This window comes from Malurus melanocephalus, unplaced genomic scaffold, assembly GCF_030028575.1.
Source record: "Malurus melanocephalus ecotype Western Australia unplaced genomic scaffold, MMel_1.1 scaffold_84, whole genome shotgun sequence".
In the NCBI taxonomy this organism is placed as follows: domain Eukaryota; kingdom Metazoa; phylum Chordata; class Aves; order Passeriformes; family Maluridae; genus Malurus; species Malurus melanocephalus.
In genome coordinates, this window is record NW_026623316.1 from 870,096 (window position 1) to 941,380 (window position 71,285).

The window sequence follows — 71,285 nt, forward strand, 5'->3', positions numbered from 1 at the left end:
TATAATGTACAATACTTTGAGGTATTTATCACTTTGCCGAGGCAGGCGGGATTCGAGCATGTAAATCGTGGTAATGGTAACAGTAACTCTCCATCCGTGTGYCTGTGTGTCAGTGAGAGCCCCAGGGCTGTGGGGAGGGTTTTCCCTCTGCGCCCCTCTGCAGCCCCRACACAACTCGGGGCCAATGGTCAGCGGAGACCAACACCAACGGGATAAAGCCAAACTGCATCCTCTTTTTCGTTACTTCTGCAAGTGCATATCTAATTCTCCATGCCTTTTGATCTGCTCACCAGTTTTCTCTAGATTTCTTCCCGTCTCTGCAGGATTTTCTTTCCTARGGAGAAGGTATATTTAGGTTATTCTCAGTTCAATCCCGTATCATGATAGAAAAACGACATGAGCYGTGGCTGAATATGTATTCAAAAAATTTCAAAACATTTGAAGTGGGATAAAATAAATAATCCTGAGGCAAATGACATGTTGAAGACTCCAGTTCTCCTAATATATTCCAGAAATGCACATGACTTTAAGAATACATTACAACCTTCAGATAATTGTTAATGCATGTAAGTGTTTTGCAGGAAAAACGACATTTTGTGTTATCTGCAAAAAGCCTTTTCGAGCAAGAGTCCATATCTCCAGGTATTTCTTTTAAAGGGGAACAGTTTAATAAAAATAACAAAAGTAGAAACCAAGAACATTAACTTTCACTTTGCCTAGCTACATGCTAGTACTCTTGCTGTAATTATAACACAGAGGTCATTCCAAAGGAATTACCAGCCTTCAAATGATATGAGACAATTATTCTCCAGGGAGTCGGACAAATTCGTAAGACAAATACAGTTGAAATTTCAGACATCAATCTCTTTTTTAACATAGCATGGGAACAAGGGAGCTGTGAAATGTAATTTTACCCTAAGGCCCAACAAATGATCGCATTAAAATGATTTAAAAAAAAGACTTTACATCTATTATACCTTAGAAGTGAACATAGTGTTTGATTTTTCTAAGGCTTCCTGTGAATAATAGTATTTAATAGAATCTGTAAAAAACACTTTGGAGATGCCCGTGTTTCTGGCTGGCGGGGCAGCCACAGAAGGTGGCTGTGCATGCTGTGGTGTTGCGTTGGGTGCTGTGTGGGGAGCAGAGGGGTGCCAGGAGCTGGCTCCCCATCCCCAGGCTGTGGGGGCTCAGGCTGGACCCTGCCTCACCACCTCCCAGCTCACACCGACTGCTCGTGGCAGCTCTGCACAAGAGGGCATTCCCAACGTGGCTGGTTTTGACATGCCCAGGTATTCTCCAACTAGGAGGAAGCTGAGCTGGTTTCACACGCACCATGGCAAGAAGCTGTGCTGGATGGGACCCTCATTTCCCTGACACTGACAACCACAAGTGGAAATTTAAAGGCAAATATACTCACAGCCATCTCAAAAGACCCTTGAAGGGCTTTCAGTGGACATCCATAAGGACACTAACAGTGTGCATTGCCTGAGAGTACAGAAAGAGGTGACAGAACCCCAAAAGGTGGCAGCCGTGGCTCCACTGCTTTTTTATATTTCAGTCCATCTGATTTACATCACTTCCCACAGGCTTGGTTTAACTGGAACCCTAGATGGCTTGAGCCCATCTAGCCGAGAATTTTGGACTAGTACCACTTCCAGTATTGCTGTACAGAAAGCAGAGAACCCTCCTACTCCTACTTGCATGGAGTCGCTCAGCCTATCTTCTGCATTCACACAGTGCCAGTCATGCCAGTGTCCATTTGAGTGGGCTGCTTACGTGAACTGGGCACGATTTAGGCCAGTGTGTGTGCCATAGGCAAAGTGCTGAAGTGGAAAATGGATAGTAAGGAACTGCTCTTTGGCTAGGGTTTGATTTACAGAAACCTATAACAGTCTCATTCTTCAGATAAGTGCATTTCTCCAACTGCTATTACTCAAGAAAACAGGCTCCTTAGAAATCTTTACAGCCGACACATTGCAATGTGACCTTGCACAACTTGGCAGTGCAGCTCTGYATGTTTTTATTGTATTTAAATAGCACCATTAGTTTTATTCATATGAGGAAGTTAAGCTTTAGCTTCACTGACATTCTAGCATTGCACATGCATTGAGGCCATGTGTGCCCCTGTAGGTGCAGGGTTTSTGAGGAGCAGAGGAAAGAAGGGCTGTGAGTGAGAGTGCATGAGTGCACCCAAAAATATGCAGGAGTTTTTTTTCCAAGCATGTGTTCCTGTCTCTGTGACACTGTTGTCAACAGCTGCCTGAACGACCCTATTAGRCACAGCCTCTGGAAATATTTGTGAAAGAATGCTTCCCAAATGGAAGCTGACAAATTAATGAGAAATGCAAACACATCTTAGACAAAGTGAGTGCAAAAGTGGAGCAGCACCTGTCTGGTTGATGAGGATGGTTGACCGTGGAGAGCTGCGGTGAGCTTCTGTTGTATCTAGGGCATGTGGTCAAAACTTCACATTTCCATTCACTAGACCAAAACATTTCATTCTACTCCCACAACAGTTTTCTAAGGTAAACTTTCCCTAGAGGTATAGCAAATTGTAAGGAAAAAATAGAAAACCAGTATGATGAGAGATAGACATCTTGAAGCTGCCATGTGATGCCTCACCAGTATTGAGTCCACCTTGTTGTGGGAACACTCTGAGTGCCTGGGCAAGTTCCCAGAAGAATACCAAATTATGAGTCCCTCATGCTCCATAGTTTCCTAAGTTAGCTTTAAACTAACAAGGTATTGTATTATTAGTCAGGCAAAAATGGAGTAACACAAGCCAGTTAAAAAAAAAAATCCATAAATGCATGTGCATATTTCATACATACATATATCTTCTCTTTGATTTAAAGTGCCTTTACCCCATGACACAGGTGTCAAATCTTTCATCATTTGCCTCTTGTCTGCATTTTGTTTTAAGGGCACAGAGGGTGCTGGGAACAAAGTGATGGCCTCTTGCCCATGAGAAGGACAAAATGAAAAGTGAATGTAGCTGCAAGGCAACAGCAGAACACATGGAAAAACGAGAGGGCGGTGTCACATGAGGCCCAGACATGACAAAGCAAAATTGTGTGAAAATTTCTTTGTATTAAATCACAAATTAAGTTAAATGAAAACTTTATCTCACCAGGTTCTCTTGCCCATGACAAGTAAACTGGAAGATCAAATAAAAAGCTGTCATGCCTCCTCACTGCTGCTCAGRAGGAACATGGATGAAATATTTATGGATGAAATCTCTTTACTCTTTCCATCTTTATCTGACTCCTAAAGTATGTCTCCATTGCACACTCTCAATTTTTTCCATCACCTTTTGCTCTATTCACATGAAATACTTGTTTGCCATGAGAAGGATTGTGGGTGGGGGTGGGGAATTGCCTAAATGTACTGGAAACACCAGTCTTACAACAGTCAGAGCCACTTATGTCCATAAGGACTCCAGAATTCAATAGAAAGCAAAGCAGTTTAAATGAGCGGATTTTATTATTTATACTGATAGAAAAAGAGGAAAAACTGGAGAAAAAAAAAATTGAAAGCCTGATTTCATTGTAAATCTGTACAAACAGATTCAAGAACTGCTGCACTTGGATCGAGAGTGTATCTAACCCATAGTCAACCCAACAGTTTAATTTTCAAAACTTGGCTTTTAGCATTGGAGGCATGAGATCAAGCCAAGACACACTGCCAATAAAAGGCTGGAGCTCAAAGCCAGCATTGAATTACAGAGCCCAGAAGGTTTACGGAAGTGTTTAGTGAAAATTGTTTGCAAATGGGTTTAGAAAAATTTTCTTCCTCCTGTTGGCTGCTTCAGGATCTGGCCCTGTCAGACTTGCTGAAGAGTTCTCCCATCAACCTGGCAGGGATACACAGGATCTGCACGTGGGCAGGCAGGATGCTTTCTGCCTAAACCCATGTCTTCAAGTTAAGCTTGAGAGTGTTTCTGAAAGATATGGTCGAGTCAAGGCAAGAGTTCTCCAGCCAAAGGGGCTACTGGGTCCTATCCAAGTATAAYTAGATAAAATAGAAAGACCTCTGATAAACAAAAATGAGGTTGCATGACMTAATGGTCCCTTCTGAACTGAAATATTCCAGCAAAACTGGAGTATTTCRGACTATTTTTTGCTGTTTATCAGATGCACTGCTAATTGGAATAGTTCTACAAGGAAGAGGAGTAAACTACAAGCAGAATTTTCCCTGAGCAAAGCAGATTCGATTTCTCAGCTTTGCTCTTGTGCCTGATATCTGTTAAAAAATTTCATGGGGCCTGCAGGAATTGTGCTAATCAATGGACAGTAAATTTATACTTTTAAAGAGCTTTGTTTTCCCTATACCCAGTGCAGTCATAGCATACGTCAGGACTTGCACAGGAATGGTTTAGATATTACCTCTGTTCTAGAAGAGCCATGGAATTAAGTTGCTATTGTCAAATTTGTAGTCCCAGCRCTTTTCAGAGCAGAAGAGAATACAGGCACCCAGCAAGATGAGCAGCTCCTAGGGGGTCACAGGCATCTCATTGAGATGCACTAATTTGTATTCCCTTGGTCACTAGTTTTATAAAACTAAATATGTTTGGCTTGTAAAAACATCTACTGATTCACGATTGCTGCCCTCTGGTTTCTAGTGGCTTTGGTTTGGTTTTGTGTTTGGTTGTTTTGGGGGTGCGTTTGTTTTCATTTGGAATTTTTTTTTTTTTTTTTTTTTTTAGTTTGCTTGCTCTCTTTAAGCTTACTGAGCTCATGTTATTTAATTTAAACTGGAAGAAATGTGCTAAAGAAACTGAACCTACTTTTGCCTTTTAATGAAACCCCAAGTTTGGTGCTGTGTCTAACATTCATAGGAGCCCGTTCCCTGTGCTTGGAAGATAGAGACCTTATTAACCATGGATGAGGTACCTTCTACCAAAAGTCCTTAGGGGATCTCTGAGAARTGCTGACACTGCTCAAATCAAGGTTTGTATAAGGAAATATCTTCAAATACCTCTGGGGACTCTTGGAGATATTCATCTTGTTGAGGAGGTAATATTTCTCTGTATTTGTGCTGCTGGGGCTCTTAAGCACCCATTTGTTTCTCAACGTGACTTCCCAAGGATTCAAATTAATAGGGCGGGACTTGCTGTACTAATGATGCAATAGGATTTCTAGGTTTCTCCTGTTGAAAGATGGCTGGTCCCAGACATTCTTATTTGTATCCTTGGAAAAGTAGATCCAAGGAGATGTGCGGCAATCACTCCGCCATTATGAGTAACCAGGCTTTTTTAATTATTTCCTCATTTTTTCATGAAATTCTCCCCTTGGCACCAAAATAGCAAAGAGTGTCTAAGCTACAGATGTCTGTACTGCTTAAACCAGATGCAGATCTTTGTATTTCTTAGACAAGACAAAGCCTCATCTAGGCTGGTAGCACTGAGCAATCAGCATAGCACCTGTCTCCAGCCTGGTCTGCACCACTTKGAGGGATGAAAACCAGTGAATACCTTATTCCATTCTCACCTTGGTGTGCAAAACAGGTCTGTAAATTACACGGTTTTTACCCAAGGTATCACCAAAGTATCTTGAGTTTTCCCTCGGGCTAAAGGGACCTCCTAGGAACTCAGACAAGAGTATGAAGGGAAGAGAGATGAGTACTGCAGATTTTACTGGAGCTGTAGATTTCTGCTGCAATCCAAGAAAAAGTCATATGACCACTCAATCTCCACTATTCTGTCACAAAAAGCTTACTCTCCTATGATCCTGGGCAGGATGAAAAACAGCAAAGAGGAACTGTGTACTATCAGTACCAAGAAACAGCAGTAGGCTTTGAAAATCAAACATCACCTGGAGCCACGCTGCTTAAATACATCCTGGTAATTGCTGTGTGGTGGCACTGATCTCTCTGCATCCTTCACATCGCCTGTGTGACACTCAGCATCACTTTGGCAGCAGGCTCAGCCTTCGCTGTGAGTTTTTAAGAATATGCAAAGAAGTAAGAATTAATCACCTCCATCTCAAGGAAACCAGCCCTCACTGAAGAGGAAAAGCCCAAGTCAAGAGCACCCTTCCACATGAGTAATCAATGCTGGGCTGTGCCGGGCSATCTCTTAAACTGAAACCTTTTATCCTAACGAAGAATAAATGAGACTGTCCTAGCAACACTCCATCTGTTTAAAACCAGCTGTGCACTTAAGTACTTTCCTAAATAATGGATCTTAAGGAGGCTGATAATGGTTGAAAGAGCCACTCACTGATCACAAGCATGTTCTGCTAATGCAATATTTCTTCTCTCCTTGAAAGAAGGGATGTTTGTTATTAAATGAAAGTTATGTTTAAACTTCAATGATGGGCTGAGTAGCTGCCTGCTGTTTTACRCTGGAAAACACATTGCATGCTTACCTGCAGTTTTGCTCTCTCTAATTGATTCTTTCCTAAAGGTATTTCCCACTACTCCACCTCCTTCCTTTGCTCTGATTAACAATCGTAGCATGATCTCATCAGGCCTCGACAAGTATTGATGGGCCACAGTATCATGAGGCTAATAAAGTGTGTTACCCACTATTTCCTGGTGACACATAAAAACTCCCTTATGAAAGACACAGGAGACAGAATATGATATAAATTCTTCTTTAGTAACAGCAGAGTACTGTGGGCTGACTGTGCAGTGCTGGGCATGAACACATTTTTTAATAAAGCTCCATGGGGCAGCACAGCCCAATCACATGATGGAGGAAGGTGGGGGAGAGGGCAATAGGAACCCCACTGTAATGCTGCCAGGACAGAGGGGATGAGGTCAGGCAGGACCCAGAGGACTTTATGGGAAAGCAAAACCCCCAGCACCCTCCCTGAGTGCTCCCCAACAACTGAGCAAAGCTCTCTGGGGTCAGCAGATCTCCATGGTGCTGTGTGCACAGATTTCACTAGCTTTTCCTGTTTTCTCTCCTGTATTGTCCTGTTAATCCATATTGCCCTGCTAATATAAGAACAGTAATAAGGCACGATATTAAACATTTGCTGTGCAAGACCATTCCTTCAAAAAGAGTGGCTGGAGTTATACATCAGCAGTTTCTCCTCCCTCCTATTTGCAATAATTCCCTGAGTATCTGTCAAACRTTAAGCAATAAGGGTAAAAAGGCTAAAGTATTTTCTCCTCTCTGCCATTTCATGGCACAAATGTCGAGCCCAGCCACATGAGATGCGTACAGCACTGTCAGTTCAAGGCMCTCTCCCCTTACCTGCTGACCATTCTGGACCCCCAGTTGCACTGAAGCTGGTGGATGCTGGTCCCCACCCTTAGGAAGGGTGATGRGATAACCTTCCCAAGGATTGGGTGCATACATGGCATCTCCACAGAGCCCTGCTTGCTCCAGCCTCGCTGGGCTTGTGGMTGGTGTACCCACAGAGTCCCAAAGGAAATTGAGCTGAGCCGCTCTCCCCACACTCCCRCTTCAGGATGAGCCTCACAGATACACTTTGCAGTCAACCCCCAAACTCTCCTCTCCCCTCTCTGCATTTGCCAGTGAAATGATGGCTTCTTATTTCAAAGAAAGTTCAGATCCTGAAATTCTCARTGTTCAGTGTAAGGCAGAGTCACAAGATTAGCAAATCCGGGGCTTACCATGGCCGTTGTTGTAGTGGAAGAAAAGAGAAAAAAAAAAAATCCAGCAAGGGGCATAGCAAAAAAGAAAATCCCTTTTTGATCTATCAAGCCCTCTTTCCCCAGCCTCCATGAATGCCTCACCTCCTGCTCAGTCTCTGAATATAAACTTTGCCCAGCACACTCAGRGTAATCTTTTCACATCATAAAACTTATAATCCTCTTAAAGTGGTTTCGTACGGTTTGAGGTATGATGCACTTATCAAATAACTGAAACAAATAAATCAGCTTATTTAGGCTGTGGTCAGTGTGTGTGCAGCTCTGTGCGCGCAGGGAGGAAGCCAGTGCCATACCAGCATTTGTATACATTAGCAACAAAGCTGTCTGTGACAAGCTGTCCTCTGCACAACTAAATATTTAGTTGCATATCATAAGTAACTTCTTAAGTGATTAAAGAGAGAGGGTGCTCTGTGTCCGTGCTGGCTCGGGGCGAGCAGCTGGCAGGCTGCGGAGCAGAGCCCTCRGTGTGGCAGTGCAGTTGCAGCAAGGGACGGCCTCCAGAGCAGGTTTGGGGACAGCYTTGGTGGCACGCTCCTCTGTCACCCTTCACTGCCCACAAACTGCCTCCAAACAGGCTCCAAGTGGATTTCTCGCATATTTGCACGGAGTTAAAGTTTTCAAATATTTGTTGCTAGTTTTTATTGTGTTGGGCAAGGTTTATTTTTAACRTGACTGTGTTTATGGATTCCCGTGCTTGCATATTTCTCGCATGTGCAATATTAAATTAATAAAACAATTACATATTGARGAAGCATAGAATAGCTGTGTCCTGTTTGATATAAAGGCACTGTGGAAAAGACATTTGTAAATTCAAAACCTATTAGCTTGTAAAACTTAATTTCAAACAACAAGCAGCTAGAAAAGCCACCCAAAACTTGCTCCCAGTATTATTTCCTGTGTGTTCAATAAATGCTTTCTTCAGACAGTTCAAGCACCACCACGGCAGTGTTCACTCAAAATGTTGTGGTTGGGATAGAGGCACATGCTTAAYAGAATATCTTGAATTTGATTTTTCACCTGGGGAAAAAGAGAAAGAAATCAGCCTGCTGTAGGGACATGGGCTGAGTTTTTGCGTGTGGTGTCCTTGGTGTCCTTCCTCTACCTGCTGCCTCCTGCCCCTTCTCTGCTTCTCCTCTCCAGAAAATATTCCAGCTTTTACTTACTCTGAGGAGGGAAAACTCCATAGGCAATTTAAACTGCTCTTAGGATTTTTGATGCCACTTCTGTTTCAGTATGTGCTATGTACAAGCAAAGGGCAGGCAGGATCAGGCCATCATCCCATGTGGATAAAGTTTGGAGGGGGCCTGATGGTGGCTGTATCCTGCATCCCACAAAAAGTGGGAAGTGCCTGATATGCCTGACACYTTGTCTCCCAACTGTCCCTTGCCATCCCATCTGTCCCCCAGGTTCTTTGGCTGCAAAGGATGTTCCATGTCTGCCAGGGTCGTGCTGGGCACCTGGGCATTCTCCTAGAGCTGCTGCAGGGYTTGGGAGCTGCTMCCATGGAGACAACAGTGGTCCAACMCTCCCTATCTCTTGTAGAGATRTTTCTTTACATCCAGATGATGGAAATACAAAACAGTTTTAGTGACCAAAAAAACCTACAACAGCTTGCTCTGATGTTAATAGCATGGAGGAACTTAAAGGTTTTGTTTCCACAAAACACTTCTCAGAGACAGTAGCATTATTTTCTTTTCTAGTACATGTTGGGTTAATAAGAAAATTAAAGCTCAAGTAAATATTCACCAGAAAGTAATTTCAGTCTGTCATGAAAATAATCTACATTTATAAGTTATCTAAAGTAAAGTGTGCCATATAAGCCTCCAGCAGCTCTGAAACCATTATGAATTATTGAATAAGTAATCYTTTTTTTTATAGTTATTGACATAATAAATATATTTGCTTGGAAACATCCGGAGCTGCATAGGCATAGAAGTATTTATGAGTTTGTGCTCTTTACAACACTGTTTTACAGGGTGCTGTCAACTCTGGAGGGGAAGCAARGGGAAGAAGGTTTCACCTCTGATGTTCTTGTCAGGAGATATGGTGCTTCAGTTATACCCATCTCTACAGGCTCTCATCTTAATGGACCACAAAATAAGTTTAAAAGAAAAAAACAGGTGCAAATGGTGTAACTTGATTTACTACTTTTTTGATGGTTAATTCTTTAGTAACTAATAAATAGACTTGTAGTCTTGCAAAATTGAATAATACTGCTAGAGTAGCATAGACCAGCTTAATTGTTAATTTAGTACTAGAGCCTAAATTAACATTAATTTGGTAAAAGAGAGCAGACTTTAAATTGCCTCCAGATCATCTCTGGAAGAAATGAAAAATTWTAGCGTTTGAGGCCTAAATGCACTGTCAGAGGGATGGGAAATTCATCAGGCTGAGTTGAAAATCTTTGCGTGCACCACCTGGGGGGAGGGACGGTGCCTGCAGTCACAGCTGCCACTGCCAAAGACACTCTGCCAGGTGCTGGGTGAGACCTACACAGTCACAGAACACATTCCACTAAGGAAGATCTGCTGGAATGACAGGGAGACACAAAGTCAGGGGTTCTGTGGTGGGAATTGCTGTCACCCACACAATGAGAGTTTCATCAGTCCTGCCTGGGATGTCACGGCTAAACCCCATCCTGGGTTAGCCAGGCTGCCCTGCGTTCAAACACTGGCATCTTCTGGGGCATTACAGGCTCTCCTCTGGAGCACTCCAGGGAAGAAAGTATATGCAGAAAAAAATCTCCTTCTGCAGTAAAAGCCATGTTATATTTTTTGCTTGTCTCCTTGAGGCAGTAAAAGTATCATTGTTGGCTCTTAAATTTCCCAAACTAAAAAAAATAGCAATTACTAGCCATGAAATCACAGACGTGCTTGCTCTGGTGAGAAAAAAAAAAAAAAAAAAAAAAAAAAAACCAAACCAGCAGCACATTTTAAAGAGCGATTCTCCCTGGAATGCAAGGCCAGATAGAGATTTAGCCTCTTTTTAAAAATTTAAGTCTGGTGGAACAACATTTCATACTTCAGACACTCACAACAAATCAGTCTTTATTCAAGTGTGAAAATTTAGGCATAAATTGCTGGTGGCTTAGCTCTCAAAACAATGTCATGTTGCAAGAAATGTGATATTTTGAAGAGAAACAGGAAAAAATTTATCAAAGCTTTTGTTATTATTGCATTATCCTCCCGCTTGATCTACTAGCTATGGATACTTGGTGTCTGCTTAAGTGCTTTCCAATCTTCCCATAAGCAAATTCTGGTTGAAGACKATATATCATTTTACACTTGATCACTGCTAGTCTCAGTACCTCATTACAGCAGACCACTTTTTGAAACTGARCTATAGCTCAGATAAATGATTGTATAAAGTTTTAAATAAACATACAACATTTATGTTATGTTGTTTCACAGGGATGATTTATAGTCATTTTCTTCATCCAGTCCTGAGCTCTGGACATAAAAGACACTGAGCTCTCTGCTGTTTATCCAAGCTAAATCCTCTGTTTGTTCTGCATAAGCGTTCTTGATTCTATAATATATTGCAGGCTTTAGCTTCAGGTTTATTCCCTCTGGGATGGTGGAATTAGATACATTAACTGACAAAGATAAGGTACGGATATTGTAGCTTAATAGCCATTAAAATAGATACTGTGATAATAAAAATGGAGTTAGAAAAGGGAGTCAAGGTTGGGATATTTAAAAAATTTGTATTGATAAGACTTCCATGAATAAACTCAAGATTTGAGAAATCTCTATAAGGAAAACCCCAAAATGATGGCTGGATTTTTTTTTTTTTTTTTTTGGTTTATAAACTCAAGATTTGAGAAATCTCTATAAGAAAAACCCCAAAATGATGGCTGAATTTTTTTTTTGTTTGATTTTTTTTTCATAAGGAGAAGAGAATTAGCAATGGAAGATATTGTGAACCAGATCATATGTTGCCTCTTGTGTTCACTRAGAGAATGTTTCTTATTAAAATGACTGTATATATTTTGGCTGCTATTGAAGTTCTACTCAAGTGCTACCGAAGAAAATCAAGAAAGAAGCAAGAGATAAAGCAAGTTTCTCTGCCTTAAAAATATCCCCAACAAACCTATGTGGATTCTAKTTATTATGTTACTTCTTTTATCAAYATATTTAAATACACACACATATATGTGTGTTCAAACAACACAGGGTAGTCTATTTCCTCCATTATGCTCTTCTTCATTGCACSCCTTGTTCCCCTGTTAAAAAAGCAGACAACACTAAATTCTTGGTTTCTCCTCTTGTAAGATTATTTAGAACAAATTCYGAGCTAAGCCCACTAAATGTTGTGCTGTAGTTTGGCTCAGTATTAATTCTCAAACTTTTGTGTAAAAAAGAAGTGTTAGCATTTAAAGACCTCATGCCTACAACGGGGAAAAGATTTTAAGAATTATAGTCTTTAATGTGACATGCTCTAAATCATCTCTTACCATAGTATAAAAGTTAAGCTAAGATTTTAAAGGCCCTAGATGGACATTCATTTTTTTCTAAGGCAGGATTAACTGGTGTRTAAGTAACAGACTAGGTGCTTTCACTGCCAAAAATTATCTGACTAGAAGTTTGAATCTGGCTGTACAAACAGCAGCCCTGCCTGTACTCATACAAGCTTGTTTTGTGGTACACAAGTTACTATGTCATTCATGCTCTGTAACAAATTGCATTCCATAAAGCATGAAATGCCTTTCTATCTGAAATTGAATGGAAAAAATAAGCAGCAAATTAAATACATGGGCAGGTTTTTCTCTCTTTGTTGTTGTTGCTATTATTCTAAAAACATTTATTTTCATTWAAAAACTCTACTTTTAAAGTGGTAGGATACTTTCAGGAACAATGGTGCACATTGATGATATGAATGACTTATTCAATGAGCATAAGAGGAAGGGCAAGAAAGAAAACTCATTAAAACTATCAGATCTTTGTGAAATTGCTTGAGTAAGCAAAAAAAAATTATATTTTAAAAGCAAGCCCCTGATTTTTTGTACTGAGCTCCAGACCAGGATAGCGAATTTGTGACCATCTCATGGGCAGTCATGTTTGGCATGTGGGCAATGGCCTGTTGGTTTCACAGCACCCRAGAGTTACTTAGATAAGAGTTGGCCTCCCCCCACCTTCAAGACTCATTTTCAGGAGTATTTGTCACATTTGTTAGGACAATAGGGATTTGCTTTTATTAGTATTTCAATACTAATAAGTCATGAAATGATTTTCCTATAAAAGTTTTCACYAAAACCGTTGCAATTACTTATTTACTCAATAGATGGGATATGGCAAAAAATGCTTGACCTTTTCTTTTCCAAATAGCTGTAACAACCCAGCATCAACTAGCTATTAATCAAAGCATCAGTGTAATGAGGAATCACCTTCACCTTACCAAGAGCAAAACAAGAGTACATAGTACTATCCCACACCACAAAAAATTTTGTTTGGGCCAGACCCAAAACTTCAGGTATTTTGTCCTTTTGCCCTCTTCAAATAAWTTTATTTAATTAATCTCTTATCAAAAAGATTAACCTAGCCTTTCTTAGAAAGCTGCAGCCTTAGACTCCTTTAACTTCCTTAGAAGTTAGTTATACAGAAGGATAGAAGTATTTTTTGCTTTTTTTCTAAAGGTTTCAGGTGCATTCAGGCTCATAATTAGCCAAAAGAATGGAAGAATATACTGATTTGATACTATAACAGAGCAGAGCAAATAGCTTGTACGCATTTGCTGAAGAAGCCTCTCAGTAGAAGGCAGTATCTATCCCTTTAAGGGCATTAAGACAACTGCAAACAATAGCTCGAGTTTAAAGTAGTTTGTGAACCACTTACATAGAAAAGCTTTTCCCACATTATTCTCATTTTGCTGATAGGAAGTGAAAGCCCAGAGCGCTGCTTAAGATCACTCAACACCCCTATAACCAAGATGGGCAGAGAAACCACAGACTTGGCGTCCAACCCTCAGCCTACCAGTGGGATCACCTTCATGACTGACAGGAGAGATTTTGCTATGTTGCACAAAATATTGCAACACAAGCTGTTGGTCAGGATGGCAAAGCAGTGCTTACTCCTTATACAATGTTTGAGAGATAATGGCTTYTAAGATGCCCTCTTGTTAAATCTACCTGTTTCTAATGAAGCTGTTACAAGCTGTCTGCATTGATGATGATATAAGTAAATGAAATGGGATCAGTAGCATAAGAATCTGTATTCTCAGGTAAAACTTTAGGACCATTTTAATGATTTGCTGTATGTGTGCAATAAGACGATAGTCAAAGAAAAAAAAAAAAGCCATGTGTTCTGCAAAATGTGGTAGGTGAGACAAGAGGTAAAACTCACTTTAGAGACACATACCATGATGCTGAGGTGTGTGCTTTTTTCCACAAATAGCAGTGCCCTCTTATGGAGATATACTTACCAATTGCCTAGAGTACTAGTGTGTTCTTGCTTTTGATAGGTTTGGSTTTTTCCCTTTACTTTGGGTTACTAGCCCCATTTATTCAGTCCATTTTTTTATTATCAGCAAGTCAGGACAAACCAGTAAGTTAGAGTATTTAAAGCATCATTGCATCACATCCAGGAAAATTGCAGTAAAAATTATTATTGCTGTAGAAGYATCCAAAATGTTATCTAGACCAAACACGTCCTATGCCTCCCTGAARGGCTCCTGGTGCAGTGGGCAGGCTCTGTGGTTTACACCAAACACACAGACACTCATGAAAACATACCCACAATTCTGGCTCTAACAAACTATTACTGTYGCATTCATTTGGATGAAAAGCATCACATCAACTCCCTGTCTGGCACAAGTGGGACTCAACTTTGGCTATGTCCACGTTTAATTATAAAGTAAATAGCAGCTCATGGTGCTTTTCAGCCCTGATCTGGATGATCTATCTTATTACAGTATTAATCTTGTCAAAAATAGCCTTTTCATGCAAATACACTGATGGTCTTGTGTCTTATACAATCAAAACCTCTTAATAAGAGATCAATAAAAATTATTTTCTGTACCTCCAGATGTAAAAACCAAAACAAAAAAACACCCTCATTAATGCTAAGCTATCAAGCAAATACACAAATAGTGAAGGTTTACCATTACCTCTTAAACCCAAATTTTACAAAAAAATAATTAGCTTGATTGCCTGTTCCTCAAAATCCAGTGAATTAATTTTACTGCTCTCTTTACATTTGCATTTGTAAAACAAAATTTATGCTATTTGTTGTAAGTCACAATTTTTAGATTTTAATTTTTTTCATAGTACATTTAAAGCTATGAACAATGTACAGTAACTGCTRAAAGAGTTTTAGGCTGTGGACTGTTCTCCTGGACTCCATCTGCCCCAGTAAACCCACGCTAAATTTTGATGCCATATTATTTTATCAATGCAGTTATAACTCAACAACYATATTAAAACCCCTTGCTCAAACAGTCAGTAAGACTACACTTTCATAACCATTTACTCCCTATGTGTGGTGTTAGAACAAAACTTTTTGCAGTAAAACATAAATAGTTTAAAATGCTGTCAAACTACCAGAAACATTTCACTTGGAAAAAAGGGTACTGGACTACAAAGCAGGGGACGTCACTTTTCCAGAAGCATTATTAATGGGGACTATTTCAGTCTTCAGTGACGGGCTGCAGCATTTTTTCAAGTTAAGAATAGAAAATAACCGTACTTGCAAGAATTCAATTACACTGCATTAAAGCTGCCATGGGGTTACTGTACATTTATACATCAGAAAGTCAGTAAATTATTTTTCTATAAATTAGTCTCTCAAAGATGATTTTTTTTCCTTTCTGTTCTGAATGCCAAACTCCTGACTGCTTCTCCACTACAGAGACTTCATATCTGGACAGCCGACATCTGTAAAAACATTTCTAATGAAAACACTACTAATACAACCCCCTGGAGAAACAAATGAAATGAGATCTAAGTATGCAGCCGCCTTTCTACAGCTCTGTCTTTAACAATAGTGAGGCTAGTGCTTCCCATCCAAGCCTTGACACAGGTCACGATCATTTAGGCACAGTAGTAGCAAAATAAATAATTGTGTAAATATGTAATAACTGGTATAAGTACTCCAGTAGCACTTAGAAGATATGATAAAGGACTTCTGTTTTTAGCTGTGCATTAAGGTTTATCTCGATGGATGGATGGGAGAAGCATTTAAACAGCAATGAAGGAGAACTACAGATTGAATACTTGAAAGCTTGGTGCCAGATATAACAATGCTTCTTTTCCACAACAGCAGTTTTGAAAGTGTATTAGTGCTAAAAGAGCTGGATCACTSCTAAAATATTATAGAAACAGTAGTTATAGATTCACTCCAAACAAAAATTACACAGTAAAAATCAGTAATGTAACTATATAATTATTCAGATTCAAAGCCAAACCATGCTTATTCCAAAAATAATTGGTCATACTTTTTTCATATATATATATATATATATATACACGCATTCCACTGCTTTAATACGTAAATTAGAATTTGGACACACTTTTTTCCTGTTAAACAGCTCAGGGGAAAAAGGCCTGTTTCTCTGTAAGAATTCTCAAAATCTTAGCTAATGCTCCAYATCATTGTGTATGAACACACTACACACAGCTTTCCTGCCCTACATTTAAACCTGTATTAAGTAATTTGAGGCAATTCTTTGGTAGCAAAGATCAGTAACAGCAAGTCCCCACCACGGAAGAAAAATTAGCATACAAAGACACAGGGAGGAATCCTCTGCCTGAAGACTATAATGAAAAAACAATGGTGTTTCTAAATGCCCTWATTTTGAAGTGGACTAATGCTTTTACTAGACTAGACTGGACAAATACAGGATATAATCAAAGTTTCCTTATTCAAAGTGAAATGCAAATTCTGGACCCAAATCCTAAGGCAGATGAAGGCTGGAACTGATTTGTCATGGAACAGACAAATAACAGCTCCCCCAGCCCGCAGCCAGGTTCACAGAAACATATTGGTAAAAGTTTTTGTTTTGAAATAATTCCATCAGTTTCCCTAGTGAAATCTGGGTGCAATAAACTCAATAACAGTTTGCCAGGATTCCAGGAGGGTCTAGCAGTTGCTCCTTTTCCCACCACTTTTCTCTGGCCTATGGAACCAGGACTTAAYCTGAAAACACAGGCCTCACTTCCAGCAGTCTTTTTATGCTGGGTAAATTAAAATGGGCTCTTCATCCCATGCATTTGTTTCAAATGACATTTCTCATGAAATGAAGAGAGATTAAGATTAAAATTTTGAGATATTTCTGATTAAAWAATGGTATTTGGTCTTTCCACTGAATAACCCTAGCCTCTAAAATGGCTTTGAGATAATAAAAAAGGCAGYTGGAACCCAACTTAGAAATTTTCTTTGAAAGACAGTAATATTGAGCTCATGTCTGCTATATATACCTACAACAAATATATATTTTGCTTCTGGACTATTTCAGATAAACTGTGCTGGAAAAAATTAAACTCAAACATCAAGCAAGATTAATTTCCTCATTTTAATACAAACAATGATCACAAAGTACAGCAATGACTATAAAACTAAAAAGAAATGTAAATTTTTTTAATAATCACAAAATTAATGCTTTGCACCTCATAAGCTGTGAACTTTCAAAAGATTAAATAAACTCAAATAGCTTAAATTATTAGGTTTATAAATGTTTTTAACAAACAAGCATTCTATGTTTCATTTTACTCAGTGCTCTGACTTGCTAGAAAGAAAACTCAAGTTTCTTTTTAAAACACACAGCAACATGATTGTATTTTTTTATATGCCACAGAAGAGACTCAATTAAAAATTAATTATTAAAAATATTTTAAAGTGAAATTAACTTTGATTAACAAGTTTATTATTTTATGGACTCAAGCACTAAAGATAGGAAAGAGTAAACARAATTATTTGTTCAAATACATAGTTAAAAAATAAATGCAAAGTCTTTAATATTTACTTGAAAATCAACTTTTATTTCATAAAATAGTACATCTGAAAAGTCATAGAATACCAGTTCAAAAAAACAACCAGTTATGAAAATTTAGTCAACACTGTCTTTGAAATATTTAAGTCTCAGGCACCCTCCAGTGTTTGGAGAAGAAACTACACAAGTGAGGAAGCATTTGAAGAAAAAAAGCCATGAACAAGTTTTTCTATCAAAATAGAAGGACCCTGCATCATTTACAATAATTGCATATAGCCATGCATCAGTGATATGACACAGCACGATGCAAAAAATATTGCAGAATTGCATTTCATGGATTTCTATGGGACGGCAATATTTTCTTTGCTAGTGGAATCTCTAAGCACACTACCTAGAAAACTACAGTTAAGTGTGCAAAATATTACAAAAGAATTTCTTATGAAGTCTGGTATTGATAAGTATTCAAGTATTCCTCAGGAAATATGATCTSAATGTTTATACAGCTTGTTTATAATTTTTCTAAGCATTCTAAATTWATAGTTTATTTAGCAGGAGGTACAGTCATGGTAAGGAGGAAAACTAAAATACAATATACCCCTCCTTCCATTTTATAATGAGTACCACACAAAACAGGGGAAGTCATGTWTACAACCCTCCCTGTGAAAATTCACTGATTTTATGCAAAAAACCCCAAACCACTATTTTTTCCAATGGTATCTTCATTCATTCTAAAAGTAAAAAATCCTGAGGTGATTTTTGTACTTGACACTTAAAAGGAAATGCTTGTAACTACAGGACAGACAAGAATGCCTATTGAAATGACAGTGATGTAAATTAATGTTATTAGGTAGACGTACACAAATCTAACAAAAACAGAATGAAAGCCGGAAACCAAAGCGTTCTCAATTGTGATTTTACAGACTAACATTAAGTGTGGATTTTTCCCTTGCATGCTGTTTGTACTTCCAAAATCAAACAAAACTTTACATTCAATTTAAGTGGTAATGAGATAACATGTTTTGAAATGCGTGTTAACTAACTTGAAAGGGGTTACATCTTGATTAAAGAAAACATCTTTACCTAAAATAGCTCTTGTTTTATGTTTGTTTTCAGAATATGAAGTGTATAAATCCACCAAATTATGGCTTCAAGTATCTTTCCTCATTAGGAATTGATGTAAGAATGCATGTATACTTCTGAATATATATTCAGAATACTACTGAATATATATTCTGAATATGACCTTATTCAGAAGTATAAGGTCTTCATCCTCCTGTGTWCATTGTTACCAGGACATGTGCAAAACTGCTAGGGCAATGCTGTAAAATCAGGCTAGTTAATAACTGGTTCAGCTTCAGTTTAAGGTTTGATTTTTATCCCCTCACACTCAGTTACAGTTAGAGAAGCAAACATGTATTACCTTGTCATTTAGTTAAAAAGTAACATCTGATCAGTGCTTTAGTTCAGTTTAGGAATAAGAGTTCTGTCAGGGAAAACAGCTGATGCCATTTTTTGCCTAGTATACCTGAAGAGATATTTTTAAAAATTGAATTAAATCATAACAATATTGACCAAAAACATCTTAGAATCAATATTAAAAATATTACAAATAAACCTAGTCAGGGTGATGCAAAAAGAGGTAGGAAACATTTCAGGAGAGAGTACACAAGATAAATATATTTACACACACACACACACACACACACACACACATCACACATAAATATACATATGAGTACAAAAACATTACAAACCAGTCATTGCCCCCATAAAACTTACAACTGTGCTTAACTTGACACATTGCAAATATTTACATTGACTTCAAAGAGAGCTGACTATAATGTGCAAAACAAAGCATGACATTACATATTTTGCAAAGTAGTATAGGCTTATAAAAGTCACTCTATCCAGATTTTGGCTCCTTCTAAAAACTTTTTGCATGCTTTTAAACASTGATGTTCCTTTTTGCAATAGCCTCTCTAATTTGACGATCAAGTTCACTTACAATATGGTCTTCATGATTATAGACTCCTGTTCTCAACAGGGTATCCCTCTCTTCTATCAGACGAGAGAGGTAATCATCTGTATTCTCATTTAGTTTTCTACAGCGAAGACTATCCATTCGACCACCAGAAGAATCTTTAGYATCTTGCAATTTCTTCCTCTCCTCTTCTTGTTGTTTTAGCCTGGTATCGATAAAATATAAAGAATTAGAGAATAAGACATATTAAAACCCACTTTGATTGTCTTTAGTTTATCTACTGAAGTACTAAGTAAAAGAAAGGAATCTGTGAAAGCCAAAAAAATTATTCTCCCTCTGGGGAAAAGGATAACAACTAAAAGAAACGTTAATGTAATACTGAAATATTAACAATGCCTTTGGTAAGTGCACATGTAACTATGATACTTGCTATCAAAGCTTCTGCTTTGTTAATGTAAACTGTAATGAAATTAAAAGGATTCAGCATACAAAACTAGAGCAGACAGCTTTTGAGGACAAATTTAAAACTTCGGTGTATTCAAAATAAGAATAGAACATGCCTTGTTCTTTTCTTAACACAGCAGCTATGCTTAGAACTGAAGGTTTAAAAGAGAAAAAAAGCTTGGTGCTGTGCATTTATGACCTTAACAAYAACAAAAAAACCCAGATGGTGTTAAACCTGGATTTTTCTGCTGTAAGTTGTATTTTCCAAATGTGCAATTTCTACCAAACTAACTTCTTTAACTGGACTGACAGCCAATTATAATCTTAATATAATTGAATCTTCACCTGTTTTGAGGCTGACACCAAGAAGAAGGAAAGCAGGCAGATGGGGAGGAATCTTACAAATACTTTTGTACCTGTTAAGTTCATTTCTGATATCCTCCAGCTCTTGTCGGTCTGTTTTCCCCAGCTCTTTTTCTTCTGCTGCCAAATAGCGCAACCTCATGTGCTCCAGCTCTTGTTGCTGCTTTTTAAGGTGAGCCATTGCATTTTCCTGTTCACGCTGCATGGGAAAGGGTGAAGATATAACTCAGCTGATTATGTCATGACACATAAAAGTGCTAATTGTAGTGACAGAGCAGAACTTTGGGAATGAAGTCATGGCAATTACACCTCCAGGAGTATTAGAAATGTAGGAGTTAACAGAGTATCTTAGCTAGTGATATCTGTAACACAGTAAGACCAGAAACGATCACAATCACAGTAAACCTGTCCAGTCTGGATTAACTGCAGCCCAATCACAGATATCTTCCCATTAACAAAATAGCAAAGATGTTAACAAACCCTCTTACTAACTTTGGCTTAAGTTGGTAGACATAAAACTTATGCTTCTGGAACTGCTCAAGCAAATGATATTTATTCCTTCCCTATGTAGTTATCTGAAATAATTTTTTTTTAATAAAATAAAAGCTAAGTAGCTGTAGGAAACTTCCACCATCAGTCCCATAGTGCCTAGTACCAAAGCTTCATGAACGGTTTTTTARAATAGCAACTTGTGGTTAAAAAACAAGCCTTGAAAACAAAAATTCTGGCTAGGTCCTCTTACATTTGCATAGCACTATGCAAAATTTTGGATAACTTTGTGGATTTAATGAAATCAATTTATGCATTCTGAAAGCTTGCTTGGCTCTAACTTTTCAAGCTCAAAACAGATACTAATAAAACYGAAGTTTGAGTCCACTACCACTTCMTGACATTAAAGTGCTTTATTGAGAAACATGGCTCTCTCTCCATTTGTCATTTTCCATACRACCTTGATCACTAACTCAGTGTACTCAGTCTTACATGCAGAATAAGACAGAAGACCTGAGGTAGTTAAAAATAAGACAGGAGGTTACACAAACATCCTGGATCTAGGCATATCATGAAGTGCAAGTTTATCTTTTCAATTTTGGCATAGCTTTCACCTAAAGGATTTAATCAGTTTTTTATTTATTATGGGGATAAAAAAAAAGGTAATTTTTTGTTCGATGTGTGTAAGCATATTCTTTATACAGTCAACCTCATAATATTTGAAAGAGTTCAGTCAGGTAGTTTCCTGAATCCCAGATACCGGCATTTTAAGTACTCCCTGTTGATGATCAATGATTGACAAGATAATCTGAATTACAGAAAGAATTGGTCAAAAAAAAAGGACTCTTATTTAGTGTGAACAGATAAGACAATAGAGAAGTAGTCAAGAAGAAATTATAGCATGTATGCAAACCTAAATACTTTGTTTTTATAAATTCAATACACCAGCCAGAAATTAAATGTTAGAACTTCAGTGAGACAGGTCATAAATCTTGAAGAACAACTTTCTAAAGAGATACATACTAATAAAAAAGCCAAAAGCAGGAATCCTGCCAAAGACTCTCCAGCTGATAGATGACTGGAGCATAGAAAAAAACACTTGGTGAAGATAATGCCATAGTCTTTCCTTCCCCATCAAGAATTCATAGCAGAAGGACATTCCCATGTGAGAAAAACCCTTTTTTTACAAGAGAAAGGTTTGAAGAATACGGAAAGMGAATAGCTATTTTGCTTCAGTGTGAGACCAATCTACAAATATATACAGCAAATATTAACACAAGTTACTACAGAATGCTGATATTTAGAATTTTCAAGAGTTATAAGGAAATTCCAACGAAAAGTTGTGAGACTGACTAGAGGTTAGTCTTAACCKACCACCAAAATTAGTATTGATACTACAGGAATAATTATTTTTCCATTTTAAAATTTATTCTTTCTTAAAAAAGAGGCCTTAGAAATACCAGCAGAATTAATTCCATAGTGGCCAAATTGGTTGAAACTATAACTAAACCCAAGCAAAGTATATGGGTACATCAGAAAGAATAAATCCAGCTTTTGTAGAGAAGTCACTCCTCAACTAGTCTTAAAAAACCGAACTAAACACCACACCAAAGAAACCTCCTAAAACAAAACACACAACTAAGCAGTCACAGAGAAAAATACTCTCATCTTACTCAGGAGGATARCTGTCAATCATACCACAACAGCAAGGAAGTAACTGGATTCCACAACAATCTACTCTGCAGTATACTCATAAATGAGGAAATCACTATGGAACAGTTTGCTGTTGATACAATCTAATTCAGTGACGAAAAAGTGGATGTGTAAAGACCAGGTTATGGAGACAAAAATTAATTAGTTTAAAAAGGAAACAGATAAATTAAGAATACATTCACTTACATCTGTTAAACCCRATAGCCTGAATGCAACTGCTGGCTCATAATGTACTTAACTGGCTGACTGAAGGCAACTGGAGGATCTTCAAAGATATCCAAGCAGTTTCTAGATCTTGTGCATCTACTGCTGGCCTCTGTATAGACCACACTAATATATTTCACATCAATTCACTAGCTGGATCTTTCCCACCCAACGAAAAGCATGGCTCAAACTCAAAACTACGTATATTCCAATTAGATACRTAACTCAAATTATTAAAAGAGTGGAAATTAATCACTTATGCAATATATTTGAGCATATGAGGAGCCTTTTGATCCCAGAAAGTTCTAAGTTAATAAAACATTTATGCTTTAAAAAAAATGCTACATATAAAGCAACAGTATCAAAGTATTTGAAAGAAGAGTCAGAGAGTGGGTTTTGTTGTTTTTTTCCCTCAAATCCCAGCAAATATCATAATGGCATTTTCTGATTTCTAAATATGTAGATAGACAACAGTGTCCAGCCAGTAAAGCCAGATTTCAAGTATAAAACAGGCTATGAGAAAGAATGAAATTAATGTAACTATTTTGATAGTTGGAATAATGTTGGGGTTTTTACTTTGCTAAATGAAGGTAGTAAAAAAAACCACCGAGAAGGATCTTTAAAGAGAAAAGAATTAACTTTAGAAAACTCCTTCAGTTTATTCATGCTCTCATTGTCCCATTTTAAACTAGGGATACTGTCATGGGAAGCTGGGGTATTAATCTAAATCTGTCAAATTTGTGTACCTCAATAATTCTACAAGAAAATTATTTTTGAATGTACATTGTGAAAAAATTGACCAAAAACTAAATACTGCCAAACTAACAGAATAGCACTTGTTACTAGGATAGCAAAATGTTTTCACATAAACACAAATTATCGCATAGATGTTACTACACTCAGTAGAAGCCTTCTAATTCAGTCCTTCAGTTTGTGGAGTATATTACTCAGATCTATGAGGAAAACTTCTGAAAGTGTTCTTCCAGCCACATTTCAGAAGAAATGCGTAACTGCACACTGGCCAGAAGCAGCATGTGGGACCAGAGGTTTCATGACAAGCTGATGTGTTACTATTTGACCCAAGAAAGTTCAAAGATCTGTAAATTTCTGCTTAAGTCCAGCAATTTGTTCACAATGGCAATCTGAGAGCAAACATGCTTAAATGAGCTCAAAGGAGAGATATATCTTAGAGGAAGTACATATACTKAAGGTTAATAGAACAATATCTGAAGCTCAATTAGACCAGGAAGAAGACATGCTACTCCTAATGCTTTCATATTGATCAGAAGAGATCTTATTTAAAAGCTTGGTCCTTCATGCCTTCACTGAATGAGTTCATTTCACGACCATTTAAAAAAAAAAAAAMMAAAAMMAAAAAAAMCCCCRAACTTTAATAAAMGTTTAATCAAACCCAGAAAAGGGCAACAGAGAATGATGCAGAGGTCAAGGAGAGATAAAGGAAAAACAAGGGTTTTCTGCAGAATCCTTTGTTCAGTTTCTGTTCCTTTAGTTATTTTCTGCTGGGAAAAAATTCTATCAAAAAAACCCAACAAACAAAACCAACCAAAACCAGTGTCACTAGAGAGAGCATGCTCTTTGCTAAAGATATTTCTAGATTTGTAGGTAAGTAAGACTGAATATAGTGGGTGCTAAATTCTTGTTTTCTCAGTAGAGGAAACACCTTAATCAGCACATTTTGTCTCCAAGCTAATGTTGGATAGAATTTTTTCTTCAGATAAATGTGATTTATATTTAATTTGATTGCTAGTACAATTGTGAAGTAAACATGGCAAATATTTGGCACTTCCTTATTTGGAGTGTTGAGGGAAAAGTCCAGATTTAGCCAGTGAAAGTAAGAATTTCAGAGGTGTGCCATGCTATGACCTTGAAAAGGGACATTTAAGCATAATAATAATGAATTAAAAAAATGAGAATCAACATCTGCTGAAGCAAGATTTCCCTACCCTTCAATGCAGCTTGGAAAAGAGACTATAAAACAAGTGAGAAGGGATTCTTTTATGATGGATCCGTGTGTAATTTACATTACACACTTCATACTCTTGATTTTCAAACATCTTTCCCAACATTAGTCCTTGACTCCCTGAAAAAGTCTGTCATAACAATTTGTAGGGTGCATAACAGAAAACTTGCTCTATGTATACCATTCATAGCAGAGCAAGAGAAACCCATTTCCTAATAATCCATCAATACAAGAAGATGGCAAAGAATTTACAACAGTTTGATAAGAAAGGAGGCATGCTGATTTTTAATTAACTTATATACAATTTTGTTATGATGTGTAGAGGGACCATCAAAAGACTGTGTTTTGTTATGATGAGAGAGAAAGAAGGATTTCTTATTCATCTCAGTGATGAAGCTGGTGCCACTTTATCAGAGACACTCACGTATTAAATCCACTTCTTCCATGACAATGAAACAATCCACTGAGCAAGAACTTTTTTAAATAGAGAATAGAGCTGTACTGTACAGTACGATTAGAAATGTAGTGGAATTTATTGTGAGATCTTTCAAAGTAAAAAAACAATATTAATAAAACATTTCTGCACATTTACTTTACATGTAAAGTCCAACATCTCTAAACCCCCTTGTAACGTCTTCATTTCATTCTGTGTATACTGAAAAACTAAGTTATAATCTAATACTTGGTATTCTTTAAGTGTATCTCAGTGCACACAAGTTTAAACATGAAAATTCTCAGTTAAGACTTTATTTTACTCCCATAAAAYATCCCAAAATAAGGAACATTTCAGATTTACTCCCACATTGTTCTTATTCTAGACAGCCAGGTTGTTTTAAACCTGAGAAGTACTAGAAGTTTTCCTTCTAAACATTTAGAATTTTGAATATTTAAATTTCAGCTAMGGGAACACTCCAGAATGATCAGCTGCTGCACTAAAGGCAACTTTATGAATAGAAGACAAAACCCACCAGAAACTCAGAACACTTGGAAATACATAACACTTGCATCACCACCTAATAATCATTACTATTCCATAGTAAGGCAGCTACAGATGGATCAAGAGTGTCATATGCAAAAATTACCTCTGCAATATCGATCAGTTGGTCCAGATACCCTCTCCCGCACTACTTTGTCAGCATTCCTAATCATGTTATTCTTTTTGCACATTGTYTTTTCTTCACCATCTCACCCACCTCCTTCAGTATAATTCATCACCAATATTCCTTCACTAATTAATTTCATATTTTGCTATTCTCCTCTTGCATCCCAACAAACAAAACAAATCCATACCAAACAAGTCTGCATACTACTTATCAGATAATTTACTTCAAGCTTTCACTACCTTTCATCGCTGTAATATAGTGCTAGAGACATGGAATACTGTTTTAGAAGCTTGTGGTGGRAATCTCAATCATGCTTTGAAACCTATGATACTACAGAACTATCATCATTAAATAAAAATTAACCAATAATAAAAACCCATCAAAATTTCAATTATAATCAGATCATAAAAGAATCTCTGTATGTCACCAGGTGCTTTAGTTAAGAGGCTCTTCAATCAAGGAAGCACAATCTTTATTTTGCCATAGCTGCCTATAAATCCAAAAGGGAGATGTAAACATACATACACTAGACTAAACAATGGCTAAATAGCAGCCACTATTCACTCTCCCACTCATACATACCATGCAAGTCTGTGGGAAAAACTTACGATCGAAGCTAAGGAACTCAAGTAAAGTTTTCTGAAAATAACCCAGAGCTGACAAGTCAGTAGGAGGGCCTGGATGGTTTCAAGACACAGTTTTTAACCAAGATGTAGACTTTCAACTGTGGAGATTTTTTGTGTGCSTGTGTGCCTTTTTTGTTTTTTAATGAAGATTTACATCCTATAYTTGGATAAATTACTTATAAATTACTTATAAATTAACCAAATTAATTACTGAGTGGATAAGCAAGATTCCGGACAAAACAGAATGAATTGTCAACCAGCCAATATGGTCTATGCTCTTTTAAACAAATGCCTCAGTACTGGTTCTAACAGGTCTGTAGGACACAAACATATTAGAAGACTCATAAAAATACTTCTCCCCAAACACTAAATGCAAGCACATCTTGAGATTTTGGCTATTTAGATGAAATAGAGCCGAGACTATCAACTGCTGAAAGTTGTATTTCAGCCAGTTTTGATTTTTGTTTTGATACAATGTTTTTCACATGCAGACAGGTACTGAATTTGATATCTAAGTTCTGTGTAAGCATGTATGCAATTTCATGTAAATTGTTGGACTTCACCAAAAAACAATACTCATATTGTTACTCATCAAAATTACTCATCAAAACATATATACAAAAAAACATTTGGAAGTCTCATATGTGCAGTATTGAGATCACCCAGTCAGCATACATCGAAATGGCTTTTGAAATTTCCAGAAATGATAACATCTACCTGGGTGTACAGATATGTAGCTTATTTGTTGACATTTTTGTGTCCCAAAAAGCTGAACAGGGGTCTAACAAATGATGTATTAATACGGACTTTCACCAAGTAAYAGAAAGAAAGCTGGGTGAAGTATATTGTCGCTCAGCTTTACAAATCATTTAAATTTAACTAACTTCTGTGTTTTTTAAGCACAGGTAAATTTGTATATCTGCCTTTGTGTACTTCAGTAACACTGGCACTGCATTTAGCATTCAAAATCCTACCCATGGAGAAGCTTAGATCATATTCTATTAACAGCCCCAAACTTTAAGTTATGTGCTGTGTCTCTCATATTCTGCAAAATATAAAACTATCCCAGATGTGTGCTAAGAACTAGTTCCAAAGTAAAATAAAACCTTTTAATTAAGGAAACATTGACTTTTATGGTTGCAAATCAGAAGAGCATTTTACTAAATGCTTAGCCTGTAGATTATGCTTCTTTAATTCACAAATTGACTGCACCAGGTCACCTTTAAGTAATGGAAATCTCTGTTTAAACATTTTTTTGGCAGTGGGCACAAAGCATTAGATCTTATTTCCAAGACTTACCAGCTGGGTTTTGTCATTAACATTTATTAACAATCTAAGATACGGCTTTCAGCGTCTAATCCTCACTACACAAATGTTTTGTATAGCTCTCTAGAGAGCTTTGGTGTGACAAATTACTGGCACGGATTACAGCCCTGTGGCTATTCACCAGAGGCAGTGCAAAATTAACATGGTACTAATCCAATTCAAACAAGAAATTGGTCAGACTATGCACAATTGCACAAATCATCCGAACTAAAGCAAATCTAAAATTCCTTAAGCAACTGTTTCCAAATTTATATTTAAAACACAGTAAATGGTTTTTGATCAGATTTGCTTCAACTTTTATTTGGCTCTTTAAAGCCACTTAAAACCTTTATCAATATAGTAAGTATAACATGAAACACAAGTATAAAAACCACAAGAAACTACACTGAAAGGGTTTGTTCTACYGCAGAAAAGTTTTAGGTAGCATAATTCACTGTACATGCCAACTTATTTTATGGTTCAGACTTTCAGCGAGAGGTTCAGTTGAAACATCTACATATATTAATAAATTCAGATCATCAGGTCTATGGTGCTGAAATTTGCAATAAGAACCTGATAGTGATATGCTAGTGTTAGTGTGGCAAGTGACAATCTTTACTTTTATTCTGCAGGAATTTTTAAGTATGGCAAGAAAAACTAGGTTGGATATTTCATGACTGCTGAAGAAATTGTAATCAGAGAGGTAAGATTTATATTCTTCCTCCTATCACCTCCTCAAGCATAGATGCTTCAGAAATAGGATATGACTCCTATCCCTGGGCAAAAAGATACAATTTGAAGACTGCAAATGAGGATTAGCTTTTCCTTACTAATAATGAYTATAGTGTGCATTGATTCTCTTCAAACAGAAATACAAATTTAAAAAATATTAAAAATTAGAAGAGCATCACTTGAACTTCTTACTGTCCTAAACTTGAATATTCTATCAGTAGGAACGAAGGAGGTACTATAATCTGTAACAAAAGCCAACACGGTCCCTCAAGCTAGAATGATGTGAATACAAGTAATAAAAATCTTTTTCTAAACTTGAATTCTGAAACTTCATGTTCACTTCAACTTCATAAATGTTGATTCACTACTTAATTTGGATTAATGATTTACTAATTTGTTAGGGACAATGGGAATGCTAGCCATTCTCAAGCACATTGTTTCGCTAATGTTTACTGGAATTCATGAAAGACAGATGATGACAAAATACAGCACATAATATGGATACAGCAAGGATGAAATTGCTCTACTGCAAGTTTAAACRGAGTAATTTCAAGTCAGAAATATATGACTGTATCTATATAGATGCCCACAGACGTGTTAAAGCTTAGGATTCAAATAGCATGTCACATTAGTATGCGATTAGAATTTCTAAAAGCAGAGGAAGATTTTACTTCCAGTTTAAGTTTTCTGCAAATTTTCTTCATTTTACAGCATTCATCAAAACCAAAATCCTTATTTCTAAAWGCAAAGAAGAATTGCTTCTCACCTTTACCCTTCATTCATTAYACAATTAAAATAACAGAACAACTATTAGGATTGCAACAGACCAAGATGGTTGGGATAGTGGAAAAGTATTTTTCTGAAGTGCTTATTCAGCAGTATTTGGATTTAAATTAAACATTTATTATTTGAATCACATTTACTTTTAACTGTTTCAGCCTTCTTTGCATGTCTGAGCCTTTGTCTTTCTGATTTCAAAGTAAAATACAAACCAGTTTTGCAGTTCTCATTTTTGTTAAAAGCACAGCTCAGAGCTTAACTTCGCAAAGACAACACTAATAACACGAAAACTAACAGTATTTAACCATAATCCTTGTAGCTTCCAACACAACAACAACTTGTCTGTCTCATGTAACCAAAGAAAACCTGCATACCTGTTTCAACCTTGCAAGTTCTTTCAAAGCCCTTGTCCATTGTTGTTTGTAGTGGAGCTTTGACTTGGTAGCTGACTCYAACTTTCTTTCAAGTTCAACCTAAGAGCAATTAAAATCATATCAGCTGAAGCAGTAATAGCAGTAACAATCACWGAAAGATGTATATATACAAAGGGTCTGGTTTAAGAAAAGTGTTTATGTAGTGCAATATACAACATCATCTAAAACTGTTATACAATATAACATAAATATTATGGCACAAGAACATTTTCTTGTTTAAAATATAACCTTATTTTTATTGGATGTCCGTCTACACAAAAAGAAAAGATTAGTTTTTAGCACTAAATCTGCTGATGTAACTTTTAAATTTAAGATTCTCAAATTAACCATCCCCCCATCCTGTTTTTGTTCAAAGTACGGTTACAAACACTAATTTAACAAAAAGTGCTGTTGGAGAAATCTCTCCTAAAAAGGTGCATAAATTTTTTMGTTTGCTGATGAAAGATTTGTCCTACATTCTTTTCTCTGAAATACCCATCTGCTTAAACCATTCTTTAAAATGTTCATATGAATCCTTGATCTTACTAACTAAATAAATCTTTAAAAGTTTTAACCACTAAAAAAAATTTCATTTTATTATCTGTGCAAAAGGAGTTTTGTATTAAAAGAAATGAAAACCCTTATGAAGCACAAAAAAAMCCACAAAAAGAAAATATCAGGTATTTCCAATTAACAGCCTAAATTATTTTAGTAATCTGAAAAMGCCTATTTTCATTACATTTGTGAAGATCTTAAAGCACTGATTTGTTTAATTCATCTAACAAAAATARGAAATCCAAAAAATTTAATGTAAGAGCTTAAAAAGTCTGTAGAGATATAAAAATATTTTGCATCAGTTGTTTGCAAAATTATTAGAAGTTATTGAAGAATACAGTAACACACAGACTGGCCATATAACTGAACGTATTTTGTGCCTAGAAGCCTGGCCTAATTTTTTTCATTTGACCAACAATTTTACTCAAACCTCACAATAATTCTGAATATTTAATGCCCATACCTGTGATTTTAAAAGARTATTCTCTACTGAGGGCATGTATGGCTTTTAAGAAAATCAACTTATGACAGGGATTCCATTCTACTGATAAGTAACAATCTCTTTGCAGAAATACTTAATTAACAAAATGCACATAATGGAATAGCAKTTTAAATACTCAAGAAAATCCTCRTCTTTCTTTYGTTTTCTGAACAGAATGTTCACAAACCCCATCATAAATAATTATTTAAATATATAGTTTAGAGTTTTTTCCTGTTTTTGCCTGTAACATTACTGCTTCCTCTGTAGAAATAAGGCTATTGTTGACTTTGTGTCTGAATATTTAAAATCCAAAGAAATAACTGGAAAAAGTAAACCAAAATGGATACGTTAACCACTGCATCACACAGTATTATTCTACATCCCTCTTATCAGTGAACAAACCATTGTGATAGTTTTAAAGTACTAGAAAAATCAAATATACCTTTTCTAAAGTGAGAAGATTTATTTCCGATTGTAGCTGGATTTCTGGTTTGCTACTTTGCTGTTCTTTGTAATGCTGGAACTCCTTCTCCAAAGTCTTATGCTTATTTTCTGCCTCATAAAGCTACATTCAAGAAATCAAGATGCAAGTTATCAGAAAACCCCATTCACAGACAAATAATTAGATTACAGTACGTAATTTACTTCTTAGTTCCTGGAATGAACATCTTATTGTCAATTATCTGACATAAAACAGACACTGAAAGTTACACATTCATAATTAATGATTTCTTGATGATGGCACACAGCAGTGCTTCAGTAGGAAGAGTTTTAAAGAGCATCTTTGCTCAGTACTGAAAAGAAAAAAACAAGTCTGTCCTCATATACATAAGATCAAGATTTATGCACATTTTTGTTCACATTTCTAAAACAACTTGCAGAAGAAATATAGGAAGCATAACTACTAAGATTTACACATCTTTTAAAGAAAGCCAATGTTATCTACTATATGAAGTTTTATTACTTACTCAATTTCACAGCATAACTTTTTTAGGAATGTCTGCAAAAGGAAACGACTAATACTTTGTACAGCCAAATGATTTAGAAGAAAGGCTGAAGSAGAAAGGCTTCAGTGACTAATGACTTAATGCTGTGTACCTCTGCCCTTACTGTGTACTTCCACAGTTTCAAGACGATTTTTATAAAAAGAGTGCTTTGCATTTTACACAAAATGGGTAATTTGAAAAATTATGCCAATACACAATTGCTACAAAGAAAGTAAGGAAGTCAAATGTTTAACATGTTTTATAATGTGTTAAAAATACTGAGAACTTTCTGTAAAGTTTTCTTCTTCTGTTAAATATTATTCAASTATAAATACCTTAATACACCTCATGGAACTGATGTATTCCATAACAGAACAGGATCCCACATGAAGATCTTGTACTTATATTTAACTAGATTATGCAAGTATTTCCATGAATTGTATCCAACAGTTTAGAATACTGGGTGAAAATTCTTTGGAGAACTCATTTCTGTTTCAAAGCAAACAACTTGTACTAGTACATCAATATTTTAATTCTTTGGATATTTTACCTAGGTAACCTCTATTTTTCTCATAAAATTCTACTTTTGCATTTATAATTGTTACAGAATGGATGGAAGAAAGCAAAGATGTTTCATAGGGAGCCATACAAAGCCATAGTTCACAGCCATGTTTTTCACACATAACTACAATAGCCAACTTAAACAAAAGATATTGCTATTTATCGCCTTTTAATTTTTACCTATTATCACCWTTTCATTTCTACCTATTTCTTTTTGAAGCAGACATGATGCCAATGACAAGGAGAAATACCAGCTTTCCCTAGAACTTCTATGACAATTTTTATCTTCTTGTTTGGCTCTGGAAACACTTTCAAAAACTGAGTTTTTCTCATGAGACCTTAGAACTGTGGACTATGAGGAAACTATAAAAAAATCACACTAATAAAGCATGATTTCCTCACTCAGAAAGTAAGGGTGATGCTCTTTAAGGTAGATGTTTCAAGGATCTTCTCTTGTACATAGAGGGCTTACCTCCAAACAAGTTGAATTATAGAGTTCTCTAAATGTCTAAGTGTGGAAATTTTGTATTGACAAAACCCTTTAAAAGGTAAGATCCCTCATTCCAGAACATTCCATGTTAAAAAACTGGAAACAACACAAAAAAAGGCACAAACAATAAACTCCACACCCAGAAAGRTCTTAAAAAAAGACCCATCTGGTAGCAACGGGAATTTTCTGCTTGTCCACATTACAAAGAACAGGATCCTGGAGTGAAACTCCAAAGGAAGCAAACAAAACCCCACCCCCAAAAAAAGCAAAAGAAAAAAGCCTGTGTTATGCAGAGTATGTGGCAACAACCACCACATATTGAAGCATAGCAGAACAGTACAGAGGAAGACAGCCAGGATCCTCTGGAAAGAATGGCCTTCATACAAAACAAGACAAAACATAGCAGGGCTTGCGTTTGGAAGAGAAACAGTATGACAGCCACCTATGCAACCAGGAACAGTCAATAAAGAATTCTTCATAATTATTAAGTAATGTGCTTAAAACGAGCAAAAAGAAGTTTCTAAATATATAAGACATAATTAAATTTTAGAACTCAGTGTGATAGGAYGTTGCAATACTAAATACTTTTAAAAAGGAACCGTATAAGATCATGAAGAAAACTCACTGAAGGCTAGTAAATATGAAACTGACTCTGGTGAGGASTACAAAAAACCCTTGATGGTATTGCTGGATATATCAAAATTGCGGGGTTTTTTCATTGTTCCATTTCTTATTTTCTTGTCCTCTAAATCCAGCCATTTCTACAACATAATCCTGAGCTACATGATCTTTAGTCTCAAAACTGTATGTCTGTTCTGAATAYGAAAAATAAAGCGATTGTGATGTTTTATTTAGAAAAGATCTGTTGAAGCTAAAATTGGTTAGTGGGAATGAAAAGAATGAATATGAAAGAAGAATACTRGCTGGTGGCATTTGGTCACTTAGGCATGAAGAACTACTGGGAGCCTTGTCTGGACTGGTAGCTSCCAAAAACACATATAAAATTTAAAAGTGATCCACTTATTACTTGGAAGGGGATTGCATTCTGCAGTTTGAAATTGCTCATCTCTATTCAGTGACCGTTCAAGTAGAATAAAAACCCCAAAAAGATCTAGCACAACTCTTCCTAAGGTCGAAAACATGCCTTTGGCTGACACAATTCTTTAAACAGTGAAAGCTAACATGGGACTATCACTATCACATCTCAGACATGAAAAACACCAAAACAAGTAATTAATCTACAAAAACTAAGTACTTTGCAGAACACTTAAGCATTAGTGAGATTTAATCCACTTGAGAACAAACTGAGTGTCCAATGCTGTAACAGCTGAAAAAAGAAAGTACTAACTTCTACAGTTTATCAAGAAGAAACTAGACTATCCATATTGTGAGTTCCAAAGCTAGCTTACAGGACAACAAAACACGGTCTAAATTTTCGGTTTAGAAACGTTTCTCAGAATAGAAGATAGCAGTAACAAGATCATTTCCCCCTCTGCCCCAATAAGCATAACAGAAAYACTCTTTTGTAATAACACTAACTGCAGTCAAACTGAAATAAGTTACTGAAATGCACRCTGCTGCTCAAGTTCTTCATGTAAAGTATGCTTTTAATTGAAACTTGATTTTCAGTGTTGAAAAAATAATTACAAGCAATTGCAAACTGGTCCTATCGCTGAGCAAGACTGACAAGGATGGATCTCAGCACAGAGAAAACTCACCAAACAATTGAAATAAAATTACAAAGTTGCCAGAATACACAAGACCCCAAACCAATGCTTAACTTAGTACACCTTGAAAAACGGTCACTTAATTAGAAAATAAAAGTGTACTTACCTGTTGATGTAAGCGAAGCTTGTCTTCTTCCAGTTGTTTAATTTTTGACCTTTCTAGCTCAAGCTGGTGCGCACATTCCTCTCTAGCTCGCCGCACAGAATCCTGAAGCACCTGCAGATTTCGTTCATGTTCTGCTTGCAACTCCTTCTTTACTCTTTGAAGCTTAAAAAGAGAGACATATTTGTATTAATCCACAGGAGTGAAAGCATTACTTTAAGTCTCAACTATTRCAGCTTTTTTTAAAAAAAAWTATTAATTTTAGAAATGAAACAATAAATTCCTGYTGTCCATATGTTTGCTATATGCGTTCTTACTGAATTTCAGTTTAACTAACAATCTGCCAGTTATTACATTACAAATAAGCTCCTGTTTGACYATTGTAAAAACAGAGCTAACTGTAGCTCTTCTGTGCATTCTACATATTTCTACAGGATAGCTCAAGGCAAGTTTCACATCCCCCTTCTTGCTACAAAGTGAAAAGCTAAGTACACCAATTCACTGAAGACTGTGAAAGTCACAGCTATAGTCATCATGTCTTTAGGTCAGTAACACTGCACTGCTCAAACTAAGCCTATTGAGAGAATTTCTCATCAATCTAAACAGAACAATCCTCGACGTGTTTGAACTTTCTASAAAGGTTCTACTGTCCCAGATAACTGCCAGCTGAATAGAAAGTTCTCCAATGGCCCATTTCTCAAACTGTGTAATTGCTAACTAAATACAACATCATTTCATCTGGACGTTTTTGGAACCCATTGCTTTTTATCATCTCTAAACTCTYAGGTCAGAATCTCCCTAAACTCTGAGAAAGTTATTAGAGAAACATACATGAGATTCAAAATAACTACTTCTACTCAGACTGAAATAAACACTAGCACAAGATTTTTTTGCATAGATGTTAAAGTCAGAACATTTTTGATAGCACGAACTGCACCTTAAGGTACAGATAGCCTGAGCACTGAATAGGACACACGTTCAGCCTGCAAGTCACTGTCGGAAATTCTCAACTTTGTCACAAGCATAAAAGGGATTAGTATGATAGAAAAATTAATCTGAGTTACAAGGAGGAAAGAGAAASTTTGTTGGACATCTAAAACACGAAAGTATTTTACCTATATAATGTTTGCTCTGAAGTATAAGAATAGGCAGTTTATTTTCTTTTCATATGACTAGCACTATCCCTGAAGTCACACCCCACTTCCTCAGATTGGGGGTGTTCAGTRCAGTGGTAGTTACTGGTTTCTCTTGCATTCTCTTTCACCCTGTCACTATTGAAAAATAAATAAATAGAAGTAGGAACTCTGAAAATATTGGATAACAAAACTTGGACAACTGGACTTTCTCCCAGATCTGTCACTTTCTCCTATTTCAATTAGTAAATGTAGCAATTACTTTTTGAAATAAGGCACGCTCGTGTATGTGTACAATACTCACTTGACAGCAACTGAACTTGAGATATGCTAATGTTACATAAATGACTGCACTGACACTTCAATTCTGTCAAGAATAGAAGTTTCAGAGTTCTGTAATTCTGACGATTTTAAAAGTCACTGAACTTCTGTATCAGCAAAAAAGTGCAGTTGTAACAAAACTTGGCTTAATTATTAGTGCTCCTCTATATATCACTATGAATGTGGCTATTTAAGCTCTTATACACAAGACACAATTGTCACTATGTGAAAACCCAAACCTTATAGAAGCAGCTAATGCAACTAATCGTTAATRTGACCAGCTTTTACCTCTGATTCAGCACTAAAAAGCTGTCGCTCTCGCTTATCCAGATCTCTCAGGGTTTTCTGAAGTTGTTCTTCCAAAATATTATATTCTGCTACCTAAAAGAAGGAGGGGAAAAAAATTATAAAATATTGACTGTTTTTATTTGAAAACTTATATTTAAAACAAATTTTCAGCTCTTACTTAAGAACTTGGAATAGAGAATCCTTCTAACTAATGGGTTGATATGCACAGCCAGGTTGTAGAAGTGCTTTTTGACCATGCAAGTAAAAGGCAACTAAAGTTAAAAAGCTCCCATATACAGCAAGGTAACCTAAATAATTTCTAATAAATATTCTATGAATAATGGCTACTTTTCATTTTATTTGCGCCGCTGTACACTAGACGCAATGTGTATCAGTAGGAGCAAGGGCTTTGTGTGCACCCTTTGTTACATGTTACCAAACACTTTGTCAAGTTTATAGCAATTTAAAGACTTTCAGCAAGTATAAGGAGGAATTTCCTTACCTTTTTCTTCACTAATGCCTCTCTCTCCCTATCTCTTTTCTTCCATTCCTCTGCAAGTGCTTGCATATGGACCATTTCCTTCTTTTTAAGCTTTAARAGGTAAAAAAAAGGAAACAAAAACCCGAGACAAGAAAACCACATCAAAATTGCTGGTAGTGCACCTTTAGAGCGCTAGCAGACCTAAGTCTTGAAGTAAGAGTTTTGTATGCTGACTTGCAAGGTATGAGTCTCATAATGAAAGGTCTTTCTTACACTGAAGTACAAAATGCAAAGTAGACACATTTTTGAGAAAARTAACCTAACAAATAGCTGCTCAATTCTCAGATTCTTTTAAAAACAAGCACATGACAAAAAATACCTAGGATGACTTCAAGAGCAGACAGCAATGGTTTTTGAGAAAAGACTAAAGGAATACAGAACTAGCATTTAATGTGAATAGTTTGAATCTTGAAGCTACTTTTTTTTTATAGAGTAATGGGAATGATGGGCATGATGACAGTATTCTGCACTTCTAACTCAGCACCTCCCTCACTCAAAAATTAATTTTCCTCCTTAAGAGCATGGAATTTGTGGATGGAATAGTTTACATCTGAAGTTTTAATATCTGTATGACTAAAATTTAGTTCTTATTTGAAACAATGCCAAAATAAAATAGAATTAATGTTATTCTCTGTACCTGTTCTGCTAAACCTTCTCTGGCAATCATGTAATTAAGATAATAAAGAGTAAAAACCTGATTTTCAAAAATGTCCTCTTGCATTTCCTTCCACATTTCTAACTCGAGTGCTGCTTTGTATTCCAGAGTTTCTCGAGGTTCTGGATGGTCCTCAGGGGCACAGCGAGGCTGAGTATGAGGGACAAGCCGTTGTGGACCAGCACCTACATCCTGATACAATAAGAACGGATTTTTCATTGGAATGTCAACTTTTCAAAAAAATGTTCAGGGGAAAAAGAAAAGATRCATATAAAATTTACTTGAGAAGAATCTGACACCATAATTTCTTGCACTTTCACAAGTCCATAGTCTTCCAAGGTGATGGCATACGAAAGCTCTGCTATTCTGTTGCCTGACCTAAAAATAGCATTAGAATGTTATTTTAATGAAAACTGTCTACAGACACAGAAAGAGAATTATAAGACAACACACAGACCAGCAAAGCTTAAGTGCTATTTGTTTTGTGTAAGATCAGCATCTCTAAACAGTTGCCTATGTGAGAGCTCAAACAGACTCTCCTACGTATATTGTTAAGGGCTAGTTTATGAATCCACAGTAAGCTTTCTGATTTAAACGATAACTTGTAATTGGGAACCTATTAAACTAACAAATTATAGATAATTACTATAATCAAGACATCACTGCAACAAAGGAATAATCCAAAATTGTACCTACAGTCCTAAATCTTTCTAACAATATAACTGCTCATACAGGCATTGCAGCTAACTTYATTTTAAGATACTCACTAAATTTTTTTAGTTTTGCTTTTTTAGACTTGAATGGTAACTTTTTGGTTATCCACAAAATAACTAACTTAGCATATCATCTGTGGTAAGCCATCCTTGGATTACCAAAAAATACATTTCTGGAAGCTTCAGCACAGGGAACTGGCAACTTTAAATCCACTTAGAGATTAAATATTTACCTGCCTTTGTACAGTGAAACAATACCTAGATAGCAGGTATTTTAATAAAGTAATTTGAAAGTACTTGKGGTTTCTGCATAAGAGGAAGAGTTTGTCTACAACTGTCTCACCTCTAGTCATAGTCAAAACACAGCAAACAAACCCAGTCTTCTGCACAGAAAGACATTAAAAGAAGGAACACACAGAAGTCGTGTAATTGGAAATTATCAAAAGTCTCCACATTAAGGTACACTGAAGTCTAGGCCTTGGTCAAAGCAAAACCTGTCATTTCAGTGATAAGCACTCAGTAATGCAAAGGCAATTACACAATCACTTGACACCTGAAAGCTACAAAACATAACAAACAACTGGATGCTGCAGGAATTAACCATGTCATGGCTGTAGTTTTCACAGAAATTCACTTTCAGAGAATATAAACAGACAACAGTAAAATACTTTTTACAAAAGTTCAGCGTTCTACAGTTATTTGCAAGGGAAAAAAACCTAATAAATGCTTGTATTTTACACAAGTTAAAAGAAATTGTTGCATTGAATTCTTACAACTTTCCATCAGTCACTAACTAAAAAAGAAAACAAAATTTATATTAGTGAACCTCAGCAATCTGAGTAACCAAGTCTGTTTAACATACCAGTGTAAGAAGAAGGKTACACCAACAAGAGCAAGGATAAGAAAGGGTCAACACAGCAAAATGCAGACCCGATTACATTTTGATAATGCCATCTAGTGGTATGTTCTGAGCAAAATCAGGTTTCATTTAACAAAGGGTGAAAGTATGAACCTTAACATAGAGTGAGATCTTATAGTAAGACTTCACAGATTCAGGCCATGCTGGCTTTCACAAAACAGTTTAAACAAAGCCAGAGGTTAAGCTGGGGGGAGGGGGGGATACCAGTCACCAACATGAAATTTCCTGGGAGTTAAACATTACGTGCTTATTTATCTGTTGCATTAAAGGTTTAAAACTGACCTCAGTCTTAATATCAACTACATTTACTAGCAAGACCATAATCAAGTTCCATCATCACACAGAAAAAGATGAGCATCTAGACACTGATTGTGAGCACTAATCATCCTCAGCAAGGACAGAGGACAGAAGCAACTACAAATTTTTATATATATATATATATATTTATATATATTTTACCCCATAACTGCTCTATGAACATTTACCCTTGGACAGAATATTAACTAATACTGCTCCTTCTGATGTACACAAGCTCAAGCCCCTGCTTATTATCCTAAGCAGGAGAKCTCTACGGACATATCTGTCCTCCTAACTTCCACTGAAGTAAGTTTTATCTAAAAGMGTACTACAGATGAAACAATGTTAATTATTTTCTGAAATATTAGYACTTTCTGTAATTAAGTAACTTACTCAAGGAAGTGCCTCAGGAACATTTTTTTCAATTACTTATTTTTTAATCTGTCTGTGAAGTTTAATTTAKTCAGGATCATGATTATATAAAGGTTTATTACAATGATTTTGGTAGTAGCATGGGCATTGCAAAATATGATTTTGGCAATTTAGCTTTTCAACTCTTAAATACCTATTTCCCCTCTCCATATTGCAGTACTCCGCAGTCTGTTTACCTAATCTAAAAACTAAGCAGGAAGAGCTTGTCCTTTTTCAGAGAAATACTAAACAAACAAYTCTACAAAACTTGCTACAGAGTTATGTGTTTTTTAAACAGTTTTACCCTTGTGCTGCTGTGACACTGACTGTTTCATTACAAGTCTGACGCCAGCATTGTTCACCATTCCCGCCCAAGAAGCGGGTTTTTAATGAAGCCAAAACATTTGAAAGCTGAAGCCTTGCCACCCCTAGAAGTAAGTCTTTGGCTGTTTTATCCTTGTGCCACAATTCAACCAGCAGAGGCAATCTGAAACAAAGAAGTGATCTTAATGTCAGGCATAAAAGAAAAGAAGCATTTTTTTTCAGACGAATCTCACTTTCTTAAAGTAACTTCCCAAATCGGTGATGGTTACAAATGTCAGACAATGAGATGGTTTTACTCCCTGTCACTTAGAGGAATGAGACCGAYTGACTTGGTATTTTTTCCATCACTTGGTTCAGTCAGATCATATTYCTTTTTTTCAATTATTAGGGAATAACAATATTACAGTGAAAGTGACTGACAGAATAATGTTAAAAGAACGTGGTCATCTTCAAATGTATACAAATTAATTTTAACCACTGTCACTCAAAATACATCTCCCTCCACTTCTTTCAAAATACCAGTATTTCGATAATTCTTTTTTTACATCCTAATCATTTATTGAAAAGTGGTGGAACTACTGGAAGAACTGTTTCACATCCCTCAACACTGTGAACTACTTTCCAGGTACCTGCTGTATATTCAAAGGTGTCATATGGTCATTGCATATTAAAAAGAAAAAAATTACATGTTTCAAGTAGTACTTTGTCAAAAACTTGCTATCAAGTTTTACTTTTAAAATTTACAGCAACTGCACTTGTTCCTGTAAGCAACAATACTTAAGTATGCAAGAGATAAAACCAAGAACTGTAGAATTCCTGGCTTCAAATGTAATTAATAGAGAAACTGGAAGTGTAGGCTATTAAGTATTTATTGGCACTAGCACTTGAATTATTTACTAAATTCTTGAACTCATAATCTTAATGTGATTGCATTTACGAAAAAAATCTAGAAGTGTAATCATGAAAAAATTGCAGGTTACTACCTGAAGAATGTCTCCTGAAGCTGATGAGGCACAGTTGCAAAGTCAAATGCACAATATGACTTYGGAAGAAAGACTTCCATGTTCTTTCTGACTTCTACAGGTGGACTTGTCATAATGGGTGCTGCACTGCCAAAAAATGGATACGAGTACCTAATAAAACCAAAAATAGTAATTCTGTAAGTAGATAACTATTTCTTATACCTTCTGCAACAGGAAAAGCAGTTTAGACATAATTTACTAAAGTGTAACTTGTATCAAAGTTTGCAAAATTTATACTAATTCATACAACAGTACAATTTGGTTCTCAAGTATTCATATCTTCATTTACCTCAGGACTGATCCTGTTTCCTCGCACTGCTGTTGTTTTGACAAAAAAAAAAGCTTTAATAACCTGTATGCTCATAATCAGATGAACTCATATTTTACTAAAATTCTGCAATTGTTATATTAAGTGAGCAGCGAAATAGAAGAAAAATTTATATTCACATACAGACTGTTACTTGAGAACATTTGTAACTATACTTACAGTTAAGCCTAGACTAACATGCAGCAATTGATAACTAAGTATACATATACACAGCATCAGAACCATTCAAAAATTCATTAGCTTTTAATTTCTATGTTAGTTTAATTGACTAAAAGAAAAGTAAAACAATTTTACCAATATGGCTTTCAATGTGGTCTGAAACTATTGGCACATTTCAATGTATGACACACTAACAAAGGGGGAGGCCATAAACCTCTAACTTCACTGATGGCAAACTGACAATGCCAGCTGAAAGCCAAGTTCCTAATAAAATAAAAGCTCCATCAAATTATGCCACCCTTTATAAAAATTGTGAACTTCACCTTTTGTGGAGTGCTGTTGAAAGAGCTTGTTTTAGACTGGCAGAAAATAATGTTTCCCCATCTACAGTGAATATGCAATTTTTTAACCTGTAACTTTTCTTAACATTTATATATCTGTTTATGCATGTTTCTCCTCTTCAGTTTCCTGCCACGGTCACCACTGACTAAAAAAATTCAAGTGCATGAAACAACAAAATCTATGTGTTGTTACTGCTCTGAAACAAATCACTTATTGGAATGTAACATGAAAGATTTTGTGACAAAATTCCACCACAGTATTTTGCTTTCCACATACTATTTAGTAATGCAGCCTATACAGAAAGATATTAAAGAGGCACTCTATATGAACTGTGTTTTAAAATATTCCACTCCTCCATCCCATCCCTACCTTTTCAACCTAGTTCAAACAAAATCTAAGCCCCAAGAATCACCACCACAATTGGTGATTGTGACCAATTAAAACTGTATGAATCAAAATCTGCCAGAAAAGCAGCAAATGCAGAGGCACCTCCCCAGCCAGAAATATTCAATGTTCTCAGTTAAATCCCATTTAAAGATATACTTCATCACATACACCAAAAGGGCCCTAACAGAAACAAGAAGACAAATTATAAAAACTGTTATTAACCACTGAATTCAACTACACCATCAATAATTGATAACCCATAAATATAATTTTTTTTAAACCATCAAAATCATCGCTGTATCTACAAGTCTCTTGGAGGATACTGCATTTACTACACTGATTCTCCATTAAAACTAGAATGTGCTTCCTTTGGACTCGTACACAAACTGGTGTTCAGTCTCTTACTAAAACACTACAAATATTCTTGGTGGAACATGGAAAACTGTAAAAAAAAAATTTAAAAAAAAATTCACTTCACTGATTAGCTGKAAATGTAGCCAGAAAGTAACATGGAAAGTAATTACTTTCCTTTAGACTGATGTTCCTTGTTACCTGAGCTCAGATATTCAAGTGAGATTTAATACGAATTACAGTAAAAGGTGAAGTTTTAAACACCATCTTTAATGCTGGTTAGTGATGAACCAGATGAACTCAGAAGCATTYTGCTACTGCAAATCAGCCACATAAAAAGTATGATGAAGCATATGGCAAGTAATTATTCAGATTATGAAAGTTTTGCAATCACCAAAAAATAAGAAAAATAATTTGTACCTTAAAATACAATTTATTGGAAAACCAACTTCCAGACCACGTATACTTCTTAAGTCTATTGAAAAGCAAAAATGGTGAGAAGCTGCTGGAATGACAATTTTCTGTGCTGACACAAGCTCAGAAGTACTGGACACACCCACGGGGTTGGGCTGAGATCTTGCTACTGGACCATTATCAGCTGAAAACAAAAAGGAGAATTCAAGTGCATTTTAAATAATGTGTTTTGCCCAAAATAACAAAATATATCAAAGATTATAATGTTTTAAATGCAAGTAGATAGGTTGCTTTCCTAAGAGATTTCAATTCTTCATAAAATAAATGAACATCGTGAAAAATAAMCCCTCCTTCCGTAAGTTACTGCCTCCAAAGAAAAAACACCAAAAGCCCAATATACTTTAAATTGTCTCAAAGGATTGTAATATTTTTCCTTTCTMCATTACTCTTTGAAGCCATGTAAGTTTAATTCGCTGAAAAATGTTYACATTAAGATCCAAGATATTAGATTCTTCAGAAAGATTTTCAAAGACTTCAGTTTATATTAATTGTTCCTAGCCAACTTGAGGGCGTGCATAAGAAAAAAAAAATCAGCAATTTAGGGGTTTTTTTTTTTTAATTAACTAACTTCTTTAGGGCACTTATAAAGAGAGATTAACTGGTGAATTACAGTGTTCATGTAAKGCAGCATCAACTATTGGCCCCAAGAAAAAGTTTAGCTATCAATGCAAATTAAAATGTGCGAAGCACATCTGCTTCTGTCACGGAACCCACCTACTGTGACATCCATTTTATAATTTAGGAAGCAGAAGCAACACTTAATGCCTGTCCAATTGCATCCAGGCTTCTCACACCCTTATAATGACATCCAACACTTCCTTCACCAAGTAAAACATCAAACTRGAAGTCCCACAAACAGATCTCCAAAAGGTATTCTGGAAAAATGTTTTAAGACTTTTTTTTTTACATCTTCATGTAAAAAATCTTTTTTACATCTTCATGTAGCTTAGGGGGCTACCAAGCCCCTACAAAAAGACAGAAAGAAACTGTCAGATRCAAACTCAACTGCCAATTTTAAGTGCTACTTGTTCTTGTATTTTCTTCACAATTTAAAAGATTTCCACTTTTGCCATTTTTAAAGAAATACATCATTATTAGCAGTGACTTTATTCTCTCCTCCAAGTGTTTAGTTTGCATTAATAGTAACATTAAAAAAAAAAAAAAAAAAAGCCAAAATACTTCAACATCAGCTAGTTCACAGAGGAATTAAACAATTGTAAGTGATTCAGCTAAAATGTCAGTAGATTGTTTGGTGCAAAGAAGTGGATGAGTGGAATTTTAAGGTCAYCACAAAACAAGAAGTATATATAACTTACGATTAAAAGTCATTTAAGTTGCTACTATACTCAAATTTCTTTTAATATACTAAATTTGATACATTTTGCCTTACTGGGATTTTGCAGATCTAAYAGAGGTGACTTCGCTCTGCTCTGTGATTTCAAAGCTGGAAGCTCTTCAAAACTCTGTTTGTTAACATCCTGAGGGCAGTTAGCCACCGGCCCTGAAAGAAAAATGTGAAACAACATGTTTTACATCTTAGCAAAACATAATTATATAATTAATATTACTATTCATAAAAAAGCACAATCCTGGATTTCTTAACCAGAGATTCAAACCAGCTGCTGGGTTCACAATACTTTCTTGTTACATTCCTTATAAAGAACTTAATCCTTGCTTAGATAAGATCAGTTAGGATTAAAAGAAAACTTGGCTGAATTAGCAGACAAATCCTGACAGCCCATTCTAGGACACAGAATTTCCTCTACAGAACTGGGTGTCTTTAGAACAAATCTCAAAAGACCAGCTATACAAATATCATTAGAAAAGTTATAATTCTACTTTATTCATAAACCATCTCTTCAGCAGATTCATGTTCAGTCATGTTTAGCAAAATAGCATTTTTTGAGATTTATTCTAATTATTATAGTATTTCTTATTTCTCTTCTACTTCTCTGTGACCCAGTTCTCAAATTAGAAACAAGTTTTCCAAGGGCTTGTGCTACCAAGTTCAAACAAAAAGGTTATGGATAAACAAACGAAACAACCCAGTTGCTTAGTTTTGCCCAGGAATCTGCACAATATGAACATCTGTTTTCACAAATTATTATCCACACAGTAAAGTCCTTAGAAAACTTCAARATCCCACATAACCCCACCTTTTCTATTTAATAAATGTTAACATTAGACCATTTCATCTCATTGAGCAAGTCAGTTTCTTTATGGGCATTGCAGTAAACCATCTCATGCACAACTTCAGGAAATTCCAAACACTTTTTTATGATTTTTCAAGCTGATGACCATTCACATCACTTGCAATTTACACACCCTCAAGTCCCTACTCCAGCTCTTTCAAGTGTACTTAACAACGACCATGTTCAAATCACATTTGAACATCAAAACATTTAACCTTCTGTYATTTATTTTATGATAATAATTGAGTTGTCTTAAATTTATCACCACAAATGAATATTAGTTCACAAATACACTAGAAATGAGTAGTACATGATCCAAGACCACACTGCGCAACTGGGTGAAAAATYATATGCCACGTACCCTTTTGCTTTGGTTTTGTGCCTTTTTCAAACTTAAGACTTTCCACTTCACTTTCTGTTGCTATATCTTCTTTGGAAGAACACTGGTCAGCTTGAGATGGAACATTCTGGGATCTCTGCTGCAGGCTCTCTGTTTTTGCACTAASAGGTGAAAGAACTTTCTCCTGTGGCTGTTTGGGTTCAGTTGCAGCATTCAAAGAAATCAGAGGCTGAAATGATACAGTTTCCTTATGGATCATGGCTTGTACTGCAAAAATTCTGTCTACAACATTTTCACAGTTTGAGATTATTTTTCAGAACATAGAAAAATGTCAATGAAAGGATTATTCATATAAAGCAAATAATTCTTTCAAGTTTTCTTTTACATAAAGAAATACTAAATGTGACTTAGAAACAMCAATTATTGTTTAACATGAAATCGTGCAATAGCATCTAAACCAACAATGAATGGATAAGCTATACCTGGACAGTCAAGTTCTCCCTTTGAAGAATTACAGATACACCAACAGTAGGAGCCAGATCCAAAGGCAGTTGTGGCAGTTTCTGTTTAGCTCTGTTTGGTGGAACAAGGACAAATGGTCCTTCTATTGCCACAGGGTGCTGATCAATCTCCACATTTCCTTTCTTCAGTAGTCCAGAGAGGGGTATTTCAGTGCTTCCAAGAGAGTGGTCCCCACAGCAAAGATGGATCTGTACACACACAGAGGAGATAGGAAGTAACTGGTACACGTGATTTGCACGTCAGCTGTCTGTGCACCTCCACTAAAGGTAGCACAAATACAACAAGTTATCATCCCTAACCTAGTCCCTGCATGCTGAGATGAAGAATACCTACAAAACGTCTTTTTTGAGCAGATAGGATTTGCTTACTGATAGGATGGTAGCAGAACACTGCACTGTCCCTCTGAGGACCTTCTGTAGGATAAATTCAGTGGTCTGTGGCTTCTAAACACAGCACAGATTCTTGCCCTTAATGTATACGCATATAAAATGCATGACTGCAAAGTAATGGAAAGGATTACGTCACGGTTTTGTGCATATATTTAGAACCACTTAAGAAGCAAGGATTTTTGGAATTAAGTAACTGTGGTTTTAATTCTTRGTAAACATAATTATTTGAAAATTTGATTCAACTGTTAATTGCTTACACAGCTTAATACTTATACACACAAGTAAAAGATGAATCTTAAAAAAACCAACACACACTAAGGAAATCTCTTTTTCTCAAAGCTGTTCTTCAAAACTTACATACTAACTTGCTCTTGCCCAAATAACAGTCACTTCAGTTTTGATTCAGCAGATCAGAACACTGTATTCCCATTCTTAATATTTATTTCACTTATGGAAACTGTAATGCTAAAAGGTGTCAGCTGCCATATAATACAATATATGTACTATATGCCTGTATTTGTATAAATGTGTATGTATGCATATTCACACCTACACAACTAGGTGTAAATATGTACACATATGCACACTCATACAATATGTATATACACACACCCTAGTCTGGCAACCAGCACCTTTTACAATCAAAGTCTTCATTTTTGGAAAACTGTGTTAAAGTTAAAAATCAGAACACAGTACTCTGATCCTATATCCTACATTTTAAGAAGATGAGGGAGAAGTAAAAGAAAGAAAACCGTAAATCAAAATGTGGCTCTGACTGCCCAACAACTTTCATTCAAAAAGTCGTTCTTTACACAATGCAAATATATATAATTCCTCATGTACATTTGAACATATGTATCATAAACACCTTATAAAATACTTTCAGACTGTAGAGTAAGATTAAGTTCCAAACACACCAGTGGACATTTCTCCAAAAAATATTAAAGTTGAGGCAAAAAAAAAGCTGAAACAATACAAGATTTAAACAAAAACAATCTTAAACCACCCTGGATAAAATCCTTAGAATGGTCTGTAAAATCTTAAACAAAAATAACTTTAGAAGAGTCCAGATCTACAACTTTGTGTAACTAACACTGTCTTATTTGCCAGCTACACCATCAGAAACCCCATGCCACCCTCATTCAACCAAACAGCCTCTTGTTTTGTAATCAGTTTAAGTGTAGGCCATGCACAGGTTGCCATATATACTCTAAGTACTACCTGATATTTACAATCACACGTTCATTTAGYTTGGAAAAAAACCCTCAAGTTTGCTGAGTCCAACAGTGAACCTAACACTGCCAACCTACCACTAAACCCTGTCCTCCATTTAAAAGCAAGGCTAAAGAAAAGCAATACCCCCTAACAGCCCAAATATGTCTGTAGAGTATTTAGAAACAGCATTTGCTACAGAGTGAAGAATAAAGTGAGACCTCCCTTAGTACTCACAAAGAATGGTGAGGGACAGTGATTTTAGAACTTAGGCAAAAGTGACCTGAGCAGCTGGCATGGGATTACCACAGGTAGCACAAAGCACAACTTCAGGCTGCAGATGATCTGATTGCAGTGCAAACCCTAAAGCTCAGAGCACTTGAGAGTGCCACTTTAGCTCTTTGGGAAGATCATATTTCTGCAACACCTTTTATCATGACACGTAAACCGTCTTGTTGCAATTGCGACTAATTAAAAAGACTGCACTCTACCTGAGCTGGGAAACTTACTGCTAGGATTTCCCTCGCATCAGCAAGAGAATCAACTTATATTTGAAACAAAATACGTAATATAATCTCAGCTTTGCAAACAGAAATGGTTCCCAAATATAGCCTGGGGCACATTCTATTTAATTTTCATTATTTATTTTCATTCCCATTTCAAATGAAACAGCTTACCTGCAATTTTGACTGCGCACGAAGATAAACTTGAAGAACATCTACTGTACTACGTATTCTAACTGAAGCTCGCTCTGGTTCGAAGTTTGGATTAATTAAATCAGTGAAAGGTTCGTTTGTGACATCATTTCCCAGCAATGAGTAGTAGAAAAAAAACTCTGGTTGTCGATCTGGAAGCTTCATTGTACTAGGAACTAACTGAAAGAGATGCAGAAGGGAATAATGCATCTTTTGATGTAAAGATACAGTAATTCTGAAGCACTAGCCTGGAAATTAAAGTGACCAACTGACCTAAATCCCAGCTTGCATTTCAGACATAACTTTTATATTAATACTTATATTAAAAATGTTTTAATTCTTTTAATTTAAAAAAAACCAAGCTTTAATTTACAAGCATAAAAACAACTTGCAAAATATTTTGAATTGCCTTTAAAATTCATCAACACCAAAGGCTGTAACCAACATATATTTAGTTAAATCAAGCACTGCACAAATACTCAGAAATAAGCAGTGCTTCCATAAAATATTTCCAATGTAAATAATGATTAGATACTGTTATATAATTTGTGTGATTGAATAAAAGACTGAGACAAACAGCTGTAGAAAAAATCCTGTAGAAAAACGTGAGTTCAATGCCTAAAGTGGCACAAGCCACCCAAGTACGATCACAATAAATTTACTTCTCAAGGTCCTATAATTCTGACATGGAAAATTATTTTCCCTGTAAAAAGAAAGATGACAAGACCAARGAGAGTTTATCATACACTGTGAGTTCTAGGCCAATTAAGACTATGCTGGCAAGACAGCATAAACGCAACAGCTGAAGTCTAAAACTGAAGCAATCATTAGCAACCCTCTTCACCCAAGCTAATAAGTCCTTCCCTCAGGCAATAGACGAATTTGGTCTTTCATGCTTGGGAAGTATTTCACCTTGTTTGAACTTCAGTGCATGAGCACCACATCGAAGACTTGCATCCATATACAGATTTTTTACACTGTATTGAAGTAGAGAAGTATAGATTTCATAAGAATGCATAAKTTAAAGGAAATGCAGCTTTAGCACTTTGAAAGAACTGTTTCATCTGTAATCTGACATGTCAAGGACTTCAGAAAGTTTGCAAATGAAAATTTATGTATCGAAAGTAGCACAAGACTATTCATTGAAATAAACATAGAAAACAAGTTTAAAAACCTAATTAGAAATGAGGCATGGGAGGGTGAAAGTAAGAGTGTTGGGGACAATACTTCTTAAAAACAAACAWAGCAAGGAAACAGACCTGTTCCAACTGTCTGGCAAATGCAATGGTTACAGACAAGACAAAGTGATCTCTGCAATACTCTGCCGGTCCAATTTGATGATASCCCTCTTCTTCATTCAAGACTGGCACAATACTTTTAGGGTCTAGCCCAGGAAAAAGTGTGAGTACTATGAGAGAAGAAATAAACATAAGTAACTAGTAATCTTAATTGCTGCAGTAATCTTATATATAATTCCAATTTTAAGTATTACACATGGAAATTACACGAGGAAAGAAAAACTAGAAATAAAGATCTTAATACCTGGTACCAAAACATTGCAAGACACAAAAAAAGTGCCTAGGTATACTTCAGTATACCTACGAAAAATTCTGAAATTAGCTTCTATTCACAAATGCTATATTGAACACCATACTAGACAGAAATTCTAACTTTAATTTTTATTTACTGTTACAGTAAGTATCATTACAGCCATTGGAAGTTTATTTCATTAGGCTAGTCTACCATGCTGTTYCTTTACTTTGCTCATTAAAGGAAATGCAAGATAGTAACTGCATATTGCAACCTGGTGAAAAAAGGATGATGTGTCAGTACTCATTACATAGACCTTTAGAATGTTTCATTTAAAAGTTTTTCATCTGAAAGCTTCAACGCATAAAACACTTTATTGTGGTTTGCTAGTTTCTGGTCTATAGTGCCAGTGACTCAACACATTTCAAAGCCCCTCAGGTTACACTTAAATGAGATAATGACACAGCATTGTGTGAACAGAAAAGCTGCATTTCAAATACTGGGAGCTTTAGATAACTTAAATCAGTGGAAAAAAAAAAAAAAACGGTATATGAATCCTAAATGGAAAACTATCTTACTAAGCTAGAACTGGGTAATCAACTTTGTCACACTCAATACCTGGAACTTCCACTTTCTAACTGCAAAACCCCACAAGTTTGGTTTTCCCTATCATATAAATAAGATATTGACTAATTTCAATGTGACAAAAGAAAACTTGGTAAACTTGTAGCAATTATTTCATAGAAAACATGAAGTGGAAAAAGTGCTGGGTGAAGGCAGAAGAGTCTCCTCTTGTATTTTTTTGCCATCATGACAGATAGGAGAACTTGCAGGAATAAATGTCAAATAGGGAGTGCAGACTAAGGAATCATATACAGTAGTTGCTTGCCTCCTTTATAAAGTTTACAATACGGAAAGTTCCCTGTGTTTTGCTGTAAGCCTGAAAGAATGAAGTAAGCTATGCAATCACACTGAAACTTAGATATTGTCTTAGACAATCTTGAAATGAAGCCAAGTCAGTGAATTCTGGGCCAGAAGCCTTGTAAAACACTTACTGCCATTGACCACTTTGTTTTTACAAAATCACACCCAGATCATAAGCAGATAGGAGATGGATTCAGAATGAGGGAAAAGTTACCTTTTCAGGGCAAGAACACGAAGTATTGCAAAGTATRTAGGAGAAAATCCACTAGTTATACCAAAAGGGTCATTTTTCAAAAATTAAGTAGACAGGTATTTGGTGGAGGATCACGACAAGATGGAAATATGCTTGTTTGGGTACTCTTTTAAACCAAGCTCCTAAGACCTTGGTTTTTTGTTTGTTTTTTTWAAACTACTAACTTTCATTTAAAAAACACCACAGATTAAAAAATGATTGGACGGCATAGCACATAAAAATACCTACTAGTGTTAACACTTGARTTCCAATAGATTTTTGACACAATTCACTAATTTATTTTGAGAGAAATGAACATGAGAATCCAGAATTTGAATAAATCCCAATAGTTACTACAGATATTACTACAAAAAAAACCTAATAGAATATGATTCAAGTACTGAAAGATTAGAAGAGCCCACCAAAAAAGAAGCCACCCAACAAATGAGGCATTTTACCACATTAGAATTCCAAGCACAAACTACTGAAACCTTACATTCTGTAAAGAAGCTCCTTTCCTATTTCTTTCATAACTTTCTAAAGCACATAAATACAAATAAAATGCCATTTTAAACATCAACTGCTTTGCAATTTGCTCCCCTAAAAATCACACAACTATCACAGTAAAGCATCTTTGAAAAATTTACTACCACAAGGCACATTAATCAGCTGTAAAGGATTTGCAATGAAATTGATGTGAAATTAAAGTTCTCTTGAGACTTAAACCAACACATCTGCAACAAATGACCTGGCACAGGAAGACATTTAATTCAAAATATGTGATATTACGTTACCTACCCTTCCCTTCTCTAGGGGGTGCCTCCTTTGCTTTAAAATCATCGACCAGGGCTTTTGAATCGGGCTCCAATGAAACACCAACTAGTATTTCAGGTTTAAACTTAGGGTACTTGTTACTAAGCAAAGCATACCATTTAGGTGCCTACATAATTAAAAACAAAAATAAAAAACATAAGCATTTAAAAACCTGAGGAAAAAGAGTAGGCTTTTATTATTAAAAAAACCTTACATTTGCTCTAGCACTTCTACTTCATCATCTACGGAAATACACTTCGGCCTTTATTTCGAAAAATKTGGTCTATTTGGTACACTACTGTACTAGAAGGTTCTATAGAATGGTTCCTAGACAACTAGCTGAACAYACCAATTTCTTTCCACTTATTTGTACAATGAAAGAGTTAGAAAGAGAAATATACCATAAATCTTTAATTAGAAAACCTTCAAGTTCTCAACTGTGCACAGTAAGTCACAGGCATTGAAAATTCTCAAGAAAAGTGATGTCAAAACAAGATACCCAAATTGCTGATATGACCCATATCAGTTATGTTTTGATCCAGCTCAACATAAGGATGTTGCTAATTAAATTTATACAAGCAACTGTATTGTGCTTACTCTATGTTGTATTAGGGGGCTAGAAATGATCACCTAACCCATCTTCCATAGAAGCCCACCAAAAAAGAAACAACTTAAGACTTGATGATGGAGACTCAGTTCAATTGCTCCATATCTATTGCTTAGATAAATTTTTCTAGTTCATTAAAAAATGAAATTGTGTAGAATTGTTGGTTGCTAGTGTTCCAATTATCCAATTCAGAAGTAAGCAAGACTAGTACAACAGTATTTTTTATTTTGAGGATGTTCTGAGTCACGATGTCTCTCCTGTAATGAAAAGACAGCAAAATCCCCCATACATGACGAGTCAGTCATACTCCAAAACAAGACTCAAAAGTTTAGCCTATGCTTTAATTCAAATTGTATTATCTGTAAGATCATTGTTTTCAAAATATGATTTTGAAAAAATTTTTATACACCTTATACACCATAACATACCTGTTTCTTTTCCTGTGCAGCCCTTAAGTCGAGTACAATGTAGCCTATATTCTCYTTAGCTGAAGATACAGGATCCAGTGCAAAACACTGGAGTTTGATAGGTGTACGCTGCAGCCTGAAAAAGCAACTCAGTTGAAATATTAAATATGAAAGTTATCTCTGCAATTAATCTCAAAGATGGTTCATAAGTTTCCAGCAAGCCAATGGTAAAAAACTAGTTAGATAACTAGTTTCATTATGTCAGAAACTAAATTTATATTGGACATATAAAAACTCATCATTGAGAAGGAAAATGAACAGGGGGTTTACTTTTTTAAGAGCAATGCACTGGAGTCTCAGAGTCTCAAGTGCTATTAAAAATACATTAGCGACAAATAAAACCTCATCCATATAAAAGAAATAAGCACAGCATCTCATATGAAATTTGAATTTCACTTGTGAGGGCATCTTAAAAATAGGGCCCGTGGAGAAGATTTTTGGGTAAAGCACCTAATTGCTTCAAGGCAGTGATAGTGTGTCTAGTGCAGGGCACATGTAGGCATCTTTCTCTTTCAAACAAAGATGAGACAGCATCTTCAATTTCTTTGAAAATATGGTCATAACATTATAACCAGTAAGTTATAAAGCTTGTAAAACCAAATGACAGTTACGAGAAATTCCATTTCTCAGCTCATCTTCTCGGTATTATCAATAACTATTTACATAGACTTCTCATGTTTGAAGTTAAGTTAATAAAATTAAGTAATTAATAGTTATGGTATACATAAGGAAGCTCGACACTAATGCCTAGATTATAACATTATTAATTTGCTCAAGGTGCCTGTGGGGATTTTTTTAGCAGTGTAAAAAAATATCCTTTAGAATTTTTAAACGTTACTTATCTTGCCACTTACTATCTTTTTTTTGTACACATTTGTACATTTWTTTGCAACACAATGGGAGATAAAAGAAAATTGCTAAAAAACAATTCAGATGACACTAACAGAGAAACTGTATTTCACTAACTGTAAAGACAAGAAAATTAAGTTTCATCTGCGAACTAGACGTTACCTGTGCTGATGAAGCGCTTTCCTATCAAGTTCCCAAGCCAATTCTGTAGCAAATTCTGGCTGATCAGTATGCTCCACAGGATCAGTAGCCAACTGCTCACCATCTAACCTGGCTTCAACTACAAGCATGTGCTTGGATCGTTTTGGAAAATAGCGTCCTGTAAAAGAGTGGAACTGCATATGTCATCACTAAAAAAGAAGCAAGAGTTCAGATTTATGCCACAAACCAATTACATAGAATTAATTCCCATATAACCTTCCCTGGTCTGCTCTTTACATTAAAGAAAAAGTATTTGCACCATGCAGAAATATGAAAGAATGTCATATGAAAAAGACTATTTGAGAGAAAACAAGACATTAAGTAACAAAGAACAAAGAGAGAAAAGTAAGCAATTAGAATGATTTGAGAACTCTCAGATTGGCAACAGGTAAGTGAGCAGCTGAGAGACAGTGAATGTTATGACTGTCCTGCTATCAAAGCAGAAAAATACAATCTTATAAAATCAGTGAAAAGTGCTTTCCTTGCAACTTGCTGAAAAAAAGGAATCATTACCAGAACAGGAGAGTGCCTAAAACTGGGTATGACTGGTCCTGAGTTCAAGATCACCCAACAGTCTAATTTGAAATGACACGTAGAAGTGAACACTTTTTAAATTTACTTATATCACAATGTGGGGAGGTGATACTRCAGGCATGTCAGACGACAGGATCTTATTTGTAAGCTCCTCTGGTAAATTTCATAAATGGGCAGAGAAATTACAGAATTTACTTGACAAAGAGAAAGCATTCAGTCAAAAAAAAAAAACCAACAAAAAAAAAAAAAAAAAAAAAAAAACCCAAACCCCACAAATCTCCAAAACAGCCCAAAACAGAAAAAGACATCCCAACAACCAACTCACAAACACACAGAAATTAGACCACAGAAACTAAAATCTGTAGAGATACAGGATGAAAAACTAGATAYACGTTCGAGTCAACAGTACCAAAAAAAAGCTAAAAAGGGATAGAAACACCAGAATACTGCTTTAAAAACAACAACAAAACCAAACCAAACAAACAAAAAAACCAGAAAACCAAACAAACTAAAAAAAAAAAAAACCGAAAAAGCAAACAATCGCCTCAGAGAAGAATGGTTACTTATTCATTTTAAATAATACATTGGGTAACTACCTCCAAAACCTAAATGCAGGTAGCCAACCCTGGCCTTAAGATACGTAGGTCCAAAGCTTTATTAATATAACGTTTACTCARTGCTGCTCGGCTTATCTGAGAAACACCTCGGAGGCAGCGACCACCCCTCATCCTCCCCTCGGGACCTAGAGGACGGGCAGCAGCCGGGAGGCCGCGACCGTCCCGCCCCTCCCGGTTACCTTCCAGCACGGAGACCACGATCAGCAGCCGATCGGCAGCTCTGGACACCATCTCCCCGCTCCGCCCGGGCGTTGCCGGGGCTGGGAAGTGCGGCCGCTCCCGAGGCGGAGCGGAGAAAACCGGGAGCCCTCAGGCCCGCGCTGCCGCCACTCGCCGCCCTTTTGCCGCCGCGGAGCCTTTAAACGCCAACCGCCGCCGCTTCCGCCCGGCAACACCGGCCCCGCCGCTTCCGCTGCCGGCACCGCCCCAACACAGCCCCGGCCCCGCCAGGGCCCCGGCACCGCCCCAACACAGCCCCGGCCCCGCCAGGGCCCCGGCACCGCCCCTCGGCACCGCCTCAGCACCGCCAGGGCCCCGGCACCGCCCCAGCACCGCCCCAGCACCGCCTCAACACCTCCTCAGCACCGCCCCAGCACCGCTTCAGCACCGCCTCAATACCGCCAGGGACCCGGCACCGCCCCCTCAGCACCGCCTCAGCGCCGCTCCAGCACCGCCTCAATACTGCCAGGGCCCCGCCAGGGCTCCGGCACCGCCTCAATACCGCCTCAATACCGCCCCAACACCGCCTCAGCACCGACTCAGCACCGCCTCAGCACCGCCCCAACACAGCCCTGGCCCCGCCAGGGACCCGGCACCGCCCCCTCCGCACCGCCTCGGCCCCGGCACTGCCCCAACACCGCCTCAGCACCGCCCCGGCCCCGCCAGGGCCTCCGCACCATCTCAATATCGCCTGAAAAGCGCCTCGGCCCCGCCACGACCTCGGCCTCGGCCCCACCTCCGCACCGCCCCGACACCGCCCCATCGCTAGAGAGACGGGGACGTGGAACTGTAATCAAAAGCATCACGAATAAAAGTATAAAAAYTGTGTTTTCACAAGGACTCTGTGTTGCCAGTGGAGGAATAGCAGCTGCTTCAAAGACGTGGCTTCTGTTAAAGCGGGGACGTTTCTTTATTTTTTTTTTCTCCCAGTGATGAGTGTCAAGGCAGGAGAATCTGAATCCAGTTGTAGTGAAATGCAGCTTTGTCCTCCTCAGCTAATTTTTCATATGGAGTAATAATCAGTTAAGCAGCAATATCAGGAACTTAGTGTGTCCCTGCACTTGGCATTCCAAGGTATATGGTTCATGTCTTGACTGTGAAACAAAACCTCCCCTTTTTAAGTTTATAGTATTCTTTTTAGGAGATGGCCTAGCAAAATACTTGTGCTGACACAAAATCCTTGTGTTTTAGTAATACACATATTCTGTAAAGTTGCTGAATCACAAATTGCAAACACCAGAAGAGGGAGAACATGTTTTCCTTTTGCAAGAATTTTTTCTGGTTCTGAAACACTTCCCAAAAAGACACTTTCTTATATCAGAGTTGAATCTGCCCAAATTCAGTTCTGGCTGCTGCTTTTTGTTGTTTCATCTTGTGTCATATCACACTGCATTTGGCATGGTAACTCTCTAGCCCTAGAGTCTGAGCTCTTAAATTTCTATCACTGTTACCTTCTGCAAGCCAAGTTGTAAGTYCATTTTCTAGATACTTTTTACACAAAGCCTGGAGGCAGTCCTCTGAAAAGTGAATGATTTTGGCTAGTGAGGGAACGTGATCCCAAGAATATACAACTTACCTGTACAGCTTTTTTTTTTATTTGAACATTGGTATCTCTTGGTGTGATTCCTGAAAATAATATTCTTGTGAACTACTGTTGAATAAACAATTACTTCTTGTAAGGGTTCAGGATTTGCTTTTTGCCTATTTAGCAAGCTGGCCTGGTTCAGCACAGGGTCAGACACTCCAGAGGCAGTACAAAAGACTGAGAGCACGTGACTAACAACACTAGTTTATGCGTGTTTATGTCTGCACATGGCAAAGCATGTGGGATCTCTCCTTTTGGCAACAGCTRGCCTTTAAATCAGGTCACCTACCTCACAGAACTTTATCCTTTGACATTCTCTCCTGGSCCTAACCTGGCTTTTATCTTGATGTTACAGGTATTAACTGTGCCAACAGCCTCATCACTATGAACGCTTTTCAATAAAGAAACTGAAGCAAGTAGAACTGAATAGTGACAAGAAGGATGGTTCATGAAAGTTGGAGGTGTGGCTGAAGTTAAATTAACCTACACCCTGTGTCAAAACTGCTTCCATATAGGAAAAAAAAAAAAAAAAAAAAAAAAAAAAAAAAAAAAAAAAGATGTGTTACAGACATTGGAGACTTTCTTCTGAGAGGACCAAAAAGCCCAATATGCAGAGTGGCTCCACTTCTTAGAGAAACCCGGCTGCCCCCTGGAGCCTGTGTTAAAAACATTAGGAGGAAACCTCCTACTGTGGTACAACAGCCCTCAGATTGTTAACCATTAATACCTTTTCAAGTAGGCAGCAATGAAATTGCAGTAAGAGGTCTAAAGACAATCAAAAAGGGAATTCAGTGCCTTGGGACCAAGTGGTTAAGGGTTCAGAAGCACATGTAAAATTCTCCTCTATTGTTCCAGTTGTAGGGAATGATGAAGGAAGACTTAGGAACCAGTTCTAGAGAATAACAGATCAGTATCGGACTCTGAGACTGGTCAGACTGATCCCTGCCAGAGTTTTGTGAGTTTGATCATCAGGCATGCTGCTCCCAGGCTTATTTCTAGTGAACCTATTTTTATCCCCTCTCCTCTTCAAATCCAGTTTAAAACTCCTTTAATGACTCCTGTTAAGTCCTGAGTGAAGATGATCCTTTTCTCCCTTTGAGACAGATGCACCACACCTGTCAGTAGCGGACCTGATGGTCAAAAATGATCATGGGATGATGTGCAAGTGGACTTTGTGGCAGATTTGAATTGCCCCAGTACTAATTTGTGCAGAAGAAGTGAGTGTTGAAGTGTTAGAAACCGTGGAAGCAAATGAGAAGAGTCATACAGGAATAAGTTCTTCTTCCCCTAAAAAGGTGGCAGGATCGACAGCCCAATTAAAATGCATTTTCACCAACTGGAAACATTGTAARGCCCAAATGTTACCGTGTAAGCAATCCCGGGAAAATGGTGGGATAATCTGTGCTTCTGGAATGCTTCAACAAGTGGTTATAAACTACACAGAATCAGCAAGGAAAGAGCCCTGTTTAGGAAGTGGAGTAGTTAGGGAGTGTTTTGGCCACCTAGAGCTTGGCAATTGTTATGAAAGGGGTAAAATATGCTTTCTTGAAATTTGTTATGCCCTTTTCTAGACTCCAATGTAATGAAAACTCCGAACAGTAGGGACAACTTAATAACTCTCACACTACAATAAATGTATTACAGTTGGAAAGGCCTCTAAACAAAATAATACAAAGACAATGCTGGTATTAAAAAGATTTTGTATATTATTGCCATTCAGCACATTTCTTTCTAATAATCTGTGAGACTGTGTTAATCTATCTCTATATAGATTTTTAAAAACCCTAGATAYGACGTAAAAAAATCCCAGCCCAACCACTGAGAACAAGTCGTAAAAGGGTCTATTTCAACTACAGTCAGTTTCTATAACATTACATTAATGAGTTTTTCCATTTTCTTAGTCTGTTCTTTTAATGTACCTTCAGCAAATTAATGTTATTATGCTTSTCTTTTAGCAATAGAATTAGAACTATAGGACTTAAAATATTGATTTGTCAATTTGTAATCAAATTTCTGTGAAGAATATAGAGACTGCCCAATATCTTTTGCTTTATTGCTATCATCACTTATCTCACATATCCAAGGAACAATGTAATTACATTCAGGTGAATATATATTATAAATTAGTTCATAGAAGCCAATCAAATAGTGAATTCTCAGTCAATGCTTAGGTTAGCATTGGTTGCAAAATTTTCTTCAAATAGATAATGGTTAAACTAATTTTTGAGTTAATAATTTATGAGCATGATTATTAAATGCTTTAATCAGCACTTCTTATGTTTATGTCCTTRGTTTAGAGACTATTAAGTTTTAACAGTTCTTCATAATTATTAAATTTCTTTTCTTGGCTTTTTTTTTTTTTCAATCACAGCTTCACTTCCCATTGACATGACATGTCAATTTAGTCTCCATGTCTTCTTATACCTCATATTACAAGGTTCCTCATTCTGCCTTTTCATTCTCTTACATAAAAAAATTTAAATGTATTTCTATTGATACCGAATGATTTGTACTTGCATTCCTATTTGTCTTAGGATCATTTATTTCGTTCTTATTTAACCTGTCTTTCAGCTCCTTTTACACTTGAGGATTGTTCATGCAGAGAGGATGATAAATAGCTGTACCCCTTTGTAGCAGGGATTTAAATTRCATGTAACAGTGTTCTAAAATCAGTCTTCTTATGGTTGCTTGGTCACATTTCAGGATACTTTGGAAGTATCCTTAAGTGTTGTTTCTATTATTTCTTATCAWAAAACAGCTTCAGTAAGAGCCTACTTTATAAGGAGTTTGAACACAAAAGAAGAATTTTAAATACTGTCTTTAAGGCAAAATTTAAAATTGAAATCACTGATYCACAGTGCATGACCTGGAGGAGAAGAATATCATTTAAACAAAGGATATTTGAATTTAAGAGGACGGGAAGCTGAAGGCTCTTTTCAAGGATTAGATAAGCAATAACTTTTATTCTTCTGAAAATGAGAGATACAAATGGGGAAATATATTTATTAAAAAAAAAGTAATACAATATTATTTCTTCTCTACTGACAGCTTAGTATGTATAAAAGCTATAACTGTCTTTTAACAGTTTATTGTGATGCCTAATCCAGTTCACATGAACATGGGTATTATGTATCATGAATATCAATGAAAATTAGAAAAACTCTTGTACTGTGTTTGTGTGGCAAGGTTTTTGTAGTGAGGGCTGTAGGTGTGGCTTCTGTGAGAAGCTGCCCCCACATCCCATAGAGACAATGCCAGGCGTCTCCAAGCTCAACCCACTGCTGGCGAAGGCTGAGCCCCTGAGAAATATTGACAGCAYGTCTGGGATAACAGAGTTAACAAGGGCAAGAAAATGGTTGTGAAACAGCAGCCAGGAGAGACGAGTGAAAATGTGTGAGAGCAACTGCCCGGGGAGCGGGAGGGGGAGGAGCTGCTCCCTATACCCGAGCTCAGATTCGCCYGCATCCCGTGGGGCAGCCYATGGWGAGGCAGCTGTCCTTCCGCAGCCCATGGAGGATCACAGGAGAGCAGAGATCCATCTGCAGCCTGTGGAGCATCCCACAGCGGAGCGKGTGGAAGTGCCTGAAGGAGACTGTGACTCTGCCCCCATATGTGATGAACTGACCAGAGCCCCCACTGGCTACAGCCCCCATTCCCTATCCCCCTATGCTGATGTGGGGAGGGGGCAAAGATCAAAATCCTGAGAAAATGGGAAGGGTAGGGGAAGGAGTTTTAAAATTTTGGTTTTATTTCTCATTCTCATTCTCATTCTGATTTAATTGGCAATGAAGAAAATTAATTTTTTTCTTCAAGTTGAGTCTTTTTTGTCCCTGTCAATTACTGAGTGAGTGATCTCTTCCTTTCTTTATGTCTGTCCATGAAGCTTTTGTTATGTCACTGCTGCCCAGCTGAGCAGGGGAGCAATAGAACAGCGGGCATTTGGCAGTGGATGCCGCAGTCAACCCACCACAACTGTAAGAAGAATTGTATTGCWAAAGGAAACAGACAATGTGCATGAAAATGCAACAGAAAGTATCCCATGGATATTTTCAAGCTAGGGACAAAACATTGGCATTGTTCTTTTCTCAAGCCTAGCACTACCTAAAACTCTATGATGAAAAATAAGAGCATCCTGAAGAATACTGGAATATATTCTGGATCTTTCTTAGGCACTCATGTGCTGTGACACTCCTAGGATTCTTCGTGTAGCTTACCAGATTGTTCCTGCTAATTTTCAGACTTTTTCAGTAAAAGCAGGTCAGATTCTGTGTGAAATCTTTGGTGATAGGAATTTGTAAGACTGAAAATGGCAAATGGCTTTGAAATCTAAAAATGTCATCAGTATGTAAATAACTACTTTGTTAGTTGGTCTTTGGTCTCATGGTCTCCTAATATTTGGCTGCTTACTACTCACCCAGTAAATAATACTAATTCTAAAGAATAAAGAATTACCAAACTTAATATTTGGAAGGAGGAAAAACTTTCAGTCAATGTTTTGAGGGAAAAAAGATTCTATAAAGGTGAGAATGTTTCATGGGCTCTGTTTTTCAGTGTTCTAGCATTCTTAGAGACTTCTACATTTTTCAAAGTTTAATGTACTTATTGAGAGGTAAGATGTGACTGAAATTTAAACAAATAATTCCAGCAAATGGCATCTCCTTAGCATAACATTGAAGAAAATCTTGAAAGACCTAGTAAGTTAAATACCAAGTTAAACTAAGGATCTGATTCAGAATCCACATGAGTCAGTAAGAAGGGAAGTTATCCCTTTCTTTTACCGGATAACTTCAGTGGATTTCAGATCTTCTCTTGATTATAGACACACTCCTACATCTCTATAAGGAGGAGGTTAATCCACATAGTTCAGGTCATATTTAAACAGCAAACACAGTGGATTTTTGTCATTTAACCTAAGAGAATGGTATTATATGGGCATATGTATCCTGGCTGGTCAGTGAAAATGTGTGATTTCCCAAATCTTGTTTCTTTTATCTATGCACAAGGTCTTGCTGATCTTAACATAAATCAAGATATTATCTTTCTATTTTGAAGAGAGTATTTGCAAAGCCGGATGTGCTGTGTAATAATGAAAACAGAGAAATCAAGGACAAAAACATCAAAATACTTCTGTAATACRTGATCAGTGGCAGCAATGAGATCAGTGGCTAATATGAGATATTTTAATTCAGAGTATTTTAAGAAAAAGTCACTTGGGTCTGTTATTCCAGTTTGTGTTGCTACRAGTTTCACTGTTAATAATGGGACATATGTATCTAATTAATTTACTTAGACTTTATATGTTAAGAGTAGGCAGAAGCACATTCAATGAGAAACAAAAGAGATTACTTGGAGGCTGCAAAGGTCTTTGAATCACCATGTCTGTGCTAAGGTTACATAGTAAATATTCTTATAGATAGTAGGTGAAGAAATGAAGTATGGTCAGTGCAATAACTTTCCCAATTTCTCTATCACAAGTAAAAGTAGTTATAAGAAGGCAAGCAGAAGTCTTGGAGTAGGCATCAACAAAGTAGTGATGTAGTGCTAATGAACTAATTATGACAAAAAGTACTAGTGTTGTTCTGCCCTGAGGGAATGTCATTAATCAAGAACTGCTGGCACTCAGTCACTTCAGACTCAGGATTATGTTTCTTCCCATAGATACATGATTTCTAAGATTATATCTGTACAGGTGAACAACCTAATATTCTTGGAAAACACGATTATTCTGGGACACTCAGATGTACAGAAAAAATGAAAATGAATGTCAAATACATCTCTATAATTGTGACACTGAAATCTAGTAATGCAAGTTACATTCAAGCATCTGTGTTAACCTGTACAGTAACTCCTTACAGGGGATTAAATTAGAAAATAATCTTTGCTGTATTATAGGAATAAGAGAACACAGAGAATATGTATATGGCATTTACCAAACAAAAAGTAACAGATGTGAATAGTATCATTGCAAAGATCAGAATACTGTGCTAAAGCTGATCCTTAAGGCATGTATAGATGACAGAAAGCATTATATGGAAAAGGCCACTAAGTCCAGCAAGCAGTAACCTATAGTTGCATTTGTATGGATTTTCTCACACAAATTATTTCTGTAATTGGCAACTCTGCCAGTATGAGTTAGCATCTGATCTTAGATGGACCAGATGGACAGAGAGATAGGGCTTTAAACTCTATTATGAAGATAGATAATTGTAATAGAAGGATTGCATGATTTGGCCACACATGCTTTGGAATCATAAAGACATTATTTTCCTTTTCCACATTCCATTATGGTGTTCTATCCAGAACACATTATGTGAAAAGGTACCTTTTGAGCTATATAATCACATACTGTTAAGTTCATTTGCTTCTAGACAGTGTTTGCCATGTTATATATCTTGTTTTCTTCTTATATATTTTTTCTTCTGATTACTGTGCAGGTTGGAAGTGAGCATTTTTTAAATTTCTAAATTTCTAAATTGTGTAAAAAATTGGAACTATCACATAAATGACTAGAATAATTACTTCCCTCTCACAAAGTTTATGTAATTACTGTTTGAGTGAAAAGTATTTACGAGACAGTTAAATATAGAATAGAGAKTCACAAAACTGAAATCCCTGAGTTGAAACGGACCCATGAGGATCATTGGGTCATCAGCTCCTGCAGGGCAAGGTAAAGAGAAATCACCTCCTTGAACACCAACAGGCTTGGGGCCATGACCACTTCCCTGGGATGCTTGTTTGAGTGCCTGACTACCCTCTCATTGAAGAACTTTTTTYAATATTCATTCTTACCTTCCCCAGATATTTCTACCATTCCCTTGTGTCCCATCACCAGACATYAGAGAAAAGAGATCAGCCCACCCCTCCCACTCTACTCCTTTAATACCCTTACCTAAGTGTTGTCCTCAAAATGTTTCAGGGATTTCCTGGACCTCTTTATGTCTACAGTATGAGACCCAGTTAGCCTCTGGGAATTTGAAGTCACCCGTAAGGACYAGCGTAACTACTCTGGAGATTTCTCTTAATTCCATTTGGAATAATACATTGGYGCCATCATCCTGGCTGGCCGACCTAGAGTAAACTCCCACAACAACATCTGCTTTATTTGCTTTCCCTTTAATCCTTACCCAAAGGCTCTCACCCATGTCAGTCCCAGCTACAAATCTGCCCCGTCTGACTCCTCCTTTACATACAGTGCTACCGCTCCACCCTGCCTGCCCTGCCTCTGTCCGTCCTGAAGGGTCTATAATTGTCCATTCAGATCATCCATGGAGCTTTTAAATATTTCTGCTTCARTGCTCCAAAGATATAAATCTCTTCTGTGTACATTAATTTTGCCACCGCCCGCAGAAATTTTGTTCATCCTCCCTGACCAGGAAGGTAACATCAAAGGCTTCCACTCCATTGAGTGACATGGAGTGAAATTCTCTATGAGATACACAAAAAGAAAAGTTAATTTTCTTCCTGACCTTGCTTTTGATGCTCAACAATTTTGTGTTCAATGAAGTCAATCTATAAGGACAGAGAAACCAGAAGCTTGATCCAGCTGCCCATTTTTGTCAGCCTTCAAAGACTCTTCATTTTATTGTTGCAGATTAAAATGAGWAAAAATGCAAGAGAACATGCAGTGGTGAAATACCTATGTTCTTTCTCACTTCAGAAATTTTGTACAGCATGTAAAAATGAAATGCAGAAAAGATCAGATTATTTACTACATGGAACAATTTTTTATCAAGTATTCAAATCTCACTGCAAATTAGTTTATGCAGTGATTGTTCCTTTGTTGCTATTGGAAAGCTCACCAGACAGTGACAGAGATGCTTCCCATAATTTAAGTGGCTACCAAAAAGAGACACAGTGTGGAAACAATTTATTTTTTTCTACTCTTGTCAAAAAAAAGATCACCTTTGATTTTTCATGAGGGTGGAGTATTTTGTAAAAGTAAACTAGCAGATATAAATTCTTCTTAAGTAAACACGTGATATATAGCTTCTACTTTAATTCATGAGGGAGTTATGCTCAGAGGTGTTCCTGTGTAAGGCTTTTCAGTTGTACTTAGGATTTCTAATTATTATAATACTTCTCAGGGGTAAACAAGGAATGTTACTTTTAAATATAGGTTTTAATATTATTTCTTWTACTACTCATTAGAATTCCATAATATACTTCATCTTCAAGAAATAGGAAGGTGAAACAATGGAATATAAACACATTATTTATTTTCAGTGATCTTCACACAACTGTAAAATGTGCATTTATAGCATCATGTTTCTTAAGATCTATCACAGGTGCTATTTCCCATGTATTTATAATCCAACTGAAACAGACTTTTAGTGAAGGATTGTTACAAATATGATATTATCAACTTCTGTCAGCTACATCTTAGTGCGTTATACCCACAAGAGATGTATGTGGATATTCAGTTGACTTAATCGTATTGATAGTTTAGGACTTCATAAGGGATCTATTTTTGCATTCAGACTGGAATGTGAGAGAAGGAATGTAAACAAATATTTCAGTATCATTTTTATACAGGAGTAGTAAAAATTGTATCTGTTATGCACYRTTAAAAAAACYCCAAAACTAAAACTGCAACTTTCATTACATACGTTGTGTTGTGCAATTAGTTTGAAGTAATTGTAGTTAGTAGAGGCTTAGTATTGTTAAAGTTGTTTTGGTGGTGAATGCTTTCGTCCACTATCAGAATGATAATTTTCTTCTCTAAATGCATATTTATAGGAATTGCAATACCATCAGCAGTTGCTGAATGCAGTGGYAAATATTCACCTGATCGAATCTATTTTCTAAACTACTAGTAGCATTCAGTGAGGTGGAAAAAGGATATATTTTAGGGATAATTAGGTTTAAATAAATTGTCTTAACCCCACTTAATTACATCATGCCCAATTAAGGCAGTATTATTAATTGAAAAAAAMCTCATAAATAAATTCATGCCATTCTGATTTCTTTTCTCTCTAATGCATAAAGTAATGCTGGACCATACTGGAAATGGCTACTGCTAAATATATGTTTAACATGAAAAATAAAATCCAGGTAATGTGCTTAGATGAAATGCCTACTCTAAACCAACAGAATGTTTCCGTAGGCATAATAAAAATTATTCAAAGTTTGCAATCTCTGCCTGTGTATATAGAGATGCTGTCTCAGTAAGGTTTTGTCTGAGGTCTTCTTCTCCCTCTTTCACCAGCATATACCATTACTAGAAGTACATGAGACATGGAAGGCTAAAGTGTGGCCATTATCATTATTACTTATAAAAAAATGGCCATGAATAGTGACTTTTTAAATTTTCACAGTGTTGAGTGCATCTAGGGTGGCAGGAGAATGCACAGATGCAGAACTACAGCAGAACTGTCTTAAAACAACCATAGTTGGTTGGAGTTTTTTTCCCTAGTACTAATTACTAGATGATTTGAAAAAGATCAAGGTTTCTTTGTATAACGTATTGACATATATTAAACGAAAATAGTGTTTCTTGCTCTCTTCTTCACTACTAAGATATGTGAATTATCAACTATTTGTCAGGGATAGCATTCTTCTGAGTCCTCGATTGCAAACCTAGGATAAGTGTTGGAGARTACTTACTGCAAATGTCAGTGTTTGATTTTGTGTTATTGTACAATACTGCACTACTGAATACTCTGCATGTTAAATATTTTTTCCCAGTCCAATGAAGCAATAGTTGAAAACCTAAGAATTTTGTCTTGCTAGTGCGGTCCAATGCTTTTAAAGAATTCTAGCCTGGATCCTTCCCTTCTTTATGAAAGCTCTTGCTTTCATAACCAAATCAGAGAAACATTTTAAAGTCTTAAATTCTGTTCTTAAAGGGGGCAATGTCTAAAGACTAATAAGATACAATTTATTTTTTAATACTTTTTTTTCCGTACCTTTTCACTGATAGTGAGAATTTTAGTTTTGCCACTGCCTTCAATCTAAATGCTATAAAGTTATAAAAATGATGTGTAAAAACTGATAGTCCTAGATACGCAAAATTTAGCAAYGCCTGTAGTTTTTCTTTTGCATCCTCTAAATAACCTCGAAAAAATTTGAATGACGCAATTTGTATTATAGTGAAATGGAACCAGAATAAGTAGTTTGCAAAGCACACTAGTCTCAAGACATACATTTTTATTAAACAACTAAGTTGTAAGARGATGATTTTTATACCATTCCACCTCCAGGGTGAATAAATATACTGCATGAACTTGCAAGTTAATACAATCTATGTATGTTCATATGTCAAGGCTCAAAAATCACTCCATGGGAAACCGATAAGGCCTCTGAAAAAGATAATTTAAGTATTTCATATATTTATTTCAAATTTTAGAATCTTTCATTATTTGCTGATTCAGAATGTTCTGGTAATTTTACTGGACACCGACATACTTAAATCTGGTTTATTTGCATTGGGTTTTCACTGTATTGTATTCTGGGGATAAGTGACATTTTTTCATGATTTCTTAACATTAAGAAATTCTTGCCTTGATTTTATCTTATTAAGTGATTTTTTTAATATCATAAAAATTGTAATCCTCAGCCTGTCATGCCTGAAAAATGTAAGCAGTCCTAGTGAAGTCAACAGAATAATTCATGTGGAAGAAAAGCTATTCATATGCTTGGGAGTGTTCAGGTCTTAAATTTTTTGCATGACTTCTTCTCAATAGTGAGAATGCATATAACTTTACAACTGGTTCACAGTAATTCTACATGGTAGAGAAATGTATGTGCTCCARATCTCAAAACCTGTTATGGTGGGAAAGAAAATTATAACTGATGACTATTCCATGTTTCAGTTCCATGACAAAACAAAATAATTACATAATGTTACTAGAGAAAGATAATTTTTCATTAATAAAAAGAATTAATTTTCAAGTGAAAGTAGATTAAATTAACATGAATTCTTGACAGCATTTCAACCTTCTGTATTATTCTATTGACTTAAAAAAGGTTTTAGATTAGGACATGAATTAATCAATTTCTGTCACCTCAAGCTATCAGATCAGTATTAACTCACTCAGACCTTTCTCTTTTTTTTTTTTGCCACATAAGTTCACCTGCAAGTATTGATTAAATACTTTATCTAAACAGAGCTAACTTTTAGCTCTGTCGCTCTCTGATGAAGTTAGCAAGCAACATAATATAAATATTATGGCCAGAAAGAAGATGAAGATTTTTTTCCCACTGGTTTTCAGTAGTATGGAATTTACAGATTGATGTAGTAATAAAAGCAAAGGTGAATTTTGGCTATTTTCCCAATTATRTGGCCATTGGAAGTCTTCTGGGAAAAGATCAGACAAGCATTAGCTTGAATTAATGTGAGTGTAGTCTTGAGAGAGGGAATTGGAAATTATGATCTTTAGGGGCCTCTTAGAATATTATTTTTTAATTTAGCTACATCTAATTGTTACATACTTGGAATAMATGCATTGCCAATTTAAAATTGGTGATTAAAGATTTTAAGGAATTACATGAGTGTAGGCCACAAAAATGTGGAACAAATTTATCAGAAATCAAAAAGCAGCATTAGACTTCTTTATCCAGTTGCAAAGTAGAATAAAATGCTGGTATATTTTCCTAAGGTGGCTAAAAAGTTGAGGAAAAGGGGGAATGACTCCTTTGAATAGTGGTACTGTTCAGATGAAGGAGAAAAGAATCCTTTGGCTGAATGTTAAAAATAAGCAACACTAATTAATTTTGGCAACCCAAAAAGTAGTTCCTCTTGCTGTAATTACTTAGCTGTTTAGGGTTTTTTATTTGGTTGGTTGGTTGGTTGGTTGGTTGGTTGGTTGGTTGGTTGGGTAGAGTTCTGTGGTTTTTTTTTTTTGCTTGTATGTTTTTTTTTGTCCCAATGACCTAAGTAAATAAGAAAGTACTTGCTTTCAAAATTTTCACAGTGTGCTGTCTGAGAATGGATAGTGTATTAATGGGATAACAGGAATAAGAGAAGACTTCAAAGTTTCTCCAAATTCTCAAGGTTCCACTTTTGTTAGCCTTGCCAGAGGAAAATATAAAACAAGTGCTACATTCTTGTTTAGATTTTGTTAACTTGAGATATGCCTTGKTAACTCAGACCCTTAAACTTTTTCTTTTTTCCTTCTTGCTTTTCAGACTGTGGTGGGAAGTAAAATGTATACATTATACATGCCTGAGTTTTTGTTAATTACACCAAGAACAATTAATACACACTTCTCTCACAATAAAGATATGTTGCTCCAGATCCTTTAAAGGATTTCCTTCCTTCACTCTCTCTCTCTCCYCCCAGCAGAAAAGGACTTCCTGTATTTCCTTTGGTGTAACACCTATCTTCATTATTCCTCARATTCAAAAGCCTTCAAAAGCCACATCCTGCTAGATAGCTTCTAAGTTCTGTTGTCCATGAAGTGGACGTTCACACTCTTTTGAACCTTTAGGTATTTAGTGAAAATCTGATTAAATGCCRTTATGCAGTGCGGGTTCTATCTGAAACTACAATGCAGGGAGTTTCCCACYTGGAAAAACAAAGATATAAACTTAATTTAAATGGGGGGGGAGGGGGGGATGAAATTAACTGCAATGTTTTGAAAAAGAGTAAATTGCTTACTCTTTGAAAAGAGTATTATTAATTGTTGAGTCAGATGCAGAGAGCTAAATCTTCAGTGGTACAATGGCTTTCTGTACTATACTTAGTGTGACAGAATTTCCATTTTTCTTAAGATAAATGTCTTGTCATTTTTGTAATGTCACTTTACTTTTTTGAAGCAAAAGATACCAACACAAACCCAAGCTTGGTCTGCATTTTAAACGTGTCTTAGAAATGTGCACCMATCTGATTTTTTTAGATGATCTAATGATAAGAATTCCTGCATCTTATAAGACCAAATTGACCAAAAAGCTGAAATGCCAGGTGAACTTCAAGACAGACAAATGTGAAGTGATGCACCTGGGGCAAAACAAAGCTGGCTTCACACATACAAAGGTGGGCTGATCATAATTATGCAGAAGATRGACCTAAGTTTATGTGCAAAATTTCAACTTAATGCTCTCTAGAGGRCAAAGCAAAAGAAAATTGCAAGTTAAAAATTGTTTGAAAAGTAATATGTAAAGAACTGAGAAGGATCATCCTGATTCCCTTATCTCAGAAAAGATGTATGGCAATTATAGAAGATTCAGAGGAGGGTAACAAGAATGACCAACACATGTAATAGTTTATTTACACTGTTAAGAGCCAAGTTCAAAACAAGCAAAATTCTTCRAACAGCAGCTACAGGTTCTGTGAATCTCCTCACCACAGACATTGTCAATGCACGGACTTGACATGAGTTCAAACGGAGTCTGGACTAACATTGCAAAAGAAAAAAGCAAAGGATCTACCTGACCTGAAAGCAATTAGTGATTTGGAAAATGTGTGGGGGTAGTCTCATATGTGACTGCTATAGTCTTACTAATCCCTGGGCAGTGATGGTTTGGGGCCTTTGGACAAATAACAAAGATCCTGTGGAATGCTGTTTGCATTTGTTCTCATATAAGTGCTAAGGCTGATTTCAAAACATGCGGCAGGCTTCCAGTGCTGCTGGTTCAGGTAGAAATCYGCCAGTACATCTATAAATCACACCGGTGTTATCTTATTGCTAGAGTTTCTTCAGAKGAGGTTTCTGTGAATACAAAGCGGTTATAAGGCACCTTATAAAAGTAGTTTTCCCAGGGGAAAACTGTGTGAAGTCTTGTAAAAGTCAACTTTTTTTTCAGATGGAAATGGGAAGCATGTGATGATTCCTCAGAACAGTAAATGTATCTTTGTCTTCAGGAGGAAGAACATTGGAGGGAAAATTCAGAAATATATGAGCTGGTCAATTCAGCGATCCTACTGCTTCAACACAGTACATTCCAGTATGTATATATATATATATATATATATATATACTCATAGAGGAGTATAAATCAGGATATATTTGACCTTTGCAACCTTTAGAAACAGACTATAACCCAGGATAAAATATAATTCTTAGAACTAGAAACTAGCTTGCATGATTTTGGATTGACAAAAAAATTGTCTCTTAGTTTCATTGATTAAAGTAATAACTACATTACTGGGACACCATCACACT

At 36.4% G+C, this 71,285-nt stretch overlaps 1 protein-coding gene across 2 annotated transcripts; it reads right to left on the minus strand.

The window, feature by feature from the left end:
• Nucleotides 1-17,135: 17,135 nt before the first annotated feature.
• CEP120 (centrosomal protein 120) lies at nt 17,136-55,793 on the minus strand. Of its 2 annotated transcripts, XM_057367758.1 has the most exons (21): nt 55,559-55,792; nt 54,190-54,346; nt 53,140-53,254; nt 52,090-52,231; nt 49,865-50,013; nt 48,588-48,785; nt 46,270-46,497; nt 45,809-46,016; nt 44,646-44,756; nt 43,202-43,379; nt 41,176-41,325; nt 40,173-40,355; nt 37,810-37,906; nt 37,568-37,720; nt 36,835-36,924; nt 36,333-36,425; nt 34,594-34,755; nt 31,166-31,288; nt 29,649-29,747; nt 20,395-20,540; nt 17,136-19,739 (listed from the first exon to the last, which is right to left on the minus strand). In XM_057367758.1, the coding sequence occupies exons 1-21, from the start codon at nt 55,608-55,610 to the stop codon at nt 19,499-19,501; spliced, it is 3,075 nt and encodes a 1,024-aa protein (XP_057223741.1). In that variant the 5' UTR covers nt 55,611-55,792; the 3' UTR covers nt 17,136-19,498. The 2 variants fall into 2 exon arrangements, with proteins under 2 accessions (XP_057223741.1, XP_057223742.1); XM_057367759.1 differs by lacking the exons at nt 29,649-29,747; nt 31,166-31,288 and having other exon boundaries at nt 55,559-55,793.
• Nucleotides 55,794-71,285: the final 15,492 nt, after the last annotated feature.